The sequence below is a fragment of the Apium graveolens genome, unplaced genomic scaffold (genome assembly GCF_009905375.1).
Source record: "Apium graveolens cultivar Ventura unplaced genomic scaffold, ASM990537v1 ctg3306, whole genome shotgun sequence".
NCBI classification, from domain to species: Eukaryota; Viridiplantae; Streptophyta; class Magnoliopsida; order Apiales; family Apiaceae; genus Apium; species Apium graveolens.
This window is the reverse complement of record NW_027418029.1, coordinates 3,063-75,151: the sequence shown is the minus strand read 5'-3', so window position 1 is coordinate 75,151 and position 72,089 is coordinate 3,063. Positions and strand designations below refer to the sequence as shown.

Here is a 72,089-nt window from a genome sequence, read left to right as displayed (position 1 = left end):
CAAGAAGAACTTTGGAGCAGCTAAGCCAAATAGAAACATGGTGGATAAATCAAAATTCAAATATTTCAAATGTGGCTTGACATGGCACTTTGCCAGTGAGTGTAGAAAGTCAGATTCCAACAAGAAAAAGTTTGAGCCTGTGGATTATAAACAGAAATATTTTGAGTTGCTCAAACAAAAGGAAAGGGCTTTCATTAAAGAAGAAAATGACTGGGCAGCAGATGGTCTGGATGAGGATGAGGATGTCAGCTATGTCAATCTAGCCCTAATGGCCAAGTCTGATGAAACAGAGACAAGTTCTTCAAGTAATCAGGTAATCACCACTAACCTTGCACATTTATCTAAAGTTGAGTGTAATGATGCAATAAATGACATGTCTACAGAATTATATCATTTGCGTGTTACACTTAAGTCTCTTACTGAGGAAAATGCTAAAATCAAAGAAAACAATTATTTTTAAGTGAGAGGAATAATGTGCTAGAGTCTCAGTTCATCAAATTTGAAAAATTGAGAATTGAGGGTAAAATTGCTAAGGATGAATTAACTGAGTCCTTGAAGAAAGAAGAGATCTTGAAGAAGCAGCTTGAACGAGAAAAGGAGGTGATTAAGGCATGGAAAACATCTAGAGATGTTCATGCTCAAATCACCAAAGTTCAAGGTATTGAGTCCTTTTGTGATGCAGCCTGGAAGAAGAATAAGGAGAAGCTAGAATCCAATTTGGTTGAAGGATTGCTAACAGATGTAGACTCGACGGATGATGAGGGTCATCCGTCGGATAACAAAAAGGGTTATCTGTCGAGTGATATAAATCCTCATCCGTCGACTGTGAGCAAGCCTGTGAGTAAAGCCAAACTTATTAAGTTAAATGAGAGATATGGATCAGTTTCCAGGAATTTTGTTCCAGAAGAAACCAGTCAAGTGAAGAAGGAGAAAAAGGCTAATTGTAATATCCGGGATATATCGTGTAATTATTTTTGCTATTATATAATTGTTATGTGTGTTCAGTATCTATTCTGTGAGCTAATTGTTAAGTGTTATCTGTACTTGAATATTCAAAAATAATATTAATTAAGTATTTTAATTTTTATATGTCCAAAAAAATATAGATAATTGTCATATCTTCCTAATTATTTTTATGTTGGTTTATGGATTTATAAGAATCATATGAAATTTCTAAAATCTTTTTTCGGGTAATTAAAATCTTTTATAAAAACGGGAACCAACCGACGTCAACCGTTGTTACGTTTTTGGAACCCGAAACTCTTTCGAGAACTCCTTCCTAACCTAATTGTAATATATGAGCATATTCCATGTTTCGACTTTTTCGATTCGGCGTACGGTTTATCCTGCGCGGGTCCCGGCGCAACATTTTCGATACAATATTCGTTTCGGTAAATCAATAAAACCCGTATTTTCGATAAACGGGAGCTTTTTATTAAACCATCACAATTATCACTTCGTAATACGTGTAACTAGGCGCTGAGACCAAGACCGCAGTACAAATTGTACTGATTTGGATAATTATCCCGAAAACCGATCGTTTGGATCAGTTTTTACAAATAAACGTACCGTTTTATATCGGAATGATCCAACGGGATCCAAATTTTCCGTAATTATAAATAGCCTTTTACCGTATTTTATTTCGTATCAAAAATCATTTGCAGATAGTTAATTCTATAATTTTCATAGAAAAACCCTAATTACATAAACTGTTCTAAGAATCAAACAGCAAAACGAAGGCGTTACCGATCTCTGTTTTCAAAGCTTGAGTAACCAAAACGAAGATTTGAAGTGTTCTATCAGATTCTGAGCTTTGTTTCACTGCAAAAATCAAGGTTATTTTTCTAAAAATTATTTATTTTGAATTTATTTTATTAAAAATATGAATTTTTGTTCGGATGATTGTTTGTATGATTTGATGATTGCATGTTGTAGAGCTTGTGTTCTGATGATTTTCATATGTCATACGTCTGATTTGGAGTTCAATAACATGTTCAAATTTGAGTTTGATTTTCGAATTTTAAAATTAGGGTTTATAACCCGTATGAATGTTCTTAATTGAAATTTGGGGGTTTCTTATTCTGTGATAGATTGATGTTGTGTTATAGTGGGTTGTGTTCTCTGTGAAATTTGCAATCTAGTCGTATAAGTTTCATGAACCAACGAGGTCTGTAGAGAAGGGAGTTGTGTTTTGAAGTTTTCCGATGTTCGCCGGAAACTGGAAAATTTCACGGCCAAATTCCGGCCAACTCAGGGATTGTTAGGATGAATTGATTGCATGGTTGTATTCCTGGTGTTGTGTAGATGTGATCTGGAGGTGTTGGTGGGGTGAGGACGCCGAGAACGTGTTCTCCGGCCACCTCTGTGTTTTCCGGCGACGGGGTGTAAAAATTGCAGTTTGGTCCCTGGACTTTTGGGGACGATACAGTTAGGTCCCTGAAGTTTCCAGACTTTGCAAATTTAGGATTCCTGTTTAAAATATTAAAAATCATATTTCCTATTTATTTTATTATAAAAATTCATTTTTAATTTCTGAAAATTCTAAAAATTATTATTTTAATTCTGAAAATTATTTTTAACTCACAAATAAATCTAAATTAATTAGTTAATTAATTTCAGTTAATTTATAATTGATTAATTGGTCAATTAATTCAAAAATTAATTGATTAATTGATTTAATTAATTATTAATTAATTTTAATTAATTATTTAATTAGATTTAATTATTTAAAATGATTTAAAAATGATTTAAAAATTCTGAAAAATAGTTTCGAGCTTTAAAATATTATTCTAAATTATTTCCAAGGCTCGATAATTATTCTAAAATTATTTCAGAGCCAGAATTGGCCAACCGAACCTGTTTATTAACCCGAAATTGATCCAACGACCCGTTTTAATTCCGAAAAATGTTTTAAAAATTATTTTAAATACCAGAAAGCCTATTTATGACCCGAGACTTCTTTATAAATATATCATTGATTACGTGATGTATTATGTGCTATATGTGACTTGTTAATTGACTATCGGTCTATATATTCGGTGTTTACTTGATTATTGCATAACTTTCAATCCGTTAATCGGATTTGGGTAAAACGAAGGGTAAATAGAAGTATGTGTTGAATAGAATTCCATGAGTAAATTATTGATAGATGCTTATGATATGTGAGCAGAAGAGGCAAGACGTAGGAAAGGGAAACAGATAGTTGAAGAGTAAGACGCTTGTGATTGGAAACGAGTGCAGTGTAGTAAGCTAATATCAGGCAAGTGTTCTGAACTTTCTCGAGATATTGTAGTATTTGATAGTCAGATTGATATTGCAAGTGCTTTGAAGCACTGAAACCTAAACTCTGATTCCAGTTATTGTTCTTGAGCCATAAACCTTATTCTTTCTAGACCATTGATTGTTGTATACCTAAACACAAATCTCAAGTATACGATATTACTCCACAAATACATGCAAACAAAATCCCAAACACTGAACTGAATTACTTGTACATTCAATCATTGTATCCTATGCTTTGAAAGCCCAAATCTTTGAAACCCTGAAATGTTGATTCCTTTGTTATCCAATTCTTTCATTACCCAACATCCAAGCTTTTAAATTACCTTATTGATCCTTACAAGGATTGAAACCCTTTCATTGTTAAACATTTATTGTTGATAATGATTTCGGTTAATTGTTTATTATTGCATATTCTGTTATTATGTTAGAATTGGATTGGTTTATAAAATTGTGGACCAGATTCGTGGTCAGACCATATAATGGTCAAGTTAGGCCAATGTGTGCCTTGGATCCAGTAGTTAGAGCAATGTTGTGTGCCTTGCTCGGGGTTAGTGCGTGACTGATCAGTAGCCTAACCTTGGTTTTTAAATTAAAAGGATAATATCCAATTCTAAATCATAATTCAATGTTCACTTGATATCATAATCATATTCACCTGATGATCATTATTCTCAGTTTTGTCATTATGACTTGCTGAGCTAGTTAGCTCATTTGTGCGATTGTTTATATTCTTTCCAGTTAAAAAGGAACCAGTTGGTAGCGAGGATCCCCAGTCCAACGCGAGAGCTAGGGGTTCAGGTTGAGAAAGCTGAGCTAGTAGGCTTTTTTGGGATAATTTAAGTTTGTAAAAGTTTGTAATAATGTTTAATACTTAGTTTGAGTTTGAAATAGTTGGGATTTGAACGGTTTGTAATATATTACTGTGTTTGGCTTGTGTGCATACTTTAACCTATTGCGGTCCGTGGTGGTTGTTAAGTAGGGTCACTGCATATATTATTATTATCTTTATTATTGTTATAAGCAGGTTATAATTAAGGTGTGTGTGTGGACCCCAAACTTCTGACCCGGGTTTGGAGGGCGCCACACTAATGTTGGTCATATGACAGTCAAGCAGTTGAGTGACAGACTGGAGAAAATTGAGGTTAAAACAGATGCTAAAAAAAAATAATAGAAATGGTAAAGTAAGAATTAACAAGCATAACAACTACACACCTGAGAAATATGCTCCTAGAAAAATCTGTGTCAAGTATGGTAGTGTAAATCACTTGTCTGTTAATTGCAAATATGCCATGCCTACTTCCATATCTGTGCCACCTCATTTTTCCAACATGAATGCCATGCCTTCTATGCCTATGAATGTTATGTCTGCACAAAATATGAATGCACAATTTTCTAATATGCCATTTGCACCTAATCCTTATTATGTTGCATTTAGTATGCCACAAATGTCATTTAGCATGCCTTACTGGAATAACATGTTTACTAATAGCATGCCATTTCCTGTTAATCAAAATATGCATAATAATTTGTTGTAATGAATGGTTTTAAAGGTTCAAATCAAATGACTAAGGATGAATCTGATATCCCCAAGTCAAATGAGATAAAGCCTAAGAAACAGAAAAAGAAAGCTAACAAGACAGGACCCAAGGAAACTTGGGTACCAAAATTAACTTGATTTGATTTTGATGTGTGTAGGGAAACAGAAAGAATCTATGGTACTTGGATAGTGGTTGTTCAAGACACATGACTGGTGATTCTACCCTGCTTACAGAGTTCAAGGAGAGAGCTGGCCCAAGTATTACTTTTGGAGATGACAGCAAGGGTTATACTGTGGGATATGACTTGATTTCAAAAGACAATGTCATCATTGAAGAGGTTGCCTTAGTGGATGGTCTCAAACACAATTTGTTGAGTATCAGCCAGCTTTGTGATAAAGGCAATCCAGTAACCTTCAACTCAGAAGCCTGTGTTGTGACAAACAAAAGAAGCAACAAAGTGGTTCTCACTGGAGTGAGAAAAGGAAATGTGTACTTAGCTGACTTCAACTCATCAAATACAGAATCTGTTACTTGTCTTCTCAGTAAAGCAAGTCAGGATGAAAGTTGGTTATGGCACAAGAAGCTATCCCATCTAAACTTCAAGACCATGAATGAACTTGTAAAGAAAGAACTGGTTAGATGCATTCCTCAAGTGGAGTTTTCTAAGGATGGATTGTGTGATGCCTGCCAAAAGGGAAAGCAGATCAAAGCATCATTCAGAAAGAAGCTTGATTTATCAATTGAAGAACCTTTGCAACTGCTACACATGGATTTGTTTGGACCAGTCAATGTATTATCAATTTCGAGGAAAAGATTTTGCTTAGTAATTGTTGATGATTTCTCAAAGTTCTCTTGGACATATTTCCTAAAGTCTAAAGATGAGGCTAGTGAAATCATTATCAATCACATAAGGCAAGGTCAATAATCATCCTGATTTCAAGTTAGAAGAATCAGGAGATGACAATGAACTGAGTTTCAAGAATTCCACTATGAGAGCATTCTGTGAAGAAAATGGGATTATACATGAGTTTTTCAGCAGCAAGAACTCCAGAACAAAATGGAGTTTGTAGAAAGGAAGAACAATATCACTTATAGAAGCTTCAAGGACAATGCCTTCAAGAGTCTAAGTTACCAACATATTTCTGGGCTGAAGCTGTAAATACTGCATGCTACACTCAGAATATTTCTCTGGTTAATCAAGCAAAATGCATGACTCCCTATCCATGTTCAAGAACAAGAAGCCAACTCTAAATTTCCTTCATGTCTTCGGATGCAAATGTTATATTTTGAGAAATCAAACTGATCAGAATGGGAAGTTTGATGCTAAAGCAGATGAAGGAATTTTTGTTGGATATGCTGTTGGTAAAGCATACAGAGTCTACAATCTGAGAACCAACATTGTTGTGGAATCAATACATGTTGTGGTTTGATGACAAAAAGATTGAAGGACTACAAGATGGAGATTACCATGAGAGCCTCAAATTTGACAATGTTGGAGATGGTTAGTGATGACAGTGATGATGAAAGTGATCAAGAAACTAATACTAAGGATAGTGCAGGAAAATCTACCTCCAATGAAGCTGTTAACTCAACATCTGTTAACTAATATTTCATGTTTAGTTTTCAGATCTTAACTAACAGGAAATATCAGGACTTACTGAAATCAGGACTTACTAGAAGTCAGAACATGTTATCAGGACTTAAGGTCATATCAGAACTTAAGTACGAGAAAGACTTACAGTTAAGGAAGGAAGCTGATTTACAGGAAAGAAGATCAAGACTAATACAAAAGAAGAGATTGGCATGGAAAGGGTTAGAGGACTGAAAGACTTGTATAAGCTATCTGATTGATATATTTTAGGAGACAGAATTATATTCCATATCAATTAGAAGTTATCTTTGTAACTGTGTACTATATAAACACAGACATAGGTTTACACTATATGTGTTATCATTATCAAGAAGATCATACATTGTAACCTAGCAGCTCTGGTGATATGTGTTCATCACTGAGAGAGAACAGTTCAATTATAACAGAGTTATTATATCGAATACATCTGTTTTATGTTACTTGTGTTCTAAATCGATTTTGATTGTATTAAATACTGTATTCAACCCCCTTCTATAGTGTTGTGTGACCTAACAAGTGGTATCAGAGCTTATCTGTTAACACACATACAGTAAAGATTCAAAACAATCATGTCTGAAGAAGCAGAAAATCCAACCAAGCCCGCCAAAACTGAAAGAAACTCCAAAGAATCAAACCACAGTCGATATGAGACTATTAGGGTACCCATGCTGAGACCTTCTGAGTATCCCATATAAAAAGTGAAGATGGCTATATTTCTGGAAGCTACAGATACAGAATACCTTGACAGAATTAATGAAGGACCACATAAGCCAACCAAACTTCCTGTTGTAGTTGCAGATCAGCCAGCAAAGACCATACCAAAGGAGAAAAGTGAGTATACAGCTGAAGATATCTCATCTATAGCCAAAGATGCAAAGGTAAGGCACTTGCTGCATAGTGCCATTGATAACGTCATGTCAAACAGGGTAATTCACTACAAGACTGCAAAGGAGATATGGGATGCCTTGGAGACAAGATGTCAGGGAACTGATGCAATCAAGAAGAATATGAAGACTATACTCACTCAAGAGCATTAGCACTTTGACTCAAAACCCGATGAGTCATTAACTGGTTTATATGACAGATTTGTCAAACTCTTGAATGATCTGTCACTGGTGGATAAGGAATATGATCTTGAAGATTCAAATCTTAAATTCCTTTTAGCTCTTCCTGAAAGTTGGGATTTGAAGCCAACTACTATAAGAGATAACTATGCTCTTGAAGAAAGTGCTCTTGATGAAATCTATGGTATGCTCAAGACTCATGAACTTGAGATGGATCAAAGGAGCAAGAGACATGGGAGAAAGTCAAGGACAGTTGCTCTTAAGGCTGAGGAGGAATCCCTCAAAGTGGCTATCTCAAAAAAAAGGCAAAGGAAAGGCTCTCATCATAAAGTCTGATTCAGAATCATCAAGTACTGATGATGATGATTCAGAAACTGAAAGTCTACCTGAAGTAGATGCTGATGAAGAGATGATGAAATTGTGTGCTCTTATGGTGAAGGGTATCACAAATATAGTCTGTAGGAAATTTAGAAGGGGAAAGAAGTTTTCCAGGAAAAGTGAAAGTTCTGATAAGAAGGGATTCAGAAAATCTGAAGGCAGAGGAGGAAAGTCTGACAGAGGAGATTACTCGAATGTCAAATGCTACAACTGTGGTGAGAAAGGCCACATATCTCCTGACTGCAACAAAGGAAAGAGTGACAAAGGCAAGGCTCTTGTCACAAAGAAGAAAACTGGACAGACACTTCAGATTCTGAAGATGAGGAGAACTATGCCTTGATGGCAAATGCTGATAGCAGTTCTGATGCTGCTGAATTAAAGGTACCTCAAACAATTTATGCTTTTCATACTGATGATATTACTGAGTTGAGATTATATCTTAAACCATGTTTATTAGTTACAGAGATCAAACTTTAACATGTGAAAGATTAACTTTTGAAAATCTTGCTTTAAAAAAGAGGAATGATTATTTAGAAAAAGAGTTAGTCATGTTCCATCAAACTCAGAAAGAAAGAGATGATGCCTTTTATGTTAGAGATAAAGTGCTAAAAATGAATAAATCTCTAAAAACTGAGTTCAAAAAGGAAAGAGAGATTATCAGGACTTGGACTAACTCTGGCAGAGAACTCAGGATAACTAAGTAGTGGAAACTGAAAAGAGGGCTTAGGTTATGGAGATGACAAAAGTGAGAAAAGAACTGAACAAATTGAGCCAATTGTTGTTAAACAAACTGTTAAACCAAAGGTAATCTTGTTAAGTTTGTAGCTAAAACTGTAAAGTCTGATTCTGAAAAGGAGAAAGATATTGAGACAGAAGTTGAGACAGAGTCAACTTCTGACAAATTAAAACAGGATAAACCAACTGAAGTTAATATAGGCTTAATGACAAAGAAGCAGCTTAAACATAAGCTGAAAAAGATTAGCAGTGTGAACAAGGTAAATGCAGCTAGGAAAAATAGGAATGGAAAGGAAGGTGTGAATAAAAGTAATAATTTTATGCCTGTTCCTAATGCTACTAGAAAGAAATGTTATAACTGTGGAAACTCTAACCATCTTGCTTCTTTTTGCAGGAAGAATAAGAATGTAAACTCTTTACCTCCTAAGTAAGGAGTTAAGAGTCAGTCTGTTAGGTTTAAGCCACAAAATCCTTATTTTTATTTTGGTAGTTTATGGCATTCCATTTATACTTGTAAGGAATATCATAGTTTATACTATGATTATTATCAAATAAAACCTTCTTTGAAGAAAGTTGCTTTAATTCCTTCTAGTGTAATGTCTGATGCAAAGTCTGATATAAGTTCTGATAAACAGCATGTTAGCATAAACTCTGATATTAAATCCGCTGCAAATGCTAACAAACTTAAAAAGGCCAAAGGATCCAAGCAAGTCTGGGTCCTTAAAACTAACCATTAGTGGTCTTTGTGATTGCAGGGCAACAGGAAGAACATCCTAGTCCTGGATAGTGGATGTTCAGGACATATGACTGGAAATAAAGCCCTGTTATCAGACTTTGTGGAGAAAGCTGGCCCAGGAGTATCTTATGGAGATGGCAACATGAGAAAAACTCTGGCTATGGCAAGATCAATCTTAGGAATGTTATCATTGAATCAGTAGCTCTTGTCTCAGGACTTAAACACAATCTGTTGAGTATAAGTCAAATCTGTGACAGAGGTTATCATATGGATTTCTTTGAAGAACACTGTGAAGTTGTAAGAAATTCTACAGGCAAAGTGGTTCTGAAAGGTAACAGGCATGGTAACATTTATGAAGCCAGACTTTCAACAAGTACTGATGGTTCTGCAATCTGTCTGTTGAGTAGAGCATCAATTGAAGAAAGCTGGAATTGGCACAAGAAACTCTCTCATTTAAATTTCAATAATATAAATGAGCTTGTAAAAAAAGATCTTGTGAGAGGACTGCCAAAGTCAATTTTTGCTCCTGATGGCCTTTGTGATTCATGTCAAAAGACAAAACAAAGAAAATCTTCTTTCTAGAGCAAAACTGAGTCATCAATTCTTGAGCCTTATCACCTACTGCATGTTGATCTATTTGGTCCAGTCAATGTCATGTCTATTGCAAAGAAAAAATATGTTATGGTTATAGTGGATGAGTTCACAAGGTACACTTGGGTGTACTTCTTGCACAAGAAGAATGAAACTGTATTTACTCTAACTGATCATGTCAGACAGCTGGATAAATTGATCAAAGATTCTGTTAAAATAATAAGGAGTGATAACGACACTGAGTTCAAGAATTCGATTATGGAAGAGTTCTGCAAAGAGCATGGAATCAAACAGGAATTTTCTGCACCTGGAACTCCACAGCAAAATGGAGTTGTAGAAAGAAAGAAAAGGACTCTCATTGAAGCTGCACGAACAATGCTTGATGAAGCAAAACTACCAACCTACTTTTGGGCTGAAGCTGTGCAGACTGCTTGTTTTACACAGAATGCTACACTGATCAACAAGCATGGAAAAACACCATATGAGATGGTGAAGAAAAAGAAGCCAAATCTGAAATACTTTCATGTATTTGGATGCAAGTGTTTTGTTCTTAATACTCATCCTAAGCAGCTGTCAAAATTTGATCTAAAAGCTGATGAAGGAATTTTTGTTGGATATCCACTTTCCACAAAAGCCTTAGGAGTCTACAATTTAAGAACAAAGGTTGTCATGGAATCTATCAATGTGTCTTTTGATGATAGGAAGATTACTGGACTTGAAGATTTCAATGATCATGATCAGCTGAGATTCGAAATGAAGATTTAAATTCTGATTCTGTAAATTCTGATGATTTAAATCCTGATCCTGTAAATTCTGATGGTTTAAGTTCTGATGTCTTTGAAACTGTGGTAACAACTCTAAAGGAAAATACACCTGTCCAGGGGGAGCAAGCTGAAGATCCAACCACATCTCAAGACTCACGAGAAGCATCAGAACCTGTCACCTGCTCTTCAAGTTCTGATTCATCTAGTTCTGATGAGCCAAGTTCTGATAATTTTGGAAGCTCTAATTCTTCAACTCCTGAAAAATCAAACTCAAATTCTGAAGTCTCAGAGAGCATAACTACATGGGGAGCATCAGAAAATGCTGATGGAGACAGCATGGATCATGGGGGAGGATCCAGTTCTAGAGATCAACTTCCATCTGCAAGGAAGTTGACCAAATCACATACATCTGACTTAATTATTGGGGATCCTGAAGCAGGTGTCAGAACTAGAACTGCAACTTCAAATGAATGTCTCTATCATTCCTTTCTATCTCAGACTGAACCAAAGAAAGTGGAAGAAGCTCTTCAAGATGCTGATTGGGTACAAGCAATGCAGGAAGAGTTAAATAAATTTGAAAGAAATAAAGTCTGGACCCTAGTGCCAAGACCAAAGAACAAATCAGTTGTTGGCACAAAATGGGTGTTCAGAAACAAAACTGGCAGTGATGGCATAATTACAAGGAATAAAGCAAGGTTGGTTGCTAAAGGCTACTTTCAACAGGAGGGTATTGATTATTATGAAACATTTGCACCAATTGCTAGATTGGAAGCCATAAGAATCTTTCTGGCTTATGTTGCTCACAAAAAGTTCAAAGTCTTTCAAATGGATGTGAAAAGTGCTTTTCTTAATGGAGAATTGGAAGAAGAGGTATATGTTGAACAACCTCCAGGCTTTGTAGATCCTAAATTTCCAAATCATGTCTACAGGCTTGACAAAGCACTTTATGGCCTTAAGCAAGCTCTAAGAGCATGGTATGAGACATTAGCTCAATTTCTTCTGGAAAGTGAATTTAACAGAGGCACAATTGACAAGACTTTATTCCACCTCAACCATGGAAAGGACTTACTTTTGGTACAGATATATGTTGATGATATCTTTTTTGGTTCTACAAATGCCAAACTCTGTGAGAGGTTTGCAAAGCTAATACAGTCAAGATATCAAATGAGTATGATGGGAGAACTCAGCTATTTTTTAGGCCTTCAAGTTAAGCAAAATGAAGAAGGCACTTGTATCTATCAATCCAAGTACACCAGAAATTTACTGAAGAAATTTAGAATGCAAGATTATTCAACTGCATCCACTCCCATGGCCACTTCAACAAAGTTAGATAAGGATACTGGTAAATCAGTAGATATTACTAACTACAGAGGTATGATTGGCTCTTTACTTTATTTAACTGTAAGTAGACCAGATATCATGTATGCTACCTGTCTTTGTGCAAGATTTCAGGCTGATCTAAGAGAACCTCACTTAATTGCTGTGAAAATAATTTTCAAGTACCTCAAGGGTACAGCTGATCTAGGATTGTGGTATCCTAGGGAATCAGATTTTAAGCTAATAGGTTACTCAGATGCAGATTTTGCAGGATGCAAAATAGACAGGAAAAGCATAAGTGGAAGCTGCCAATTTCTTGGAGGCAGATTGGTTTCTTGGTTTAGCAAGAAACAGAGGTCAATTTCCACATCAACTGCAGAAGCTGAATATATTGCTGCAGGAAGCTGTTGTGCACAAATTCTTTGGATGAAGAATCAGTTACTGGATTATGGGTTAGAATTTTCTAAAATCCCTATTTAATGTGATAATCAAAGTGCTATTTCTATGACAGGTAATCCAGTTCAACACTCAATGACAAAGCACATCAGCATAAGGTACCATTTCATAAGGGAACATGTGGATGAAGGTACAGTGGAATTGCATTTTGGTCCAACAGATCAACAGCTAGCAGATATCTTCACAAAACCCCTATGTGAAGCTACTTTTATAAGATTGGTAAATGAACTTGGAATGGTTTCAGGTTCTTTCTCTACATCTGCTTAGTTTTTATGCATCAGACTTTATGATCAGTATTTACAGATTGTATTATCTCTATGTAATCTGTGCTTAATTTGTTAATATATTAAATGCTGATTGTTATCTGATGTGGATCTATATACTCTGATAAGTGTTTTTAATGTTCTGTGGCTATTCAATCCAATGAGGATAACTGTGCTAGATGCTGACCTAGTAGTCTTTAACATACTAGAAATCCCATGTTTAAATTAGTAGTTTATGTGGAAACTCAATGGCACAAGCAAATTCTGATATTGAGCTTAGTCAAGTTTACTTTGTGTATCTTATTACTTAGTCACAAACTAGATTCTTGTTTCTTATCTGTCAAATTCTGATGTCAGTAAATCTTAAGGATGAACTACATGCTTGATAAGCCTCACTTATAAAAAAAAAAGAAAATTAAAAGTCAGGTTCTCCCTTGAGATCTAGATTAAATATATGTGGAAGGGAAGACCCAAGTGCATTGCTAGTATTAAGTAATATGCATTAGAAAAGCAAATAAATTTTCTTGGTGACTTTTCACATTCTCTGATTACTGGAGAAATACTCTGACAACAACATAAATTCTGATAAGCAGTCGTGACTCACTTACACTGAAAAGCCACTGTAAAAAGGAATTTCAAAAGATGCATAAAATGAGCACAAACAGTTGAGGTGGACTCTTGCATAAATTTGTTCTTTAGTAGACTTCATGATTGATGACAGATTTTAAGCATTTTTCTTAGTTATGCCTTATTTCTAAGATGTACTGAAGTTTATCAGACTTTAATCTTTATCTGATATTTTGCTAAATGCACACACTTTCACTCCATATGAATGATGAAAATTATTGAGGTGATTAAGTTATTTTTGATAAACAGTTAAGTGTTATTTGCATAAATTCTAAGTACAAGTTCTGATGGAAGTTCTGATGATTAAACTCTGAAGAAAACAAGTCAGTATTTGTATGAAGAATCACAGAAAAATATATTCACTTTTTGAGTACATAAGCCATATTCTGGTGACTGTTAAAATCTGACATAAGTTTAAGTTCTGATATTAAATCCTGATGGAATCTTTGATGCTTACGTGGCATTATTCTTTACCTGACTTATTTGTGGTAAAAAACTGAAACAATCATATTTAAATCAGAATATATTTGGGTAAAATAAAAATAGTCATAATCATTATGGGTTAGTGGTAAACGTGTTTGTCCTGAAAAACTGCATGTGCACGGTAATTGTTGCTTATTTTACGTGCCCATTAACTCCTGTTTTAGCTTTTTACTGACTGTTCACATGGTGCCAGGTGTAAAGTGTATCCCATGCTTCAAAGTTATAACTGTTGAGTGGAGAGAGTATATATATGGGAGTTAAAAGATTTTCTAATCTTTTACTTACTTTTCTATTCTTAATCTATTTTATTATCTCTCTCTCTAATATTCCCTGAAGCGTTTTCTTTCAAGACTTTTATCAAACACTTTGCAAACACTATCTTTCTCACTTAATTTCTACAGAGATGGCACCAAAAGACTTGATTTTCAATGGAGCTAAGTTTGTTCCTAACAACTACTTGGCTATACTGAGCAAGGATGAAGCCCCATCAGATCTTCACTTTATTCAAGATTTTCTTGCTCATAGTGAGATTGGGTATGCACTGGCCCAACCAGACACAGTCTCAGGAGCTCAAGTGCTGGAGTTCTGGAGAAGTGGTATGTATGATGATGGTGGTGCTCATGGGTCCCCAAGTATCATCTTTTCAACAGGGGAGAATGAGCATGTAGTGATTTTGGCTACAGTTCGACAGGCTTTACGTTTGCCAGAAAACTGTATCTATAGTTCAGCTGTTGAGGAGCCGTTCCTTCAGCAGATGATGGCCAGTCTGGGGTATGAAAAGACATTGGCAAAGCTGGGTTAATTGAAGAGACCTTATATAAGGAGGGAATTGAGTTTCTTCTTTGACTGCATCACAAAGGCTTTCGCCAACAAATGTTCTAATTTTAATGCAATCCCTATTCTCAGTCAACAAATCGGGTATGCTCTCATTAATCAAATCCATTTTGATTATGCTAGTGCTATTTTAGGCTTTATTGGGGATAGGATGACAGAAGATAGAAATACAGTTTACTTTGCTAGATTCTGTCAACTTATTTACAATTTTTGTAAATCTGATTCACCCCAACGAGCAAGTGAGTTGATTTCACCATTTAAACTTGCTAAGAGAGCATTTACTGACTTATTATATGCTGATAATAAGAAAACTGTTTTAAGACCCCTCCAAATTCCACAATCAGTCAAACAGTTTTTAGTAAACTCTGATCCAGTCACATATTCTACCATATGTCCTGATGTCCAACCATCCCTACCTTCATCAGCACCTACCACCACTACATAAACACCTCAAACTTCTCAACCACAACCAAAATCTACCATCAGGACATCTCTCAAACCAGCAACTCAATCATCTCAACCTGAATCATCAGCACATATTATCAGACCTTCATCTTCCAGGCCTAAGAGGACAAAGTTTGTCTCTCAACCTCCATAAAAGAGAAGAAGGATGATTCTCAGGGATGAATCCGATAGTGACAGTGTAGCACAGGTTCATGCATCAGAACCTGTGACTAATGAAGCTGAGAATGTTACTTCTCAGAAAGAAACAGCAGCTCAAAGTTCTGATACTTTGAAAAGAAAATCTATATATTCTGATGCTGCAACAGCAACTCCTTCATTGGCAAGGAGGTTAAAGAAAATGAGGGCAAAGAGGTATAATGCTAAATCTTCATCAGAAGATACTGCAGAAGCTGAGGAAGGGGATCAGGAATCTCTGATCTCACAAGAACCAATCATTATTGAAGCTCTGATTTCTCCAGCTCAAGCCACAGACACTGCTACTGATACAGTAGTAACCCCTCCTGACTCTCCAATCAAAGCTACAGATGATGCTAAAGAAAAAACTGACAACTCTGAGATAGATATTCACAATTTGAATATACCTCAAGTTCTTTATCTGGAAGCTCCAACTACTGAAGCTCAGCCATCTACAGGCAAATCTCCAATCTTAGATGCCGAGATACCATCTACATCAAAGAGACCAGCTCTGGAGATAAATTCTGTTGATCAGAATTTAGATGATGTTATTCTTGAATCTCCAGTTGTATCACACACTCTTGTACTGTCAGAAGATGATAAAACTTCCTTAAGTTCTGGAGACAGTATTTTTGTTGAAACTCCAGTTCCTATTCTGGGAAAGGAAGCTTTGGTGAAGAAATTTGTTAGACAGGATGCTCCTGTACCTTGGGAAGAAACTCACAGGGGAGTTGAGTGGACCAAGAAGTGGAATGAATCAGATTTTATTCCATGCACCAAAATTCTGACAGAGCATGTATCAAAAGCTGATGAGTTATTATCTAATTCTGATTTCAAGACTCAACTCAAGGTTACAGCTATGAGTACAAGAAGTCTTCATGGTCTACATTCTATTACTCATGTTAAGGTTGATACACTCAAGGAACAAGCTGATAAGCTAGATCTATAGCTCAAGCTTGACAAGAATAGGTATGTCAGACCTACTCTTGAGAAAATTGAAGCCATTGAGAAGATTCAAGAGAAGCAACAGGCCCAAATTGATGAGGTCCTGGCAAGTCAAGCTTCTCAGAAAACTCAATTGGATGAAATCCAATCTTCAGTTGAACTTCTTCTCTCTCTCTCTCTCTCTTACTTCCTGATAATGCCAAAAAGGGGGAGAAGGTAGTTAAGTCCAAATGCTCACCTACTCAAGTACTGAAGAAGAAGGATGATAAAGGTGATGACCAGGGAAACTTTGAAAAGAGCAGAGGTCAAAGAAAAGTTCATGGAAAATATTCTATAAAGAACAAGTCAAGTTCTGATGTTGTGAATGGTCAAAGTCTGAAGTCAAGTTCTGATAAGCGAAGTCTAATGACAAAGCCTGATATTCTGATTCAAGGTGGAAGTCAAGATTCACAGAAGTTCATGCAAACTCTGAAGTATAAGGGGAAGCAGACTACTGTCTATTACAAAAATCCTAAGATTCAGACTTTTGATGAAGAAATTGCAAGAAGATTATTCATGAAGCATAATCCAGGAATGGATTTGGAAAATCTCAAGGAGGAAGAAGCTAGATTTGTAACTGAGAAGATAAATCTAAAGTCTAAAGCTTCTGATGCAAAGAAACCTCCAAGGCCTAATGTTGTGGATATGTTGTGAACTTGATGATTTCATTAACAAAACACCTTGGTAGATTTAACTTAGTGAAAAATGTAGCACTCGACGGATAAGCAAATATAGTCCCGACAGATGACTCATTATAGTCCCGACGGATGACTCATTATAGTCCCGACGGATAATGAATTGTTATCCATCGAGTGAGTAGCTTATGTAATAATAAGTCTGTAGCACATTTATGCATACATCTTTGTATGAATTCTGTAGTAGCATATAAGTCATGTTGACTTTAATTAGATATGCAGAATAGGTTGATTAATTGTACATAGATGATGTCTTGTAATTCTGCATAAATGAAATGAAGTCAAGTGCCAGATTGCTACTCGACGGATGATCAACAAAGCTACTCGACGGATGATCAACAAGATAACTCGACGGATGATCATGTACTCAACGGATGATCAATTCAAATATCCGTTGATAGTGACAACACAGTCACATGTGTCGAGTGTATGCAAAAGGAATGTGGAAGCCTATTCAACTGGGTTTTAGAGAACAAAGAAGCATTGCTATTTCCATGCTATTATGAAGATATTCAAATATGTTGAAATAGAGTAATGAAGCAGCAGAGTATTAGACTTGATATGTTTTGTTTTATTATCTTGTCTTATTACTTTGTAATCTTGGTGATATATAAACCAAGAAGTAGCACATAGAACAACAACAAGACTAAGAACATTTTCTTAGAGAAACATTTGTAAGCTGTATTCTTAGCATTTCTCTATAAACTTAGTTGTTCATATTTGTAAGAAGCTGTGAGCTAATTTAGCTACACAGAGTTCTCTTGATATAATATATATATCTCTGGTGGATACATTCAAATCCACCAGAAAGTTTTTAAAGACTTGTGTTTTTAATTACTTGTGTTTTGATTTTACTAACTTCTTATTCCGCACTCTGCAAATCAAACACTTATATATTATTAAGATAGAACATTTTATAATTTGTGAAAAAGGTTCAAGAATTCCATTCAACCCTCCTTCTGTAATTCTTGTTGCATTGTTAGGGACTAACAATTTGTATTAGAGCAAGCTCTTGATAAATAAAGAGTTTGAAGATCACAACAAAACAGCAAGATGAACAAGAAGGATGTTGGAGTCAAGATTCCTTTTCTGGACAAAGATAATTATCATCACTGGAAGGTAAAGAAGCATCTTCATTTACTTTCTCAAGATGAGGCCTATGTAGACTGCATAGAGAGAGGCCCTCATGTACCAATGAGAGCTGCAACTGGGAATGAGCCATATGTCCCCAAGCCAAGGCATGAATGGTCTGATCCTGATATTGAACAAGTCTGGAAAGATAAGAAGGCCATGAATATTCTGTTCAATGGAGTTGATGGTGACATGTTTGACAACATCATCAATTGCAAAACTGCCAAGGAAGTTTGAGATACTATACAGATTATCTGTGATGGCACTGAACAAGTTAGAGAAAATAAGATGCAGCTGCTAATTCAGCAATATGAGCACTTTCATAGTGAAGACAATGAGTCTCTCCCTGACATTTTTAGTAGATTTCAAAAACTACTAAATGCTCTGAAGTTGCATGGAAGGTTCTATCATACAAAAGACTCCAATATTAAGTTCCTTAGATCTCTTCCAAAGGAATGGAAACCTCTGACAGACTCATTGAGAAACTCTCAAGATTACAAGAAGTTTACTTTGGAGAGACTGTATGGCATCCTGAAAACTTATGAGCTTGAAATAGAGCAAGATGAGAGGATGGAGAGAGGAAAGAAGAAAGAAGGATCCATTGCACTAGTTGTTGAGTTAGAGAAAGAGAAGGAGATGAAGATGGAAGCTGTTGAATCAACTTCAAAGGTCTGTGAAAACAAGGGCAAGGGGCTGGTAGCAGAAAATGAAGATTCTTTGAGCCAAGATGACATGGAAGATATTGATGAAAATCTAGCATTTCTTTCCAGAAGATTTGCCAAGCTCAAGTTCAAGAAGAACTTTGGAGCAGCTAAGCCAAATAGAAACATGGTGGATAAATCAAAATTCAAATATTTCAAATGTGGCTTGACATGGCACTTTGCCAGTGAGTGTAGAAAGTCAGATTCCAACAAGAAAAAGTTTGAGCCTGTGGATTATAAACAGAAATATTTTGAGTTGCTCAAACAAAAGGAAAGGGCTTTCATTAAAGAAGAAAATGACTGGGCAGCAGATGGTCTGGATGAGGATGAGGATGTCAGCTATGTCAATCTAGCCCTAATGGCCAAGTCTGATGAAACAGAGACAAGTTCTTCAAGTAATCAGGTAATCACCACTAACCTTGCACATTTATCTAAAGTTGAGTGTAATGATGCAATAAATGACATGTCTACAGAATTATATCATTTGCGTGTTACACTTAAGTCTCTTACTGAGGAAAATGCTAAAATCAAAGAAAACAATTTATTTTTAAGTGAGAGGAATTATGTGCTAGAGTCTCAGTTCATCGAATTTGAAAAATTGAGAATTGAGGGTAAAATTGCTATGGATGAATTAACTGAGTCCTTGAAGAAAGAAGAGATCTTGAAGAAGCAGCTTGAATGAGAAAAGGAGGTGATTAAGGCATGGAAAACATCTAGAGATGTTCATGCTCAAATCACCAAAGTTCAAGGTATTGAGTCCTTTTGTGATGCAGCCTGGAAGAAGAATAAGGAGAAGCTAGAATCCAATTTGGTTGAAGGATTGCTAACAGATGTAGACTCGACGGATGATGAGGGTCATCCGTCGGATAACAAAAAGGGTTATCTGTCGAGTGATATAAATCCTCATCCGTCGACTGTGAGCAAGCCTGTGAGTAAAGCCAAACTTATTAAGTTAAATGAGAGATATGGATCAGTTTCCAGGAATTTTGTTCCAGAAGAAACCAGTCAAGTGAAGAAGGAGAAAAAGGCTAATTGTAATATCCGGGATATATCGTGTAATTATTTTTGCTATTATATAATTGTTATGTGTGTTCAGTATCTATTCTGTGAGCTAATTGTTAAGTGTTATCTGTACTTGAATATTCAAAAATAATATTAATTAAGTATTTTAATTTTTATATGTCCAAAATAAAATATAGATAATTGTCATATCTTCCTAATTATTTTTATGTTGGTTTATGGATTTATAAGAATCATATGAAATTTCTAAAATCTTTTTTCGGGTAATTAAAATCTATTTTATAAAAACGGGAACCAACCGACGTCAACCGTTGTTACGTTTTTGGAACCCGAAACTCTTTCGAGAACTCCTTCCTAACCTAATTGTAATATTCCGAGCATATTCCATGTTTCGACTTTTTCGATTCGGCGTACGGTTTATCCTGCGCGGGTCCCGGCACAACATTTTCGATACAATATTCGTTTCGGTAAATCAATAAAACCCGTATTTTCGATAAACGGGAGCTTTTTATTAAACCATCACAATTATCACTTCGTAATACGTGTAACTAGGCGCTGAGACCAAGACCGCAGTACAAATTGTACTGATTTGGATAATTATCCCGAAAACCGATACCGTTTGGATCAGTTTTTACAAATAAACGTACCGTTTTATATCCGGAATGATCCAACGGGATACAAATTTTCCGTAATTATAAATAGCCTTTTACCGTATTTTATTTCGTATCAAAAATCATTTGCAGATAGTTAATTCTATAATTTTCAGAGAAAAACCCTAATTACATAAACTGTTCTAAGAATCAAACAGCAAAACGAAGGCGTTACCGATCTCTGTTTTCAAAGCTTGAGTAACCAAAACGAAGGATTTGAAGTGTTCTATTAGATTCTGAGCTTTGTTTCACTGCAGAAATCAAGGTTATTTTTCTAAAAATTTATTTATTTTCGAATTTATTTTATTAAAAATATGAATTTTTGTTCGGATGATTGTTTGTATGATTTGATGATTGCATGTTGTAGAGCTTGTTTTCTTGATGATTTTCATATGTCATACGTCTGATTTGGAGTTCAATAACATGTTCAAATTTGAGTTTGATTTTCGAATTTTAAAATTAGGGTTTATAACCCGTATGAATGTTCTTAATTGAAATTTGGGGGTTTCTTATTCTGTGATAGATTGATGTTGTGTTATAGTGGGTTGTGTTCTCTGTGAAATTTGCAATCTAGTCGTATAAGTTTCATGAACCAACGAGGTCTGTAGAGAAGGGAGTTGTGTTTTGAAGTTTTCCGATGTTCGCCGGAAACTGGAAAATTTCATGGCCAAATTCCGGCCAACTCAGGGATTGTTAGGATGAATTGATTGCATGGTTGTATTCCTGGTGTTGTGTAGATGTGATCTGGAGGTGTTGGTGGGGTGAGGACGCCGAGAACGTGTTCTCCGGCCACCTCTGTGTTTTCCGGCGACGGGGTGTAAAAATTGCAGTTTGGTCCCTGGACTTTTGGGGACGATACAGTTAGGTCCCTGAAGTTTCCAGACTTTGCAAATTTAGGATTCCTGTTTATAAAATGTTTAAAAATCATATTTCCTATTTATTTTTATTATAAAAATTCATTTTTAATTTCTGAAAATTCTAAAAATTATTATTTTAATTCTGAAAATTATTTTTAACTCACAAATAAATCTAAATTAATTAGTTAATTAATTTCAGTTAATTTATAATTGATTAATTGGTCAATTAATTCAAAAATTAATTGATTAATTGATTTAATTAATTATTAATTGATTTTAATTAATTATTTAATTAGATTTAATTATTTAAAAATGATTTAAAAATTCTGAAAAATAGTTTCGAGCTTTAAAATATTATTCTAAATTATTTCCAAGGCTCGATAATTATTCTAAAATTATTTCGGAGCCAGAATTGGCCAACCGAACCTTGTTTATTAACCCGAAATTGATCCAACGACCCGTTTTAATTCCGAAAAATGTTTTAAATATCATTTTAAATACCAGAAAGCCTATTTATGACCCGAGACTTCTTTATAAATAATATATCATTGATTACGTGATGTATTATGTGCTATATGTGACTTGTTAATTGACTATCGGTCTATATATTCGGTGTTTACTTGATTATTGCATAACTTTCAATCCGTTAATCGGATTTGGGTAAAACGAAGGGTAAATAGAAGTATGTGTTGAATAGAATTCCATGAGTAAATTATTGATAGATGTTTATGATATGTGAGCAGAAGAGGCAAGACGTAGGAAAGGGAAACAGATAGTTGAAGAGTAAGACGCTTGTGATTGGAAACGAGTGCAGTGTAGTAAGCTAATATCAGGCAAGTGTTCTGAACTTTCTCGAGATATTGTAGTATTTGATAGTCAGATTGATATTGCAAGTGCTTTGAAGCACTGAAACCTAAACTCTGATTCCAGTTATTGTTCTTGGGCCATAAACCTTATTCTTTCTAGACCATTGATTGTTGTATACCTAAACACAAATCTCAAGTATACGATATTACTCCACAAATACATGCAAACAAAATCCCAAACACTGAACTGAATTACTTGTACATTCAATCATTGTATCCTATGCTTTGAAAGCCCAAATCTTTGAAACCCTGAAATGTTGATTCCTTTGTTATCCAATTCTTTCATTACCCAGCATCCAAGCTTTTAAATTACCTTATTGATCCTTACAAGGATTGAAACCCTTTCATTGTTAAACATTTATTGTTGATAATGATTTCGGTTAATTGTTTATTATTGCATATTCTGTTATTATGTTAGAATTGGATTGGTTTTTATAAAATTGTGGACCAGATTCGTGGTCAGACCATATAATGGTCAAGTTAGGCCAATGTGTGCCTTGGATCCAGTAGTTAGAGCAATGTTGTGTGCCTTGCTCGGGGTTAGTGCGTGACTGATCAGTAGCCTAACCTTGGTTTTTAAATTAAAAGGATAATATCCAATTCTAAATCATAATCCAATGTTCACTTGATATCATAATCATATTCACCTGATGATCATTATTCTCAGTTTTGTCATTATGACTTGTTGAGCTAGTTAGCTCATTTGTGCGATGTTGTTTATATTCTTTCCAGTTAAAAAGGAACCAGTTGGTAGCGAGGATCCCCAGTCCAACGCGAGAGCTAGGGGTTCAGGTTGAGAAAGCTGAGCTAGTAGGCTTCTTTTGGGATAATTTAAGTTTGTAAAAGTTTGTAATAATGTTTAATACTTAGTTTGAGTTTGAAATAGTTGGGATTTGAACGGTTTGTAATATATTACTGTGTTTGGCTTGTGTGCATACTTTAACCTGTTGCGGTCCGTGGTGGTTGGTAAGTAGGGTCACTGCATATATTATTATTATCTTTATTATTGTTATAAGCAGGTTATAATTAAGGTGTGTGTGTGGACCCCAAACTTCTGACCCGAGTTTGGAGGGCGCCACACTAATGTTGGTCATATGACAGTCAAGCAGTTGAGTGACAGACTGGAGAAAATTGAGGTTAAAACAGATGCTAAAAAGAAAAATAATAGAAATGGTAAAGTAGGAATTAACAAGCATAACAACTACACACCTGATAAATATGCTCCTAGAAAAATCTGTGTCAAGTGTGGTAGTGTAAATCACTTGTCTGTTAATTGCAAATCTGCCATGCCTACTTCCATATCTGTGCCACCTCATTTTTCCAACATGAATGCCATGCCTTCTATGCCTATGAATGTTATGTCTGCACAAAATATGAATGCACAATTTGCTAATATGCCATTTGCACCTAAACCTTATTATGTTGCATTTAGTATGCCACAAATGTCATTTAGCATGCCTTACTGGAATAACATGTTTACTAATAGCATGCCATTTCCTGTTAATCAAAATATGCATAATAATTCTGTTGTAATGAATGGTTTTAAAGGTTCAACTCAAATGACTAAGGATGAATCTGATATCCCTAAGTCAAATGAGATAAAGCCTAAGAAACAGAAAAAGAAAGCTAACAAGACAGGATCCAAGGAAACTTGGGTACCAAAATTAACTTGATTTGATTTTGATGTGTGTAGGGAAACAGAAAGAATCTATGGTACTTGGATAGTGGTTGTTCAAGACACATGACTGGTGATTCTACCCTGCTTACAGAGTTCAAGGAGAGAGCTGGCCCAAGTATTACTTTTGGAGATGACAGCAAGGGTTATACTATGGGATATGACTTGATTTCAAAAGACAATGTCATCATTGAAGAGGTTGCCTTAGTGGATGGTCTCAAACACAATTTGTTGAGTATCAGCCAGCTTTGTGATAAAGGCAATCCAGTAACCTTCAACTCAGAAGCCTGTGTTGTGACAAACAAAAGAAGCAACAAAGTGGTTCTCACTGGAGTGAGAAAAGGAAATGTGTACTTAGCTGACTTCAACTCATCAAATACAGAATCTGTTACTTGTCTTCTCAGTAAAGCAAGTCAGGATGAAAGTTGGTTATGGCACAAGAAGCTATCCCATCTAAACTTCAAGACCATGAATGAACTTGTAAAGAAAGAACTGGTTAGATGCATTCCTCAAGTGGAGTTTTCTAAGGATGGATTGTGTGATGCCTGCCAAAAGGGAAAGCAGATCAAAGCATCATTCAGAAAGAAGCTTGATTTATCAATTGAAGAACCTTTGCAACTGCTACACATGGATTTGTTTGGACCAGTCAATATATTGTCAATTTCGAGGAAAAGATTTTGCTTAGTAATTGTTGATGATTTCTCAAAGTTCTCTTGGACATATTTCCTAAAGTCTAAAGATGAGGCTAGTGAAATCATTATCAATTACATAAGGCAAGTCAATAATCATCCTGATTTCAAAGTTAGAAGAATCAGGAGTGACAATGAACTGAGTTCAAGAATTCCACTATGAGAGCATTCTGTGAAGAAAATGGGATTATACATGAGTTTTCAGCAGCAAGAACTCCAGAACAAAATGGAGTTATAGAAAGGAAGAACATATCACTTATAGAAGCTTCAAGGACAATGCTTCAAGAGTCTAAGTTACCAACATATTTCTGGGCTGAAGCTGTAAATTCTGCATGCTACACTCAGAATATTTCTCTGGTTAATCAAGCAAAATGCATGACTCCCTATCCATTGTTCAAGAACAAGAAGCCAACTCTAAATTTCCTTCATGTCTTCGGATGCAAATGTTATATTTTGAGAAATCAAACTGATCAGAATGGGAAGTTTGATGCTAAAGCAGATGAAGGAATTTTTGTTGGATATGCTGTTGGTAAAGCATACAGAGTCTACAATCTGAGAACCAACATTGTTGTGGAATCAATACATGTTGTGTTTGATGACAAAAAGATTGAAGGACTACAAGATGGAGATTACCATGAGAGCCTCAAATTTGACAATGTGGAGATGGTTAGTGATGACAGTGATGATGAAAGTGATCAAGAAACTAATACTAAGGATAGTGCAGGAAAATCTACCTCCAATGAAGCTGTTAACTTAACATCTGTCGAGTTACAAAATGCATCATCCGTCGGTAGATAACCTGCATCATCCGTCAAGAGACAACTAGCCTCATCCGTCGGTACTCAAAATTCACCATCCGTCGGGTTATCACAAAGAGCTGAAAGTCAGAATAGATCACTTTCAGAAAATTTCCCTCTCTCAAATCAAAGATCCATAAACTCAGGGGGAGTTTCAAACAATCAAAACTCAATCACATATCAAGACAACAATGAGGCCTCTTCATCTAGAGCTAATCTACCTCAACAAAGGAAATGGACAAAGGATCATCCTTTTGAGCTTATCATAGGTGATGTATCTTCTAGAGTTCAAACAAGGAGAGAAACTCAAGAAGAATGTCTATACAACAGCTTTCTTTCTAAGGAAGAACCAAAGAAGGTAGAAGAAGCTTTGTTGGATCCTGATTGGATTTTAGCTATACAGGAGGAGCTAAACCAATTTGAAAGGAATAAGGTATGGAAGCTGGTGCCCAAGCCTAAAGGAAAGAATCCAATAGACACCAAATGGGTATTCAGAAACAAGATGGATGAAAATGGCACAGTGGTCAGGAACAAATCTAGATTGGTTGCTAAGGGTTATTGTCAACAAGAAGGAATAGATTTTGACGAAACATTTGCTCATGTTGCAAGACTTGAAGCCATCAGAATTTTCTTAGCCTATACAGCCCATGTCAATTTCAAGGTCTATCAAATGGATGTCAAGAGTGTCTTTCTAAATGGAGCTTTGGAGGAGGAAGTCTATGTAAGTCAGCCTCCTGGTTTTGAAGACTCAAATTTCCCAGATTATGTCTACTATCTATTGAAAGAACTCTATGGACTGAAGCAAGCACCTAGAGCCTGGTATGACACTTTATCAAAGTTCCTTTTGGAAAATCACTTCACAAGAGGTACTGTAGATAAAACTTTATTCTTTAGAAATGTTAATGGCTCTAGTATACTTGTTCAAATTTATGTAGATGACATTATTTTTGGCTTTACAGATGAAAAACTTTGCAAAAAGTTTGCCAAATTGATGCAAAGTAAGTATGAAATGAGCATAATGGGGGAACTAACTTACTTTCTTGGCTTACAAGTTAAGCAAGTTAGTGATGGAATATTCATTAGTCAAACTAAATACATCTATGATCTATTAAAGAAGTTTGAACTAATGGATTGCACATCTGCAAAAACTCCCATGGCCACTGCAACTAAACTTGAATTAAACACTACTGAAAAGTCTGTGGATATTTCAAGTTATAGGGGCATGGTTGGCTCACTTCTGTACTTAATAGCTAGTAGGCCAGATATAATTTTTGCTACATGTCTTTGTGCTAGATTTCAGGCTGATCCTAGAGAATCTCACTTAGTAACTATTAAGAGAATTTTCAGATATCTTAAGGGAACACCAAAACTTGACATTTGGTACCCTAGAGATTCTGGTTTTGATCTAACTGGTTATTCGGATGCAGATTATGCAGGTTGTAGAATTGATAGAAAAAGTACAACAGGAACCTGTCAATTTCTAGGAAATAAGCTAGTATCCTGGTTTAGTAAAAAGCAAAATTCAGTTTCTACTTCTACAGCTAAAGCTGAATATATTGTTGCTGGCAATTGCTGTGCACAGATTTTCTGGATGAAAAACCTATTGCTAGACTATGATCTGCAAGTGGAAAAAATTCCCATTTTCTGTGATAACACAAGTGCAATTGCCATCACTGAAAATCCAGTACAGCATTCAAGGACAAAACACATAGACATCAAGTACCACTTCATAAGGGAACATGTAATGAATGGTACTGCTGAACTATATTTTGTTCCAAGTGAAAAGCAGCTTGCAGATATATTTACCAAGCCACTGGATGAATCCACCTTTTCAAGGTTGGTAAGTGAGTTAGGTATGCTAAATTTCTCTTAAATTTTTACAGATATTTTGCAAGTTGTAATGCAGCCAGAAATTTAATTGATTTTTCAGTCTTTGATGAAATTTTGGCTAAGTCAAAATTTGCACCCGAAGGATGATCATTATCCATCGAGTTTGATCATCCGTCGATATACATTTTAGTAATAAAATCAATTACTTTTCTGGAATATTGTATGACTCGACGGATAACTGATTTATCCTCATCCGTCAAATTGTCTTATTCTTAGCCGTTGATTCTCTGAACATTATCCATCGAGTATACTTACAGTTTGTAAGCATAACACGATGGATTATGAAGGAATTTTTACAGTTTATTTTTTTAACGGCTATTTTGGGCAATTCTTATTGGTTACTTTATTTTTACTTTATTATTTTTGACAGTTATTTTTGAGATAGTATAAAAGCTTAATTCATTTCTATTACTTTTCTTTTATCATTCTCAAATCATCTGCTCTAAATTCTCTCTTTCTCAAAAGCAATTATCATCTCTATCTCTGCAATTTCCACTCTCTAACAATGGCACCAGTAGTCAAGATCATGTCACAAACTGGATACATCTATGAGAAAAACAACTTCACGGCTCTAGTAAACATGGGGATTCAACATTCAAGTGACTACCACAAAATGATGGATTTTATGAAGAACTGCAAACTCAGCTATGCAATGCTAGAATCACCCACCATCTACTGTGAGATTGTTGAAGAGATTTGGATGACTACTACATAAACTCTACTGATAAGACCATCATACTCACTATTAAAGGTAAAGAATTCTGTATCAATAGTGATGTTCTTAAAGCATGTTTCAAAATTCCTGACAATAATGTGACCTCACCACACACAGATACTGATATTGTTAATATGCTTAATTCCATGAACTATGCACTCTCTACTTCTAAGTTAAGTGATATTAGGAGGTTGGATCTTAGGAAAGAATGAAGTTTCATGTGTGATGCAGTTACCAAGGTCTTTTCTGGTAAAGTCAGTAATTTTGATTCTGTCAATATTTCTATGCTTAATATGCTTTACATGCTAGTTACAGATAAGTTCTTTAATTTTAGTGATCTTGTTTTGTTTGAGTTGGGGTTTAAATTAGGGGAGTTAAACAAGAGGGGTAAAAATGTTTACTATGCTAGATTTCTCATGATGCTAGCTAACCACCTCTCTGAGTAAATTGTGCTTGAGAACCCAAACAACAAATTAGATTGTTGGGTTCAAGAGAGAAGAATTATTGCAGATTTAAACAGGGCAAACCATCATAAGGAGGTGCCACTCTTCTATTTCCCTGTAATGGAAGCACCTCAGGTAAGTGAGGTAAGTTCATCTGTCCCTACTCTTCCAACCTCACAGATTTCTTTGAATTCTAGTGTAGCTATGGCAACTGTGTCAATGACCCACCAGTTCTCTACCCAAGCTACCAAATCAACAAAAATTTCTAAATCCAAGTCAAAGAAAGCCCCCTCTGGTATCTATCAAAAGATGCCAGTTGCAAAATACACCAAACCAAGAGAGGGGAGTTTGAAGGTGGGTAAGGTAGGTGAGGGACAAGGTGAACATAAAAGAAACCCTAAGGATAAGGTTGGAGAGGTGAGTGTTTCCCAGCCTAGCCACACTGCAGTTTCCCAATAAACTGCAGTGTTTAATAAGGATAAAAGCACATTTCTAGTTGCTTCCTCCCAAAAGGATGTAGCTATTGAACAAAGCTCTCAACCAAGAGCACAGGCCAAAAGGGTAAGGGACACAAGCTCACCCCAAACCTATGCTAGAAAGAAGAAATCAAAAACCATTGGGGATGCACAGGGTACACACATTGTGCAAACTGGTGCTAAAGAAATAGTCACTGCACTTTCACAAAGTCAGTTTGATGTGGCTCCATTAAATGTGGAGTCACAGCCAAAATCTTTAGTAATAGAAGCACCCCAAATACCAAATTCTCCCACAAACTCTCTAGATGTGAACATGATCAACACATCAATTCCTGATTCCCCTTCTTTAACTCTGTTGGAGAAGCCAAAATCTAGTGCAAGTGAGCATCATATTTTGGATGATTTGTTGGCTCACTTGCCAATTCTTTCAGGAACTATTGAGACATCTGTGCCAAAATACTCATCAATCTGCACAGAGTCCACAATAGTTTCCACTCCAAACTCATTTATTCCTTCTCTCTCGATGGATATTGTTCATCCGTCGAGTAATGATTGTATCCCGATGGATAAGCTTAACAGCAGTTATCCGCCGCTAGCCAAACTACTACCCCGACGGATGTCTCCTATCCGTCGAGTGTCTCTGCACAGCTTCAAATTTCCTCAATTATCTCAAGTGCAGAAAACTTAGTGGTAGTACAATCACTTCTAGGATTGAGGGAAGGGAGTGAAAATATGAGTGAGAGTCTGGGTTGCTCCCAGGAAAAAGGATAGGAAAAGAGTGAAAATATGCAATCCATTTCTTCAGGATTGGAAAAAGAGAGTGAGAAGAGTCCCACCTTAGATGGTGAAGGTGTGAGGGTGGGGAGCCAAGGTGAGACTTTGATGCAAGAAAAGAGAGATTATGAGAGAAAAACAGGTATTGAAGATATAAGGGTGGATGTTATTGTAAGTGAGTTAATGAATGTCCAGGATGCAGACAAGGAGGGACTATCTCAGCAACCTCAAGCTGTTATAGATTCCACCTCCCTTGATGCTGAGACATTTACTCACCCTGTTTCAGCATATCAACTTCTAGCTGAACAGGGAAATGACAATGTAGAAAGGATGCTTAACTTGGTGCACACCACACAGTCAATTCTAAGAGCTAAGGATGCCATCACAGCTTTGCCCTCTACAGCTGGTGATGTTGATTATGAGACTGGTGGTTCAGAAGAATTCTTTGGAGGTGATGGTGAAGATAGTGAAGAAGAGCCATTGGACATAGGGGGAGAAGTAGGCTCCAATTCAAGATCAGGCATGCCATCTTGGGCATTTTCAAAGCACTGTGATGAACACTACTTCAAGACAACCCTGATTCAACTCATAAATCAGACAAATTCTATTCTTCAAACCACCACAAATGCCAACACCAAGAAGCTCCTTCAAGCACATCTTTCTTCTCTGCAACTACAACAAATTCAATGCTTCCAACATGCTCGAGATGTCAACACTATCAAGGGTGATATTGATGAGATGAAAAAGTCCATTTCTGACAAGATGGACTCTAAACTTTCAGAAGCTACAATGCTTGACATCAAGAGACAACTCAGGAAAAATTCTGATCTTGCCACAAAGATAGATACCTTAGATACAAGAATGTCAGCAATGGAAGCATCTCTTACAGCAATTCATCTATACCAAGCTCAACAGACAGACTTGCTTCAGAAACTGGTGGCTGCACAGACCTCCTCTACTCAACTTGCTGATAACAAAAAGGGGGAGAAAGAGGATTCTAGGAGTGAGGGGGAGCAAAAAGTGCTCAACATTGAAGTTAGCAAAGTAATTGTGCCTTCAATTACTTTCACCAAGCCACCAGCCAAAGATAACATTGATCTGATAAATGAAGCAGCGGATAATATAAGAGCAGCTGAAAAGGAGCAGTTGATTCCAATCAACTAGGAGAAAATTGATGAGGACATTCAAAAGAAGTTTGGGCTAGCAAAGAAGCCAGAAAAGTCAGCCATTCATCACTCTCAATTCAGGAAAATCTCTGTGAATGAAATGAGCATGAACTATCTGGAAAGAGGATAGCCATCCTGCATCAAATCTCCAAAGGCTGAAATAATTTTGAAGCCAAGGGTGAACTATCCAAAATCATCACTAAAGATTGAAGCAAGAAAAGAAGCAAGCTGCTCTAGATGCTAAAAAGGTTAAACAAAGGAAAGAGCAAGCTGCTATCTTAGCCAAATTGCAAGCTGTGAAAACCACTCAACAAATCTCTGCCAAGCCATCTGAAATCACTGAATCTCAAGATCTAAAGAAGCAAAGTGAACCACAACAGAAGAAGTCTCACAGATACAAGGAATTGGCTAAAATAACCAAAAGGAAATTGGACCTTGTTGATAAAGAATTGGAGGATCAATTTCCAAAGGAATCCACTCCAACTACAACTCAAGCATCAAAACCCTAAGTGGTATTTGAAGACAATAAGGTGGTGGATCCTTACAGGAACATTCATGGTGAACCTATTGTGCCTAAGGATGAACCAATAGACTGGGAAAGTCTACTAATTCCTAACTTCAATTAGCCAATCCTTAACAAGCCAAAGAGAACAAAGTCAAGAGCAGTCAAGAAAGTGAAGTTGTCCCCTCTCAAATCCAAATCTCTAATCAAAGCTCAATCCAAAGTCAGCAAGGGAGATTACATGTACTTATGTGACATCAAGGAATTCTCTGATCTAAACCTCTATCTAGATGAACTAGAAGAAGTAAGAGGGATTGATGTTTACAGGAATCTACCTGAAAGGTTAGTGTTCAAGAAGGGAGGAAAAGAGATACAGTAGCCACTTCACAGGATCCTTCAAGAAAGCCAATTTGTGCTGATTAAGGTTTATTCATCATTCAAGAAGAACTTTGGATTCAATGTTACAGCAAGAAGACTTGTTCTTAAGAAGATTGAAGAACTGAGAAATATTAGAGCCAAAGATACACTCCCAAAGACTCTTACTATTCCCTACATAGGAAGTAGAGTGCATCTAAGGCTCTACTGGCTGATGGAGTTCATGGATGACAAAGGAGTTAGAAGATTTTTCAGATTAGAAGACCAATTGAGCATCTCTAGCAATGATACTCTTTTGGAAATGCAAGAAAAGCTAAATCTCTCAAAATCTGATGAACTAGAATTCCACAGACAACTTCAAAATCAGATAGAAGAAAACAATAGAAAGCTTGGGAAGAGATCCAAATCTTCAAGGAAATAGATTAATCTGCTCAGGCTAGTGGAGCACCTTGAAAATGACTGTGAGCCAATCTTTGTACATTTTGTTAATTGAAGCAATTTACAGTTTTATCTACTTACCTTTAAAAGCTGTATTTTTAGGGTGTTTTGTTATCATCAAGTTTCTCTTAATTTATGGCTACAATTCTAGTAGACATAAATTGGGGGAGATTGTTGTGGATATGTTGTGAACTTGATGATTTCATTAACAAAACACCTTAGTAGATTTAACTTAGTGAAAAATGTAGCACTCGACGGATAAGCAAATATAGTCCCGACGGATGACTCATTATAGTCCCGACGGATGACTCATTATAGTCCCGACGGATAATGAATTGTTATCCATCGAGTGAGTAGCTTATGTAATAATAAGTCGGTAGCACATTTCTGCATACATCTTTGTATGAATTCTGTAGTAGCATATAAGTTATGTTGACTTTAATTAGATATGCAGAATAGGTTGATTAATTGTACATAGATGATGTCTTGTAATTCTGCATAAATGAAATGAAGTCAAGTGCCAGATTGCTACTCGACGGATGATCAACAAAGCTACTCGATGGATGATCAACAAGACAACTCGACGGATGATCATGTACTCAATGGATGATCAATTCAAATATCTGTTGACAGTGACAACACAGTCACATGCGTCGAGTGTATGCAAAAGGAATGTGGAAGCCTATTCAACTGGGTTTTAGAGAACAAAGAAGCATTGCCATTTCCATGCTATTATGAAGATATTCAAAGATGCTGGAATAGAGTAATGAAGCAGTAGAGTATTAGCCTTGATAGGTTTTGTTTTATTATCTTGTCTTATTACTTTGTAATATTGGTGATATATAAACCAAGAAGTAGCAAATAGAAAAACAACAAGACTAAGAATATTTTCTCAGAGAAAGCTGTATTCTTAGCATTTCTCTGTAAACTTAGTTGTTCATATTTGTAAGCAGCTGTGAGCTAATTTAGCTACACAGAGTTCTCTTGATATAATATATATCTCTGGTGGATACATTCAAATCCACCAAAAAGTTTTTAAAGACTTGTGTTTTTAATTACTTGTGTTTTAATTTTACTAACTTCTTATTCCGCACTCTGCAAATCAAACACTTATATATTATTAAGATAAAACATTTTATAATTTGTGAAAAAGGTTCAAGAATTCCATTCAACCCCCCTTCTGTAATTCTTGTTGCATTGTTAGGGACTAACACCTAAAGAGAAAGGCATTGTGATCAAGGAGAAGTCAAATTCTGAGGTTTCAAAGCCTATGACAAGATCACATATTGATCCCAAAGACAAAGGGAAAGGAAAAGTTGATGAACCTATAAAACCACAGGAGATGAATATTTCTCAAATCCTGATAAAACCTGTGTGCAAACTGGTTCAAGTTACTGATGATATTCTTGCTGAAGATGAAGATGTTCAAACTCTGAAAAGAAAGAAGATTTATGAAGTATCAAAGACAACCTCTGACAAGGCTCAAGTTGTTCAGAGTGAAGGACAACAAGTTACAGCAAAACAACAAGTTCTGACAAAGTCATCAAGTCAACCTCTGACAGTGCTCAAGTTGATTTAGAGCTGATAAAAAGAAACTTCTGTGGAAAAGTGTCAAACCATCAGATCCAAAGAAAATCCAATTGTTGTCTGATTTCATGACTATTGGGTTAAATGCTGGAGAACCAAGAGATAGGGCTGGACTAGGTTCTGATGAAGCTAAAATCAAGACAGGAGTTGAAGTTGCTACTAGAGATCCATTTCTATTAACTGACAAACCTCTTGAAGATGTTACACAGAAACATCTTGATAAAGTTATACCTGTTCAAGTGGTTCTGGATGTTCATGACAAGCACAATGTCAAAAAAAATCTGATTCTTTTTCTTGAAGATGGAAGGATATATCAAATGTCAGAATCAGATGTGCTAAACAAAACACTGAAAGAACTTCAATTCTTTCATTACCTTTTACAGGTAAAGTCTGATATTACCAGGAGATGGTCAAATTTCATATTGAAGACCATAGAAGATAAAGCAATAATGTCTGGTTCAAGAATTACATAATTCATTCCTAACATAGTTGAAAATGATGGAAGTGAGATTCCAATGAAGAAGGATTCTGCTATGCTCGAAGTGATACTGAATGAGAAATGTATGTGCTACAATAAAGATTCTTCTAATCCTAAGGTAATAAGACTGAATGATGGTTTAGAAAGAAACCATATCTCTTCTTTAAGGACCGCAATCTATCAAATTGGAAGTTAGAATGAAGAGATGAAGCAAGTCAAGACTACACTATCTCAGGTCCTGAGGGTTAAAGAAGAAAAGCTGATATCAAACTTTGTCAAGAATCATTTTGGATTCAGATTGACTCAGTGAGATTGGTAAAAGCTACAAGGACTGTTAGTTGTAGTTAGTTATTCAGTTAAACTCTTAATGCATTTGTACTTAAATGTTTTTGACATCGTCAAATCTATTAACTTGTATATTCTACATAATTTACAAGTTGGGGGAGATTGTTAAATATATTTGAGATGTCATGTCTAATATGTTTCATGTTTAGTTTTCAGATCTTAACTAACAGGAAATATCAGGACTTACTGGAAGTCAGAACATGAAATCAGGACTTAAGGTCATATCAGAATTTAAGTACGAGAAGACTTACAATTAAGGAAGGAAACTGATTTACAGGAAAGAAGATAGAGACTAATACAAAAGAAGATATGCATGGAAACAGTTAGAGGACTGAAAGACTTGTATAAGATATCTGATTGATATATTTTAGGAGACAGATTTATATTCCATATCAATTAGAAGTTATCTTGTAACTGTGTACTATATAAACACAGACATAGGTTTACATTGTATGTGTTATCATTATCGAGAAGATCATACATTGTAACCTAGCAGCTCTCATGATATTTGTTCATCACTGAGAGAGAACAGTTCCATTGTAACAGAGTTTATTATATCGAATACATCTGTTTTCTGTTACTTGTGTTCTAAATCGATTTGATTGTATTAAACACTGTATTTAACCCCCTTCTACAGTGTTGTGTGACCTAACAGTTTAAAAGATGTTTGTTGATGAATCTATGTTAGTACTTGTAATGAGTTATGATTTTGAAGGGTTTTGACTTGAATTGGTAGTTTAGGTAAGATCTTGTGTTCTTGATGTTGGTTGATGTTTTGGGTGAGGATTTGGTGGTTGTTTGGATTGGTAATTTGGGAAAATCGCGTAAACATAGCCGTCGTAACGCCCGTTTGCATATAAACTGTTGTGCAGGACTTTCGGAATAACTTTTCCATCTTTAGCTATATCATTTCTTAAGCTTCGTTTTGGTATGTGGTTCGCTTAGATCCGATGTACGGTTTAGAAGAAACGACCATTTTAAGTAACGGCATTTCGCGAACGAACCCTTACCCCTCGCATAACTTTGAGACCTTGTTTAAGGCCCTTAAAAGACTAATTGGATTATGAAAACAATTTTGTAAGGTGGATTTGGCAGTTGGTAAAGTACTCGCGGAAGAGTCGCCTTAAAATGTTTAACGGTTAATTTTATAAAAATGGTGGATCCGAGGGTACTCGAGCGACTTGTGTAAATCGTTAAGGGCAAAAGCGAACATTAGGGTCTAAGTGGATAAATTCTAGTTTCTTAAGAGACCGTGGTTTAATTCCGGCTCATGTTGTTGCTCATAGGTTACCGGACCCACTCTAAGCTTAAGTCTACCCCGAAACACTCAGGCAAGTTTTCTACCCGTTATACTGTTGTTGTGATGTAAATATATTGATGCATTATCTTAAGATAAGTGCATGGTTGTTATTAACAAGTCTTGCGATATAATGAAGCATGTTGATATGATATATATATATATATGCATGCCTGTTTCGTAATCTTGATATTTCATTGTCGTTTCAAATATTTTAAACTGCAAAATTCCTATGCTAGAGATAGGCATTATTAGCGTATACCCTTAGTATAGGGGACCCAAAGTTGAACATTTTCCTAAAACCGGGAGGCGAGGTTCCCGAGTATATTTTATATCGTTTTCTATAACTATTAATCGAATAAGGTATATTCGATAGTTTAGAATAATAATCAAACTTATTTTCGATTATTTGAATAAAGATCTTACTTTCGTATAAGTATACCTTTTGTTATTTATTATTTATTTTAAGTATAAGTTTTAAAACTTCTACTTCATTTATTGTTATAATGATTATCCTTTATGGGAATATTATTTAAATAATAATATTCATATATTTTTTAACATATCAGGACTGATTTATTTTATTAAATCATCATTACTCCAAACATTCTTAAAAATGTTTTCGAGTTTTCAAAATGATTTTAAAATTTAGAGCGGATCCCAAAACTCATTTTCAAATTTAAGATCTTCCTTTCGAAAGGGATTTAAATACATGCTCAAAACCTAAGGGATCCGGCTCCGTGGTGTATTTTTGGCGCAACGAAGTTGCTAATTTGATAAAAGAGTTTGATTACTTGCCCAACATTCGGGAAGCAAGCCCAATTGAAATGCGTCGACATAAGCGACATGGGCTCAGTGGGAGTCCATCAAGGTGTAAGTGGCTGAGTGGCAGTCCATCAAAGCATAAGTGGCTGAGTGGCAGTCCGACATAAGGTCCTAATACGGCCAGAGTGATGACCAGTGGGGAATTCATCCATCTACTATTAGAAAATGTTACTTAATTGGTATCTTTGCCTGATCAGCAAGATAGCCGGTTTATGCCAAGGTTTTCTGTTTTCCAAATTCATTGGATATTGCAACTCTGATTATACTTTTCATAACAGAGGTTTTCATGGAGTGTATGAGATTATATATATATATAGGTATATATATCGGGACTTAATGAAGTATCTCGTAACTTCATTTCTTTTAAATGATATTTCAAAGATTGATTTTATTCAAGTCTTATCTTGTAGTCTCATCTATGTGGTAAAATTTTGACACTTATTATACCTTGAACGGTGGTATGTCAAGTAGTATTCATAAAAGATATAAGTATATGGGAGTACCTTATAACTTCATCTTTTCAACTTATATCTAGTAAATGATTATCTTATGCATGACAAAGATTTTCATAAAAACGTTAAGGCAATGTTAGATCTATGAGCTCACATTGTAACGATATTTTCTAAAAAGTCCATTTAATGGAACTCTGTGTATGGTATGCACGGCAGAGGATTTCAAAGATTTATGAAAAGTATATATTGACTATTTTGCGACTTCGTCGCCTTAAGATATTGAACTTGGTTCAATTCTGCTTGACCAAGACTTTCATGAGTACTATGAGAATTCTCATTTATTGTTAATTATTATACATGTTATTTTGGTGGGCTTGTTGCTCACCCTTGCTTTATTCTTTCATCACACAACAACAGCTAGACAAGATGAACAGGACCAAGCTCCCAATTCGCAAGCGGATAGGAAACGTTTAGCAGTTTCCTGTAGGCGTTGATGCCGATGTAGCTGAGGTAGGAACTACCAATAGGCTAGGCTTTCAACTTTTGATTTACCAGACTTATGTATATTTATGAATTGTAATAATGGCAAAGAATATGTAAATCTATTCAGAAACCATTTTTTGGTATAAAGACTTATAATTGTGGAATAAAATGACTTGTGTTATTTTTTGTATTCATCTCCGAGACTATAACTTATGGTATGCGTGTGTATGTGTATATTGTGGGGTCACGGTACACAGTAGTTGGTTGTTTATTAAGATTAAGTGTTATTAAAGGAAATGAAACTCGTGACAACCTGGATCTCCTACCCCGGATTTAGGGGTTTTACAGAAATGATATCAGAGCTAAGCATTATAAACCTCAGTGATGATGCAACGTTAGAATAATAAGTTCACTAAGATAATAAGAACTCTTTCCAAGTTCATAGTCGGACTACCTAACGTAGTATTGACAGTTAAAACCCTTATGGGAACCCTTATAAATATCATGATAGTAACATAGATCGTTATCGTATAAGGTAGCGGGGCACCGAACCCTGAAGTTCAAGAGAAACAACACGATGATGTTTTAATATATATTGGGGATCAGATTGTGGATCCAATAGCGCACCCTAACGAGGGACCAGATGATGTTCATATTAAGGATGTAGCGGTTGAGGATGTTATCCCAGAAGGGACTGTTGCTGAAGAGGATCCTGTGGGAGATCTTGACAAGAATGAAGAAAGGACCGCTGAGGAATTGATGAGCGTAGTTAGGGAGACTACCAGAGGTATGATTGGCCAGTTACTATCGTAGGTTCGTTCAAGTTTGCAAAGAAAGCATCCCCTTTAACGCGGCTTACTCATAAGACTGAGAAGTTCGAATGGACAGAGAAATGCGAGAACAGCTTCCAAGAACTGAAGAAATAATTGGTGACAGCCCCTATGTTGGCGTTGCCGGATGGAAAAAGAGATTTTGTGATTTGTAGTGACGCTTCGCACAAGGAATTAGGGTGCGTTCTTATACAGCATGGCAGGGTAATCGCGTACGCGTCAAGACAATTAAGGAAATTTGAAATTCGATATCCCACCCATGATCTTGGGCTCACGGCAATAGTTTTGTCCTAAAGATTGGAAGCACTACTTGTATGCAGAGAAGTGCGAGATTTACGCAAACCCTAAGAGCTCAAGTATATTTTCACGCAGAAAGAGCTCAACATGCGCTAGAGGGAGTAGTTAGAGCTAATCAAGGATTACGATTATGAGATTCTTTATCATCTAGGGAAAGCCAATGTGGTGGCTGATGCCTTTAGTAGAAAGGAGAGATTTAAGATGATAATGTCTTCGGAAGAGTTGATAAGAGATTTCGAGAAAATGGAAATAGAAGTGAAGGTAATCGGAGCCGGTACCGAAAAGCTGTTTGAAATTGCAAGGAAGCCCGAATTATTGGAAAAGATCATATTGTGCAAAGAAAAAGTGATGAATGGAGGCAGAGAGCCAATGACTGGAGAAGAGATTAATACCTAGAAAGATGATAAGGGAAGAATGAGGTCTTCCTACATAATTTGGGTTCCAAACGTTCAAGAGCTTAAGGACGGGATCTTAGATGAAAGCCATAGTTCGAGGAATAAGATTTAGGGCAAACCCTGAATGTGATAGTCAGGGAGGTAGTTATCAAGAAAGAAGGAACCCATAACATAATGAAGTGGAAAACAAGGATTTTAACGTATAAGATAACCCCGATTATGGGAGAAGGATGAATCATTTCATATTGAGAAAACAGAAGTCGAGCAAGATAGGGAGAACCGGGACAGTACTCCTATGGGAAATTTATGGACCCGCCTAAACAAAAATTATACTTTTATCCCCAACCACCACCCTGAGGAAACAATGCGGTGGGAAATTCTTTCAGGACCTTTAAGTCTATAAGCTCTCAAAGTTCCAAGGAACAAGCTAACCCAGTCGAGGCAGGAGCCTGGCTAAAGGAAATAGAGGAATCATTTGAGATTCTAAATGATTGATGAAGCGCAAAAGACTGTTTTTGCCACTTACCTTCCTAAGAGAGAGGCCACCAGCTGGTGGAAGGCTAAGGAAGACAGAGAAATAGTGTAGAAGTTTTAGAGCTAGACCAGAGGCGGACAAGTATGATGAATCATGAATCTAGGTTGTGAAATTTGTCAAGGTTTGTTTGAAGGACACGAATCCAAAATGACGGGATGTTTGAAATCAATGATTATGTTTTGTTGGTTCACGAAATGGTTGTAACAGAAACAAAAATAAAAGACTGAAAGGGGAAGGAGCATAAAGAGATATAAAGGAAATAGAGTTGAGATGCGATAAGGGAGTTAGGTATGTGAAACCCTAAGAAACCTTAGCAATAAATATAGAGAAGTGTGTCATCATCAGCGCAATGATGATTGATCATGAGATAAAATCATGGTTTGAAGGCGTAAATGATACATACAATTAATCCCCTTTAAGTTAGGAGTATTCGATGAAACTTTGAGATAGATCGATGGATTAATAAGGGAACACGGATGGACTGAGGTGACAGAAAAGCAAGAAATTAAGAAATTGGATGAAGGAAGTAACCTTCAAAAATGTGAAGTGTATGTAACACCTGTGACTTGATGCCTAAAAGGGAGACACCAAGTATAGAAGATATCCCAACATTGAGATGACTGTTGAGATAAACAACAAAAATAAATGAGGATTTAGTAAGAAGAAGTTCACTTTGAACACGGCCAATATCTTCCAGAACATCCCTGTTATCATTACCAAATCAGACAAGAAAAGCATATAACCATTGTTATCTTTTAGAGGCCACATGGATTGACCTCAGTTTGAATAAGGATGTTGTTGTGAAATTAGGTATAGACTATCGAGGTGGGAATGATTGAATAAGATACCCTTATTAGGAATATATGACTTGATTTATCCATGGAAGGATGCAAGTACCTCTTTAAAGGTGGAATTAAGGATAAAACCTCGATATCTTGAGATAAACCATGGGGGGAATGCATAAAGGTTGGCATTTCACCCTTAATAGGGACAATATGAGTTTGGGTAGTATGGAATGAAGGACTAAGGCAACAACAACCTTTAAAGATCAGTGCAGAAAGTTTTTAGAACTATATAAACAATGGTTCTAGTATTAGTAAATGGTACCTTGATATGCCCTGTACCTAGGGTGTACATGATGAAGGATTTAAGGATAACCTTAGAGGTTTTACAAGGAGAAAGGTAATCTTCAAAGTTCTCAAGAATAAAAATTTTGATAAGGAAATATGACGTATTTATAATAATGCTAGGTGGGGCATGTGTTGAACCACAAGAAAGTATAGATCGACCCAATGAGGGTCGATATTGGTGAAAACAAGGACCCAAGATAAGAGACGTCCTAAGTATGATCGAGAGTCAGTCGTGACAATGTTCTCATCTAAAGACCGAGGCAATAACTTATGAAAAAATAGTAATATTTTTTTTCCTCACCAAATCTTAAGGAAGAGCATTTTCACACAAGCAGTATTTGGAAATGAGGTAGAAAATTTAGTTGAAGATCGTTCAAAATACATTGATTGTAAGGAACTATTACTATCAGGAAAGGCCAATGAGGTGGCCGACATTCTAAGTGTAAGTGAGCGATTATAGGCGCTAGTGTCAGAGGAATACAATAATGATGGTTAAAGTCGTGAAGTTTGTATTATGGTGTGAAAGATTGACATTCCTTCTGATGATTGTGCGATACTCAACCGTAATAGTAGTTTGGTAAAGATTTAATTCATGTTATCGCCGTGAGCGGGATACCTATCTTAGAAGGTCTTATCTTGAGATAAGCCAGGACCATGTTACGAAAGGACTAAATGAACCTTTGAGCTTTATATCTCCTAATAAAGACATATGGTTAATAATGGTGTTAACCTGCTATCGTTGCTTTGATTGAAACTCTTCTGTAATTTTATCTGTTTCATGTCATATGCACGTCAAGTTCATGAGTGTTCTTCTTGAATCATGAATGGTGATCATGTTGCCTCCTTAGAAGAATTCGATACGACAGGTATGGACTCCGTATGGTTAGCTATTAAGATTTCAAGAAAAACGAATGACTACCGTAGGTCCGCGGTGGACTATAGCAATGCAGCAACAATTCTTTTAATAATGAGTTATCATGAGAGTTGTATTGTAATGGATGTTAAGATTGAGTACTACTAATCGGATCGTGGTGGTGTATAAGTTACCATTGATAGACTAACTAGTCGATTATCTACCTATTGAATATTTATTCCTTCTTATCGACAGATAGTCATATTACTATAACGAGGAAGGTTGTGGGGCAAACGTAGAATTCTGGTAATGACGATGTCTAAAATGAAATCCCATATTCAATTTTCAATGTCGAGGGAGTTTCAAAGGTGATTGTTTATAAGCTTGAGTAAGAGCATGGGTCCATAAAACGATGAACGAAATAGTAAATATTCAGGCATGTGAATTGCGATGCGATAATACTTGATGTTGATATATATACATATATGTTTCGTTCTCCTATGATAAACCTCTATAGTTCAGAGGTAGATTCCAAAACATATATTTTGTGACCATATTTTTCTTAAAATTATTCTTTTTCTCTCCTTTTCATTTCGTGTAAACTGAGAAGAACAACCCTTCTAGAAGGGGAGGTATTGTCGAATGACTATCTACTTGTGTGATAGAAGCCTAGTAGGATACCACATGTTGTTTAATTACTTGTTAAGTACTAAAGGCTGACAACCTTCTGTACTAACTATGCGATGTAACAAGTGTTCATGATCATAGTGATCTCTCAATAAATTCTTTTACTTCTATACGATGGATCAATCTTTTGAAGATAGAAGCAGCTAGAAAGGAAGTAGTATCAGTGCGGTGGTATTCCGAATCTAACACGTTTGTGATACTAAGGTTGACGCAATTATTAAAAGGTTGTAGAACGCTAGCGAGTAAAAGTATAGCCAAAATAGTATTAGGTATGGAAGATAGTAACGCTTACGAACTAGAAAAGAATGAGTATCGTCATAGATGGCCTGATGTAATGCCTTTCTACTGTTACAATTGACCAGAAAAGCATTACAATAGACCTATTATAAAAACAGTAAGGGGCGTTGCACTTGCGATCATTACATCAGCCCCCTATTGTAACACTTTGGCTGCCTATTGTAACAGGATTAAAAGTATTACAATAGGCCCCTAATGTAACACTGCATTTCCAATCGTAACGTTTTATAGATGTTACATTAGGTTGAAATTATTTTGTAAAAATGGGTCCCAATATGGATCCTACATGTGGGTCCGGGACTCAATGTGGGTCCTACTAGATGTATCTTAACATTAGTAACATATGTAATGAACATTATATGTAAAACACTAGAACAAGCAAATGTAACAGTTAAATTTAACATTTTTGAAATAAATGGTTTGTTTTTAGAACAATCCATAATCAACAAAATATCAAAGTTGCATACATTAGAGTCTCAGCAAACCAAACTACTAGATAAAATTAAATTCTCCAAACCATCCCAATCACCAACAAAATCTTTTAAAGTCGGAGAAATCAAAATAGTTTTTTGATTATAACTATAGTGGGGTTAAGGCTTAAGCCATACACAATCTGCTTGTTCAAGAAACCACTCTATCTGTTTTGTAGGGCTCGTGTCTTCAAACTTGTTTATGTAGCTCCTTTTCTCATAAAAGTTCCATGAAAACCATATGGAACTCTGCTTGGTAGCGTAATCACTGGAACTGGCTCATCTGAAAATTTCTTCGCATCAATTATATAAACCTGAAATGCAAGATTTAAAATTAGTCTACAATGCCAGGGTAGTAAATGGAAGAAATCTGATAATCACTTTGGATTAGCATCTTCATTATGTGTGTCAGTTGGTAATCATACAAGTATTTAAAACAGAAAGATAAATTTACTTTTATAGTTATTCTGTGGACGTGAAAAGTGAAAACAAAGTGTTCATGCTAATGTACTGGACTACATTTACATAGCCTAATCCCCAAAGCACACCTTCTAATTGGCACACCTAATTCCCCAAAGCTTTTCACACGAAAATCTCGTTGCTCGCGAAATGCTTTTACCATTGTTAAAACTGCCTCTCCACCTGCATAGCCTATTTCTAAAGCAGCAACAGCTGCTTTCTGAGATATGCTGCTGGCACCTGATGTGAACTTCAGTAAAAGATAATCACAATCAGAATAGGCGAGATTAGTTGGGAATTCAAATTAATTGAATAACATTAAATCATGTTGAGCATGTAGTAATGGGTGAAAAATTAGCTTTAGCACATTTGTTCTTTCTTTCATGCTGCATCACATCATAAAAATAGAACATTTTGCAAAAACAAGATCTTGAGGATTTCTACCATCTTAAATATAGAACATGTGTGGGCCAGTAATACATTCGTTAATACTGTTGAAAAAAGCTTATAGTTGTACTTAAACTGAAAATGTATCTTCCTTGCATTTTATTTTAATATGATAGAATTCATAAAATTGAATAGTTTATCAGCCATATAAATAGTACTGTACAGTCGTAACACCTTGTTCAGAGATACAATTTACATTTATTTGTACCTTGACTTCTATTAAGCCAATGTATAAAATTGCAGCCTAGTCAAAATACTATCAGCATGATTTAGTGTATGAAAGCTGCAATACAGTCAAACTGATAGCTGAGAAAAGCGATAGATATTCATATCTAGGTATATTTGGATCTCTTAGAGCAACTTGCTGATTACGAATCTCTACAAATGACGCTATGTCCTAAGATTACATCTATAATTTTCAGAATTAGAGAACAACTTGAACACTAACAATAATTGAATCTGATAACATCAAGTTACTTGACACTAATAATTTTGTACCCCATGCATGTTATGTTAACTGTAATTACAGTAAAAAGAAGTTACTTGGCTTTGAATCTTATTGCATGCTGAAACAAATTGTTTGGGACCAGCAATATATCCAAGTCTCCATCCAGTCATTGCAAAAGCCTAAGTTCAAATTTGTGACAGGGATCAGTAAAGATGTATTTTTGTATACAAAGAAAAGATATTTTTTTAAGAAAACAGCGAGAATGATCTTGGATAACATCCTGTCTATACATTAGAAGCTTTGTAATTAAAAATTAATAAGTGATGTGCCGGTTTCATAGCGTAATTTACATTTTACTTGATCAATTAACAGAACTGATTACTCTTAAAAAAATTCAAGCAAACCAAGCAGGTTCCTAGCTATTTTTCTTGCAAACATTGTGGGAAGGGACATTTGCTGGTCCCTTTGTTGCAAACATATGTAAGTGGATTGCAACTTCTTTTCAAGAAAGAAGTTTCCCATAACAGTTTGAACTTTGAAGGGATATGATCCCTTGATCGCAATGATAACAAAGTATACCTGGTTATAACCACAGGAATGCCTGCATAGGCTGCTTTTACTTTAGCCTCATACTTCTTCCCAACCGAGACTTTTCACCAAAGGTAATAACACCCTCAAGCTTTTCGTTAATGTATGTATGGATAAGCTTTTCCTTATATCACAATTCAAAGCATTAAATTATAATTTGGATAAATTAAACTGTAATGTGAGCATGCATCGAGGTAATGTAAAGCTTGGGGTTGAGGCACCACTACATTGGAAGCTATATACTTTTTTGTACTTTTATTGGTGATGGATAATTAAGATGGAAAATACGTACTACACAAGTTTTAAGCATTACTATTCGCTTTGCTGCAGTTAACAATAAATGATATGCATAGGGAGATTCCGGGAAGCACTTCACAGAACCTAGAACATTACAAAGTAAATACAAAGAAGCAAAAAAGATGAATATACATTTGAAAGAGTATTTGGCAGGAAAAAATTCCAGCAGAACTCACCATGGAGTATTTGAAGACAAGCTCCACCATGGAGTATTTGAAGACAAGCTCCACCATGGAGTCACGGACAGCTCATAATTCATTAATCTTTGTCTAATCCAGCCGGCAGCAAGGCACCCCTCTCTGTATGCAACACGCATTTGTAGCTCTGTTTTAAAAATTATTGATTATTTATATTGATTAATTAGCCGGTTAATCATTATAAAATATTTTGTTGGTTCAGTTTTATTATCCGATTAATTATTACATTTTTTTCTTCAATAAATATATTTAATTTAATATATGAGTTATTTTTATATATTTTATTAAATATATTCAATTAATATTTATATTTCTTTATTAAATACAAAGAAGTAGAAAAGATGAATATACATATGCTAAAATCAGATAGCCTTGCTGGTATTTTCCTCTTCTTAAGTTGCATATCATTTAAACTTCTACCACTTTCTTTACATGAACATGTGCCCTTATTTAAAAGGATTGTTAAATCATTTCTAACAGAATCGTACAAAATATAACACTAGCATAAATGATATTGAGCAATTATTAGTACTGTACCGGTGAGATTACAATAATGTTAGCTCAACTAGAAATTCACCAAAGAAACAGGGACAAACCTAGCCTGATGAAAATGATTTCCAAGTTTCAAATAATTTCCAAGTTTCAAATGATTTCCAAGTTTTAACAGGACAATCCTGATAGAAGTTCGCCAGAGAAACAATTATGTGTTTCTCTAAAAGTTTCAATCATCTAATAGAAGAAGAAATTAATACCCCAAAATACATTTAAACTATGCGGTCACTATAATTAGCGTGGTGATTGAATACTACATCAAAAATATAGAAGAGAATAATGATCAAAGTAGTGGAGCAAGCAATAGTAAGGCACTAGAATAAGGTAAATTATAATTTAGAAAAAACAGGAAGAAGAAAGCAAGCAAGCCAGATACAAAATTACATTCACACAATAAACCCAATCGAACAAATATAAAAAACATTAACATATAAACATATAGATATATAAATGCATAAACCCCTGGAACACTTCAATCCCCTGAAACACTTTAATCCCCTCAAAAACTTCAATACCCTCAAATAGAAGATATAAACTATTATTAAAACAGTTTATACAAGATATACAACTAAATGCAAGAGTAAAAAATGAAAATGTAAGATGTATTACCACTTAATCGAAGAAGCCCCAAATCGAAGAAACCTAATTATCTGCAAGAGAAAAATCGATGTGTTAGTAACTAAATCCAATAAAGTGTGTTTGTTTGTGTATTCAAGTACCTAATCCATACTTGAATCCACGTTTAAATCGAAGAACAGAGTGGGTTCGAGAGAGAAAAAGAGATGTGTCCGTAGAGAGGGAAAGAGAGATGTGTGGGAGATATGTAGGGGTCTGTCTGCTTGTTTGTTTTTGACCGTCTATTTTCATTTGGTGGGAAAACTACCGCCCAGACATTTTCACCTCGAAACTATAATTTCATTTTATTTTTTATTTGTAAATTAAATGATTATTTATTTATATAGGTAAAAAATGTTTTTTATTATTTATATATAAATATATATATATTTTTATTTGTTTTTTTAAATTAAATGTAATAATTTTAAAATATATATAATATTAAATATAATATTTTATAGTAATGATTAATCCAGAATAGAATTTTAAATGTAACTTTATGATAATATAATTACTTTAATTTTAAAAAATTAAAATAATACCTATTGTAACACCACGTACTACTGTTACATGTCATGTAACACTGTCACATTCATGTAACACTATGTTAACGGCTATTGTAACACCAATTTCATGATGTTACAATAGACCTCAGATTTCTGAACTACCGCAACGAAGTGCTTGTAACGCTTTTGAAAAAAACATTGCAGTAGTCCACTTATGGTGTAGTGTATTGAGAAGCGAAAGCTTTAGAGCTAGAAGATATAATGAAAGTTTGTGCGATAGACTTGAAAGAAATTTAGAATGATCACTTAGCACGGATTGAGTTTTCTTACGACGATGGATGGTATGACAGTGTCCGAATGTCGCCTTACGAGGCCCTGTACAGAAAAAAATGCCGATCTCCCTTGTATCGGAATGAAGTTGGAGAGCGCAAGATGCTCAGACCCGAAGTAGTCCAAAGGACCAAAGACATAGTGGATCTAATCAGAGGACGGCTGGTAGCAACCCCAGGATGGACAGAAGAGGTATGCTGATTTGACTCGAAAGGACAAAGAGTATGAAATAGGGGACCTGGTGTTGTTAAAGGTATCCCCTTGGAAAGGATTGATGAGGTTCGGAAAGAAAGGAAAGATAAGTCCACGAATTGTTGGACCATTGGATTATTAAGACGTATTGGGAAGTTATCAAATGAACTAGCCCTACCCCGAACCTGTAGCAAGTTCATAACGTGTTCCACGTATCAATGTTAACAAAGTTTAATCCGAATGTGGGACATATAGGAAAATACGAGCGCATAGACATGCAACCAGACTTGACCTATATGGAGCAACTAGTAAGGGTTATGGATTGAAGGGAGCAAGTGCTTAGGAACTGGGTTATCAAACTAGTCAGAGTTTTATGGTAAAGCCACAATGTGGGAAGAATTGACTTGAGAGTTAGAAAGCGCAATGCTAGAAAAGCATCCCCAACTATTATCTATCTGATTCCGGGATGAAATCCTTTTGAGGGGAGACTGTAATAACCCCAATTTTTGGATTTTTTGAAACCCTGATGAATAATAACTTTTGATAATTGAGTAAAATTATCAGACCACTATATATAGGAGCACTGTTATGGAAATTTTGAGATCATATTAGTATTCCATATAGTATAAAAGTGTATGTAAAGGTTGTCCGAATTCGAGTTCGGACACTATTCTTTTTCCCGAAAATCCACTAGATACCGAAAGAATTGAGTATAAGGTAACATGATTTAAAGGATTTAAATTCAAGGATTATAAGAGAGGATCATTAAAGGAGTATAAAATATTAAGAAAGGTTTAGGGAAGCCCAAGTAACAAGATCCAGGATATGATCCCTCAAACGATTAACGAGAACGAGAGTTAAACGAACCGTAAAACAAATAAGCAACTGTAATAACCCCCAAAATTTTGAACTTTTTGTAACCCTTATGAATAGTGTTTTAGCTGAATGAGAAAACTTTTCATGCCACACTATGTAGGGGTTCTGTTATGGATATTCTGAGATTTTATTAGTACTCTATATGGTATATAAGTGTATGTAAAGATCGTCAGAATCCAATTTCGAACACTTTGATTTTTCCCGAAAATCCACTAGATACGGAAAGAATTGAGTATGAGGTAACAGGATAAAAAGGATTTAAATTAAAGGATTATAAGAGAGGATCATAAAAGGAATATAATATATTGAGAAAGGTTAAGGGAACCTAAGTAATAAGATCCCGGGTATGATCCCTCAAACGATAAACGAAAACGAAAGTTAAGCGAACCGTATAACAGATCAGCGGTCATTAGGCAAACAATTAGGAAGTTAATTAAAGGGATTAGAGAGGATGATGTCACCCAACCAATAGAAAGAGGACAAAGGAGGGATGATGACATCACAAAGTGACACAAGCATGACATAAGGAGGAAGGAGATGTGGATGGTTATTAACCACACAAAAATCAAGGTTAAATTGGTAATTAACCAAAAACAAATCAAGCATTCAACCAACCAAGCCAAACAATTCATTTTTCATCAAAACAAGAACACAAGGCATTTTATTTTCTTCATGCTCTCGGCTTTTTACTATTTCAAAGAAAACAAAATTCAAAACTCAAGATCAAGGCTTCCTAAATTGGTAAGATAATTCCCTAGTCATCCTTATGCATAGTTATGGCTATCTTATGAGTTTAAGCCTTCAATTCTTTCTCAATCTTCTTCAAGAAATCAATGAAGAAGACAATGAATAGTGACTTCAAGAATTTTAACTTGATTTTCTTGTTTTTCCTTTAAGATCCAAGCTTTCCTAAGACTCCTCAAGGCTTCCTAAGGCTTCTTAGCTACTCACACCACTTCAAGGAAGGTATATCATCTCCAAACCCTAGCTTTAATTTGTATATTAGGTTGATTTTGGTTGTTAGAGTAAAGAGTAGCTTGAAACTTGTTTGTTTAAGAGTTTGGGTTGGAATGGTGGTGATTGATTTGTTGAAATCTTAAGATTTGGTTAAAGAATGTAGTATAGTTTAAATTCAAGTTTTAGGAGTAAGTAAATGGATTATAATGAGTTGGTTTGGGGCTGTTGTAATGTATTTTGGATGGAGTTTTGATTGGGTTGTGAATTGGGGTTGAATTGTGGTTGTTTTGAGTTGGTTTAAATTTGGGAAATCGCGTAAACATAGCCGTCGTAATGTCCGATTTACTTTAGACTGCTTTTGTTCATAACATTAGGACCCGAGAACCCCCTGCTAGATGTTGACCATTGCCATGTTTAGATAGTTCATGTTACGAGCTTCATTTTGATATGTAGTTCGTTTGATTCCGATGTACGGTTTAGGAGAAACGACCGTTTTAAGTAACGGCGTTTCGCGAACGAAACTTTTCCGCTCGCCTTACTTTGAAACATAGGTTAAAGACCAAAAAGGGTTAATTAGTGTATGAAACAATTATGGTAAGAGTGTTAAGCAGTTGGTAAGACACCCGCGAAAGAATCGCCTTGAAACTCGTAATGGTTAAATTATTAAAAATGGTGGAGCCGAGGGTACTCGAGTGACTTAAGAGAATCAGTAAGCGCAAAACAAGCGTTAGAGTCTAAGTTAGTTAAAGTATAGATTTACAAGTGACTTTGGTTTAATTCCAACTTACTTGTTGTTTATAGGTTACCAGACTCGTCCCGAGCCTTTTATCACCCCCAGTCGCTCAGGCAAGTTTTCTACCCATTATAACTGTTGTTGTGATGTATATGTGTATATGCATGATCTTGCGATAAATGCATATTTGTTATTAACAAATTCTTGCGATATATTGTAGCATGTGATATGGTACATATGCATGCCTGTTTCGTATTCTTGCCATATATATCTGTTGGTTCAGTTGATAATACCTATGCTAGAGAATATCGGTAATTTGCATATACCCTTAGTATAGGGACCCAAAGGTGAAAACATTTTCTAAAACCGGGAGTCGAGGATCCCGAGTAGATTTTATATATATATATATATATTTATATATACATGGTTATAGTTTTCACAACTATTAATCGAATAAGGGTTATTCGATAACTTTATATTATTTGTTGAATATTATTTCGAATATTCATTCGAGGGCTTATGACTCCTTTTATTTTATTAATTGAATATTATTTGAATATTCATTTGAGGATGTATGACTCCTTTATTTTATTTAATGAATATTATTTATAATATTCATTCGAGGTATTATGACTCCGCTTATTACTGAAATATATTCTTTATTTTATTAAAGAATAAGGTGTCAATAATCAAACTTATTTTCGATTATTCAAATAAAGATAGTACTTTCATATAAGTATATCTTTGATTATTTAATATCCATTTCAAGTATAAGTTTTAAAACTTCTACTTCGATTATTTTTATAAGGATTATCTTTATGAGAATATTATTTAAATAATAATATTCAGATATTTTCTAATATATCGGGATTGATTTATTTTAATAAATCAGCAGTACTCCAAACATTCTTAAAAATGTTTTCGAGTCTTCAAAATGATTTTTAAAGTTAGAGTGGACCCCAAAACTCATTTTTTTATATTTAAGATCTTCCTTTCAAAGGGGATTTAAATACTCGCTCAAAACCTGGGGGATCCAGCTCTGTGGTGCATTTTACATTCGCAACGTGGTTGCTGTTTTGAGAAAACAAATGAATTGATTACTTACCCAACGTTCGGGAAGTAAGCCCATCTAATTGAGTCGGCATAAGCGACAGGCCGGGGTACGGTCTATCAAAGTGTAAGTGGCTTGGTGGCAGTCCATCAACGCGTAAGAGGCCGGGTGGCGGTCCAGCACAAGGTCCTTATGTGGCCAGGGTGATGACCGGTGGGGGATTCATCCATCTACAAGTAGAAAAGTTTACTTATTGGTATCTTTGCCTGATCAGCAAGATATCGGGTTTATGCCAAAATTCTTTTCCTTTCCGAAATTCATTGGATGTTACAAACTCTGTTCATACTTTACATAACAGAGGTTCCAGGAAATGTTTAAGAGATATATATGTGGATATATATCGGGACTAAATAAAGTATCTCGTAACTTTATTTCATTCAATAATATTTCAAAGATTGAATCTATTCAAGTCTTAACTTGTGGTCTCATCTATGGGATGACCTTTTTTAAACCTATAATACTTTGAACAGTGGTAGTTCAAGTAGCCTTATAAATGATATAAGTATAGTGAAGTATTTGGTAACTTCATCTTCCTTTAAGCTTATATCCAGTAAGTAATTATCTTACTTTTGATAAAGGTTTTCAGTAAGTTATCTATTAGATACTTGCATTATTGATTACACTATATATTATCTTGCGAGCTGTAATGCTCACTCTTGCTTTATTTCTTCATCACACAACAACAGTTAGGAAGGATGGCCAGACTCAAGCAGACCCAGCGCAAGAGCGTGGGAAGCGCCCCGCGCCTTCCCGTTGAGATCATAGCTGCTATAGCTGCAGAGGTAGATCTATCTGTAGATCATACCATCTACTTTTGAGAATCAATTATGTATAATTATAACTTGTGGCAGATAATGGCAATTAATTGTAAACTTATTAAGTAATCATTTTGGGTTGTAATAACTTTTAAATTGTGGATTCAAAGACTTGTACTTATTTCAATTTCATCTCTGAGACTATAACGGGTTGTGGTGTGTGTTAGTGTGGGGTCACAGCATAAGGTTATTTATTATGAATTAAGTGAAGTGATAATGTGGAAAGAAAGACCGTGACGACCCGGATCCCTGACCCCGGATCTGGGGGTGTTACAGCGACCAAGAGACAAGCTTGTACAAGAAGCCAGGGATTATGACATCATCAAGCCATAGGGAATTGACAAGTGGCAAGGGAATGAAGTAAGCATGATGATGCAAGCATGGTTAGCAAGATATTTTGCAAGATTGATTATGGACCAAGTATTTTAACCCTTGATTAACTAAGGTTAAGTTAACCAAGATATTTTTAGCAAAATTGAATAACAACCAAGTAAAATCACTCACAAACACCAAACCACTTCATCTTCTTCTCTCCCCATTGTTTAGGCTCGACTTTTTCATGAAAATACAAGGATATGATTTTCAAAGTCCAAGCTCCACACCTTCAAAAATTAAGAAGTTTGTTTCCATGGATTCCATATTTCTAAACATAGTTATGGTATGATTTCGAGCTCTAGATTTCAAGGTTTACTATGCTAATCAATTCATCCAAGTTCTTGATGAATAGTATCTTCAAGAAACTAACTTTGTGTTTTCTTGATTGTTTGTGAGATCCAAGCTTGTTTAAGGATAGATCAAGGTCATAAGGCTCCCTAGCAAATTAGTTCACTCCAAGGAAGGTATAATCTCTCAAACCCAAGCTTCGACTTTGATTATTAATGAGTTTTTAGATGATTTGGTGAAATTAAAGTTAGATCCATGTTTGTATAAGTAAGATCCACGTGTATTAGTTAGTTTTGGTGGTTTAAAAGATGTTTGTTGATGGATCTATGTTAGTACTTGTAATGAGTTATGATTTTGAAGGGTTTTGACTTGAATTGGTAGTTTAGGTAAGATCTTGTGTTTTTGATGTTGGTTGATGTTTTGGGTGAGGATTTGGTGGTTGTTTGGATTGGTAATTTGGGAAAATCGCGTAAACATAGCCGTCGTAACGCCCGTTTGCATATAAACTGTTGTGCATGACTTTCGGACCAGAGAACTCACTGACCAAACTGTAACTTTTCCATGTTTAGCTAGATCGTGTCATAAGCTTCATTTTGGTATGTGGTTCGCTTAGATCCGATGTACGGTTTCGAAGAATCGACCGTTTTAAGTAACGGCGTTTCGCGAACGAACCCTTACCCTTTGCATAAATTTGAGACCTTGTTTAAGGCCCTTAAAAGACTAATTGGATTACGAAACAATTTTTTTAAGGTGAATTAGTCAGTTGGTAAAGTAATCGCGAAATAGTCGACTTAAAATGTTTAACGAATAATTTTATAAAAATGGTGGAGCCGAGGGTACTCGAGAGACTTATGTAAATCGATAAGCGCAAAAGCGAACATTAGGGTCTAAGTGGATAAAGTCTAGTTTCTTAAGCGACCGTGGTTTAATTCCGGCTTATATTATTGCTGATAGGTTATCGGACCCACTCTAAGCTTAAGTCTACCTCGGAACACTCAGGCAAGTTTTCTACCCGTTATACTGTTGTTGTGATGTAAATATATTGATGCATTATCTTGAGATAAGTGCATGGTTGTTATTAGCAAGTCTTACGATATATTGGAGCATGTTGATATGATATATATATGCATGACTGTTTCGTAATCTTGATATTTCATTGTCAATTCAATTGTTTTAAACTGCATAATACCTATGCTAGAGATATGCATTATTTGCGTATACCCTTAGTATAGGGGACCCAAAGTTGAACATTTTCCTAAAACCGGGAGGCGAAGTTCCCGAGTATATTTTATATCGTTTTCTATAACTATTAATCGAATAAGGTATATTCGATAGTTTAGAATAAAAATCAAACTTATTTTCGATTATTCAAATAAAGATCTTACTTTCGTGTAAGTATACCTTTTGTTATCTATTATTCGTTTCAAGTATAAGTTTTAAAACTTCTACTTCATTTATTGTTATAAAGATTATCCTTTATGGGAATATTAATTAAATAATAATATTCAGATATTTTTTAACATATCGGGACTAATTTATTTTATTAAATCATCATTACTCCAAACATTCTTAAAAATGTTTTCGAGTCTTCAAAAAGATTTTAAAAGTTAGAGCGGATCCCAAAACTCATTTTCAAATTTCAGATCTTTCTTTCGAAAGGGATTTAAATACTCGCTCAAAACCTAAAGGATCCGGCTCCGTGGTGTATTTTTGGCGCAACGAAGTTGCTAATTTGATAAAAGAGTTTGATTACTTGCCCAACATTCGGGAAGTAAGCCCAATCGAAATGTGTCGGCATAAGCGACATGGGCTCAGTGGGAGTCCATCAAGGTGTAAGTGGCTGAGTGGCAGTCCATCAAAGTTGAGTGGCAGTCCAGCATAAGGTCCTAATGCGGACAGGGTGATGACCAGTGGGGAATTCATCCATCTACTAGTAGAAAAGGTTACTTAATTGGTATCTTTGCCTGATCAACTAGATATTGGGTTTATGCCAAGGTTTTCCTCTTTCCAAATTCATTGGATATTGCAACTCTGTTTATACTTTTCATAACAGAGGTTTTCAAGGAGTGTATGAGATAGATATATAGGTGTGTGTGTGTATATATATATATATCGGGACTTAATGAAGTATCTCGTAACTTCATTTCTTTTAAATGACATTTCAAAGATTGATCATATTCAAGTCTTATCTTGTAGTCTCATCTATGTGATGAACTTTTGACACTTATTATACCTTGAACGGTAGTAGTTCAAGTAGTATTCAGAAAAGATATAAGTATATGGGAGTACCTTGTAACTTCATGTTTTCAACTTATATCTAGTAAAGGATTATCTTATGCATGACAAAGATTTTCAGAAAAATGTTAAGGTAAGGTTAGATATATGTGATCACCTTGTAATGATATTTTTAAAAAAGTCCATTCAATAGAACTCTGTGTATTGTATACACGGCAGAGGATTTCAAAGATTTATGAAAAGTATATATTGACTATTTTGCGACTTCGTCGCCTTAAGATATTGAACTTGGTTCATTTCTGCTTGACCAAGACTTTCATGAGTACTATGAGAATGCTCATATATTGTTAATTATTATACATGTTATTTTGGTAGGCTTGTTGCTCACTCTTACTTTATTTTTTCATCACACAACAACAACTAGATAAGATGAACAGAACCAAGTTCCCAATTCGCGAGCGAATAGAAAATGTTTAGCAGTTTCCAGTAGGCGTTGATGTCGCTGTAGCTGAGGTAGGAACTACCAATAGGCTAGGCTTTCAACTTTTGATGTACCGGACTTATGTATATTTATGAATTGTAATAATGGCAAAAAATATATAAATCTATTCAGAAAACCTTTTGAGGTATAATGACTTATAATTGTGGAATAAAATGACTTGTATTATTTTTGGTATTCATCTCTGAGACTATAACTTGTGGTGTGTGTGTGTATGTGTATATTGTGGGGTCACGGTACGCAGTAGTTGGTTGTTTATTAAGATTAAGTGTTATTAAAGGAAATGGAACTCATGACAACCCGGATATCCGACCCCGGATTTGGGGGTATTACATACATGATTTACAAACCCAGCCATTCAAGGAGAAAGGGGAAGAGAGGTAGAGATGGAGTTTTCGGGTGCTAGTACACATCAATCCTTCAAGGAAAGCGTTCGTGTGGATACCGTATATCGTAGATCGCGAGAGCGGGATACATGGCGATTCAACAAGGTTTGGAACTCCATTAATCCTCCATTAATAAACTCTTAAAACTTCTTTAAGATAAAGATTCTTACTATGAATTAAATATCTATTTTCGCATGGATCATGCGTAGGGTTTTGATTTTATTCTAGTTTTAGTTTAATTTTACATCGTTTCTGTTGCGTTTATGTGCACGAAACCCTTCAATGACATCAGAGCTACTTGTGAAAGTGTTTAATTCGTTTATATGTTTAACCGTTTTTGATCTACAAGCATGTACGTGATTTTCCATGTTTTGATGTTTATACAATATGTTTGTGTTGTGCAAGACATGCATGTACTATAACAAGACTAAGTCACATTGACAACCCTAAGATTTATTTGTATAATAGTCCAAGACTAAGTCACATTGACAACCCTAAGATTTAGTTGTATTAAAGTCTAAATCTGTATTTTGTATTGTATTACTTGAGTCTGTAAAAATGTTAAAGATCAGACTGGAGTTTTTTTTTCTGTGAACAGTCTCAAGCCTAAGAATAAACTCTGGAAGAAGATCAACAAGATTATGCCTCAGTGAAAAGGTGAAGAAGCTTGGAGTTGAATAAATCTGTTTTAGGAAAAATGTTCTAAGTCAAGATATGTACAAGTCACAAATCAAGTCATATAGAGAAGTCATTCAAGAACTCCATAATGACTTATCGAGAAGTCTAAAATGGCTTATAGAGAAGTCCCAGAGATATCGACAAGTCAAATGAAGATATCGACAAGTCAATTTCTCATTAGAGATCTCAGAGATATCGACAAGTCTATTCTGCATATAGAGAACTCAGAGATATCGACAAGTCAAAATGAAGATATAAATACTGGAGATATCAACAAGTCAATTTCTCGTTAGAGATCTCGGAGATATTGACAAGTCAAAATACATATAGAGATCTCAGAGATATCGACAAGTCATTTCAACATGCAGAGTTTTGGAGACCTCGAGAAGCCAAGTTCACTTATAGAGAACTCAGAGACCTCGACAAGTCAAAGACAATTATAAAGAACTAAGAGATCTCGATAAGCCATTATACTTATCGAGGTGTCATTTCTCTATACAACAAACTGGAGATCTTGACATAAACCTTAAGTTAAAGACGTATCCTTAAGTCCTGATATTATCTCCTGATAAATATCTCCTGATAACTTAAGTTCTGACAACTTAAGTTCTGACTTCAGTATAAGTGTTGATTTCCAGTTAAGTACTGATTTGTCCTGTATAAGTAAGATCTGAAAACTAAACATAAATCATATTAGACATGACATTATCAAATATATCTAACAAGTTTAGTAGCATATTTCGGCATATCATAATGCCTTAGTGAACTAAATGTTGTAGAATGTTTAAGTCATGTTGACTACTAGATTGATATACAAGATAGGTTGGTTAATTGTAAATATCAGACGCCTTGTAATCTTGTATAAATGAAATGGAGTTTAACTGCCAAGAAGACAGCCTCAACGGATGTTTCACTAGGCTTCAACGGATGATCAACTCAAGCTTCAACAGATGTTCCACAAAGCTTCAATGGATGATCAACCAAAGTTCCAACGGATGATCAATCATAGTTTCAACAGATGATCCAATGAAGTTTTAACGGATGATCAGATTCAAAAGAGCAGTTGATAGTGACTTGACAGTCACATACGTTGATTGTATGCAAATGGAATGTGGCATCCTATTTGCAGGATTTAGATAACAAAGAAGCATTTCCATTTCCATGCTAAACTGAAGATATTCAAAGATGCTGAATAGAGAAATGAAGGAGCATGAAATTAGACTAGAAATATCTTTTCTTATTTGTTTGTCTTTTTATCATATAACTTGGTGATATATAAACCAAGTAGAAAAATAGAGAAGTTAGTAAGTAATTACCAGAGGAATGGAAAAAGCTACATCTGTAAAGAATTTCTCTGTTCTTGTGAATTCTACTTGTAAGCAGCTGTGTACAATATTGTAATATAGAGCTCTCTTATTAATCTATATCTCTGGTGGAAAAATTCAATCCACCAGAAAGTTTTTAAATACTTGTATTTGATTACTTTTTGTTTTGATTTCTTCAACACTTTCATTTCGTACCTTAGCTAAATCAAACACAGTTATATATTCATAATACTTAAAATCAAAAAGTAGCCAGAATTACATTCAAACACCCCCTTCTGTAATTCTTGTTTAGATTGTTTGGGGAAAACAACTTCTAAATAGATTTGGATAGTCTTCTTTAACATTAATTACTTAAATAAATTAGGAAAAGTAAATATTAGTAAAAGGTGATCTGAATCTTTCATTACTATGCATTATCTTACCTTTGCCTTTTCCCGACTAGCTTTGAACCCGCGTAACTTCCGAAGCCGAGATGCTTTACTATTAGTCTTAGCGTCAATGCTGGTTTCTGTGGGACTGCCTTTATCAGAGCAAAGAGATGACTTGTTACTCTTATCCTTAGAATCATTAGCTAACCAATCATCGGGTCTGATATCACCATCCCATGATCCTTGAATGACAACAGAGTTCATGCTATCATTCAAAGAACTAGAGTCATCATCATCAGAATTTACTCCAAATTCTTCAGATGGCTCTCCAGCTTGAGGAGGCATCCTGTTTACAGCAGCTTTATCTCTTTGAAGAGATTCTGTGGTGTGCACTAAGTGCAAAGTCTGCTCTGCCTCCACATTGCCCTGAGCAACCAACAGTTGATAGGCTGAAACAGGGTGAGTAAAAGTGTCAGCATCCAAGGAAATGTTATCAATTACAGCTTTGTAATGTTGCTGAAATTGTCTTTCCTTTTCAGCATCATCCACAATCATTGACTTACTAGCAATGGCTGGTTCCATCCTTATTTCTCCAGTACCTGCTTTTCTCTCATTTTCTCTCTTTTGTTGCATTAGGGTCTCACCCTGGCTCCCCACCCTCACACCCTCACCTTCACCTACTAAGGTGGGACTCCTCTTACTCACTTTTGCCAATCCTGAATGAATGGATTGCTGAGATTCACTCTTTTCCTCTCCTTTTGCCTGGGAGCAACCCAGCCTCTCACTCAATGCACTCTCCTCTCTCAGTCCTAAGAGTGATTGTATTACCACCAAGTCTTCTGCACTTGAAATTATTGAAGTTTGAAGTTGTGCAGAGACACTCGACGGATAAGTGATATCCGTCGGGTGAGTGGTAAAGCTATCCGACGGATAACTGCTGTTAAGCTTATCCGTCGGGATACAATCACTACTCGACGGATGAGCAATATCCATCAAGAGAGTGGAAATGAATGAGGTGGGAAGAGAAACTATTGTTGACTATGTGTTGATTGAAGTTATTTGAGGCACAGATGTCACAATAGAATCAGAAAGAATTGGCAAGTGAGCCAACAAATCATCTAAAAGATGATGCTCACTTGCACTGGATTTTGGCTTCCCCAACAGAGTTAAAGAAGGGGAATCAGGAATTGAAGTGTTTATCATGTCCACTTCCAGTGAGTTGGTTGGTGAGTATTGTGTTTCAGTGGCTTCTATAATGAGAGATTTTGGCTGTGACTCCACATTTATTGGAGCCACATCAATCTGAATTTGAGAAGGTGCAGGGATTGTGTCTTTAGCACCAGTTTGCACTAATTGCGTGCCCTGTGCATCCCCAGTTGTTTTGGATTTCTTCTTTCTAGTGTAAGTTTGGTGTGAGCTTGTGTCCCTAACCCTCTTGGCCTGTGCTCTTGGATGAGAGCTTTGTTCAATAGCCACATCCTTTTGGGAGGATGCAGTTAGAAGTGAGCTTCTGTCCTTTTTAAGCACTGCAGTTTATTGGGAAACTGCAGTGTGGCTAGGCTGGGATTCACTCATCTCTCCAACCTTATCCTTGGGGTTTCTTTGATGTTCACCCCTTCCCTCACCTATCTTACCCTCCTTCACACTCCCCTCTTTGGCTTTGGTAGATTTTTCAACTGGTACCTTTTGAGAGATACCAGAGGGGGTTTTCTTTGATTTGGATTTGGGAATTGCAGTTGTTTTGGCAGCTTTGGCAGGCAACTGTTTGGTCATTTTCACAGTTGCCATAGCTATGCCTGAAGTCAAAGAAATAGAAGAGATTGGAATAGTTGAGGGTATGGATAAACTTACCTTACTTACCTGAGGTGTCAGTATTACAGGAAAATAGAACATTGGCACATCCTTGTGATGGTTGGCTCTGTTCAAGTCTGTAATGATTCTTCTCTCTTGAACCCAACAAGCTAATTTGTTGTTTGGGTTCTCAAGTTCAATCTCTTGACAAAGATGGTTAGCCAAAAGCATAAAAAATCTAGCATAGTAAATATTCTTTCCTCTTTTGGCTAAGTCACCTAATTTAAAACCTAACTCATACACAACAAGGTCACTGAAATTATAATATTTGTCTGTAACTAGCATGTATAACATGTTAAGCATGGAAATGTTCACAGAATCAAAATTACTGATTTTTCCAGAAAAGACTTTAGTTACTACATCACACAAGTAACTCCATTCCTTCCTAAGACCTAATCTTCTAATTTCACTTAGTTTTGCAGTAGGAAGTGCATAATGAATGGAATTAAGCATATTGACAATATCAGTGTCAATGTGTGGTACAGTTACATTATCATCAGGAATCTTGAAACATGTTTTTATTACATCACTATTGATACAGAAATCATTACCTTTGATGGTCAGAGTGATGGTTTTGTCAGTAGAGTTGTAGATTGTTGTTGTCCACATTTCCTCAACAACTTCGTGGGTGATTCCAGCATAGCAAAACTTAACTTGCAGTTCTTCACGAAGTCCATTATCTTATGATAGTCTTCAGATTGCTGAATCCCCTTATTGACCAAGGCAGTGAAGTTGTTCTTCTCATAGATGACCCAGTCTGTGACATGATCTTTACTACGGGTGCTATTGTTAGAGAAGAAAAGCTTGAAGAGAAAGAGGATTTTTGCTTGAGAGAGAATGAAATAACACAGTTGAATTTGAGAATGATAAAAGAAAATGATTAGAATGAAATAGGCTTTTATACTTTGCTCAGACTCAACGGATGAAAATAATAAAGAGAAGTAAATTACCCAATAGAAATTGCCTAAAATGACCATTTTAAAATAAGCTTTAAAAATTCCACCCATTATCCGTCGTGTAATGCTTATAAACTGTAAGTATACTCGATGGATAATGTTCAGGGAATTAACGGTTCAGATTTAGATACTTCGACGGATGAGGATAAAATGTTATCCGTCGAGCTTTAAAATATTCCAGAAAAGTAATTGATTTTTATTTACAATTTGTATATCGACAGATGACTCAACCCGATGGATAATGGTCATCCGTCGAGATACAAATTTTGACTTAGCCAAAATTTCATCCAAGACTAAAAATCAACTAAATTTCTGGCTTCTTTTCAAATTGCAAGAATAATACAGATAAATTCAAGAGTAATTAAGCATACCTAACTCACTTACCAACCTAGAAAAGGTGGATTCATCCAGTGGCTTGGTAAAAATATCTGCAAGTTGCTTCTCACTTGGAACAAAATGTAACTCTACAGTACCATTCATTACATGTTCCCTTATGAAATGGTACTTGATGTCTATATGCTTTGTCGTTGAATGTTGCACTGGATTTTCAGTGATGGCAATTGCACTTGTGTTGTCACAGAAAATAGGAATCCTTTCAACTTGCAAACCATAGTCTAGCAATTGATTTTTCATCCATAAAATCTGTGCACAGCAACTGCCAGCAGCAATATATTCAGCTTCAGCTGTGGAAGTAGAAACTGAATTTTGCTTTTTACTGAACCAGGACACAAGCTTGTCTCCTAAAAATTGACAGGTTCCTGTTGTGCTTTTTCTATCAATTCTACAACCTGCATAATCTGCATCTGAATAACCAGTTAGATCAAAACCAGAATCTCTAGGATACCAAATGCCAAGGTTTGGTGTTCCTTTGAGATATCTGAAAATTCTTTTAATAGCTATCAAATGAGACTCTCTTGGATCAGCCTGAAATCTAGCACACAAACATGTAGCAAACATTATATCTAGCCTACTGGCTGTTAAGTACAGAAGTGAGCCAACCATGCCTCTATAACTTGAAATGTCCACAGACTTTTCAGTAGTGTTTAGTTCAAGCTTAGTTGCAGTGGCCATGGGAGTTTTTGCAGATGTGCAATCCATTAGATCAAACTTCTTTAAAAGATCAAAAATATATTTAGTTTGACTAATGAATATTCCATCACTAACTTGCTTAACTTGTAAACCAAGAAAGTAAGTTAGTTCTCCCATCATACTCATTTCATACTTGCTTTGCATCAGTTTGGCAAACTTTTTACAAAGTTTCTCATCTGTAGAGCCAAAAATAATATCATCTACATAAATTTGAACAAGTATGTTAGAGCCATTCACATTTCTGAAAAATAAAGTTTTATCTACAGTACCTCTTGTGAAGTGACTTTCCAAAAGGAACTTTGATAAAGTGTCATACCAGGCTCTAGGTGCTTGCTTCAGTCCATAAAGTGCTTTCAGTAGATAATAGACATACTCTGGGAAATTTGGATTTTCAAAGCCAGGAGGTTGACTTACATACACTTCTTCCTCCAAATCTCCATTCAGAAAGGCACTTTTGACATCCATTTGATAGACTTTGAAATTGGCATGGACTGCATAGGCTAAGAAGATTCTGATGGCTTCAAGTCTTGCAACAGGAGCAAACGTTTCATCAAAATCTATCCCTTCTTGCTGACAATAGCCTTTAACAACCAATCTTGCTTTGTTCCTTACTACTATGCCATTTTCATCCATCTTGTTTCTGAATACCCATTTGGTGTCTATTGGATTCTTTCCTTTAGGCTTGGGTACCAGCTTCCATACTTTATTCCTTTCAAATTGGTTTAGCTCCTCTTGCATAGCTAAAATCCAATCAGGATCTAATAAGGCTTCTTCTACCTTCTTTGGTTCTTCCTTAGACAGGAAGCTGCTGTATAGACATTCTTCTTGAGTTGCTCTCCTGGTTTGAACTCTGGAAGAAACATCACCAATAATCAGTTCAAAGGGGTGATCTTTTGTCCATTTTCTTGGTTGAGGTAGATTAGCCCTAGATGAAGAGACCTCAATGTTGTCTTGATGTGTGATTGAGTTTTGATTGCTAGAAACTCCCCCTGAGTTTGTGGATCTTTGATTTGAGATTGGGGTGCTTTCTATGGGTGATCTGCCTTGACTTCCTGCTCCTTTTGATAACCCGACGGATGGTGAATTTTGAGTATCGACGGATGAGGCAGGTTGTCTTCCGACGGATAATACAGATTGCCTTCCGACGGATGAAGCATTATGTAACTCGACGGATGTTGAGTTTTGTGCTTCATTTGTAGTAGATTTGTCTGCATTATCCTTAGACACTTTTTCTTGATCACTCTCATCATCACTTTCATCACTGACCATCTCAACATTGTCGAATTTGAGGCTCTCATGGTAATCTCCATCTTTTAGTCCTTCAATCTTTTTATCATCAAACACAACATGTATAGATTCAACAACAATGTTGGTTCTTAGATTGTAGACTCTATATGCTTTACCAACAACATATCCAACAAAAATTCCTTCATCTACTTTAGCATCAAACTTCCCATTTTGATCAGTTTGATTTCTCAGAATATAGCATTTACAGCCAAAGACATGAAGAAAGTTCAGAGTTGGCTTCTTGTTTTTGAACAATTGATAAGGTGTCTTGCATTTTGCTTGATTAATCAGAGAGATGTTCTGAGTGTAGCATGCAGTGTTGACAGCTTCAGCCCAGAAATATGTTGGTAATTTTGATTCTTCAAGCATTGTCCTTGCAGCTTCAATAAGAGATCTATTCTTTCTTTCCACTACTCCATTCTGTTGTGGAGTCCTTGCTGCTGAAAACTCATGCAAGATCCCATTTTCCTCACAAAATGCTCTCATGACATAGTTCTTGAACTCAGTTCCATTGTCACTCCTGATTCTTCTAACTTTGAAATCAGGATGATTGTTAACTTGCCTTATGTGATTGATGATGATTTCACTAGCTTCATCTTTGGACTTTAGGAAATAGGTCCAAGAGAACTTTGAGAAATCATCTACAATTACTAGGCAAAATCTTTTCTTTGAGATTGACAATACATTGACTGGTCCAAACAAATCCATGTGAAGCAGTTGCAGAGGTTCTTCAATTGCTGAATCAAGTTTCTTCCTGAAAGATGCTTTAATTTGCTTCCCTTTTTGGCAGGCATCACACAGTCCATCCTTTGTAAACTACACCAGAGGAATGCCTCTAACCAGCTCTTTCTTTACCAGCTCATTCATGGTCTTGAAGTTCAAATGGGATAGCTTCTTGTGCCATAGCCAACTTTCATCTTGACTTGCTTTACTGAGAAGACAAGTTACAGATTCTGCTTTAGTTGAGTTGAAGTCAGCTAGATACACATTTCCTCTTCTCACACCAGTGAGAACCACTTTGTTGTTTTGATTATTAATCACAACACAGGTTTCTTTATTGAAGGTTACTGAGTTGCCTTTATCACAAAGCTGGCTGATACTCAACAGATTGTGTTTGAGACCATCCACTAAGGCAACCTCTTCAATGATGACATTGTCCTTTGAAATCAAGCCATATCCCACAGTATAACCTTTACTGTCATCTCCAAAAGTGATACTTGGGCCAGCTCTCTCTTCAAACTCTGTGAGCAGGGTAGAATCACCAGTCATGTGTCTTGAACAACCACTATCCAAGTACCAAAGATTCCTTCTGTTTCCCTGCACACATCAAAATCAAATCAAGTTGATTTTGGTACCCAAGTTTCCTTGGGTCCTGCCTTGTTAGCTTTCTTCTTCTGTTTCTTAGGTCTTAACTCATTTGACTTAGGAATTTCAAATTCTTCCTTAGTCATTTGGGTTGGGCCTTTGAAACCACTAGATGCAACAGAATTATTATGCATGTTATGGCTAACAGGAAATGGCATGCTTGGTGCAAACATGTTATTCCAGTAAGGCATGCTAAATGGCATTTGAGGCATATTGTATGCAGCATAATATGGATTAGGTACAAATGGCATGTTAGCAAACTGTGCATTCATGTTCTGTGTAGGCATAGCATTAACAGGCATAGGAGGCATGGCATTCATGTTAGAGAATTGAGGCTGAACAGACATGGGAGTAGGCATGGCAGATTTGCAATTATCAGATAAATGATTTACACTACCACATTTGACACAGATTTTTCTAGGAGCATATTTGCCAGGTGTGTAGTTATTATGTTTGTTAATCCCTACTTTACCATTCCTATTGTTTTTCCTTTTAGTCTCTGTTTTTACCTCTATCTTCTCAAGTCTGTCACTCAACTGTTTGACAGTCATGTGACCAACATTATCCTTCTTCCCTTTCTTGGCTTGACTTGACTCCCCTGAAACAAAGTTCTTGGAAACAGACTCATACTTTTCATTTAGCTTGGTTAATTTGGCTTTGCTAATGGGTTTGCTCACAGCCGACGGATTAGGATTTTTATCATTCGACGGATAACACATTTTGTTATCCGACGGATAGTCCTCATCATCCGTCGAGACATCTGTCAGCAATCCATCTACCAAAATAGGTTCTAGTTTCTCCTTATTCTTTTTCCAGGCTTCATCACAAAAGGACTCAATTCCTTGAACCTTGGTGATTTGAGCATGAACATCTCTGGATGTTTTCCATGCTTTAATCACCTCCTGTTCACGATCAAGCTGCTTCTTTAAAATTTCTTCCTTTTTCAAGGACTCAGTTAATTCCTCCTTAGCAATTCTACACTCAATTTTTAGTTTCTCAAACTCAACAAACTGAGACTCAAGCACATTATTCCTCTCACTCAAAAACAAGTTGTTTTCTTTAATTTTAGCATTTTCTTTAGTGAGGGACTTAAGTGTAACACGCAAATGATACAATTCTGTAGACATGTCATTTATTGCATCATTATACTCAGCTTTAAATAAATGTGCAAGGTTTGTAGTAATAACCTGATTGCTTGAGGAACTTGTCTCTGTTTCATCAGATTTGGCCATAAGGGCTAGATTGACATAGCTGACATCCTCATCTTCATCCAAACCATCAGCTGCCCAGTCATTCTCTTGTGTAATAAAAGCCCTTTCCTTCTGTTTGAGTAGATCAAAGTATTTTTGCTTATAATCCACAGACTCAAATCTCTTCTTACTGGAATCTGACTTTCTACACTCATTTGCAAAATGCCCTGCCAAGCCACATTTGAAACACTTGAATTTTGACTTATCCACCATGTTTCTATTTGGCTTGGCAGCTCCAAAGTTCTTCTTGAACTTGAGCTTGGCAAATCTTCTTGAAAGGAATGCTAGGTGCTCATCAATGTCCTCCATGTCATCTTGACTCAAAGAATCTTCACTCTCTGCAGCTAGCCCTTTACCCTTGCTTTCACAGGCCTTTGAAGTTGATTCCACAACTTCCATCTTCACTTCCTTCTCCTTTTCCAGTTCAGCCACTAGTGCAATGGATCCTCCTTTCTTCTTTCCTCTCTCCATTCTTTCATCCTGCTCTATTTCAAGCTCATAGGTCTTCAGAATGCCATTCAGTCTCTCCAAAGTAAACTCCTTATAATCTTGAGAGTTTCTCAATGAGACTGTCATTGGTTTCCATTCCTTTGGAAGAGATCTGAGAAATTTCAGATTGGAGTCTTTAGTCTGATAGACTCTTCCATGCAATTTAAGAGCATTTAGTAGCTTTTGGAATCTACTAAAAATGTCAGTGAGTGACTCACTTTCTTCATTGTAAAAATGCTCATATTGCTGAATCAGGAGCTGCATTTTATTATCTCTTACTTGCTCAGTACCATCACAGATTATCTGTATTGTGTCCCAAACTTCCTTGGCAGTCTTGCAATTAATGATGTTATCAAACATATCTGCATCAACACCATTGAACAGAATGTTCATGGCCTTTTTATCTTTCCTGACTTGTTCAAGATCAGGTTCAGACCATTCATGCCTTGGCTTTGGAACAGATGGTTCATTTCCTGTTGCAGCTCTCATTGGAATATGAGGGCCTCTTTTGATGCAGTCCACATAGGCCTCATCTTGAGAAAGCATATGAAGATGCATCTTTACCTTCCAATGATGGTAATTATCTTTATCAAGAAAAGGAATCTTGACTCCAACATCTTTCTTATTCATCTTGCTGTATTGTTTTGATCTTTAAATTCTTTGTAGATTAAGAGCCTGCTCTGATACCAATTGTTAGTCCCTTAACAATATAGCAAGAATTACAGAAGGGGGGTTGAATGGAATTCTTGAACTTTTTCTTGAAATAAAAATGTTCAACTCGATGATAGATATATTTGTTTTGATTAGCACTATGCGGAATATAAACTTTAATGAATCAAAACAAGAGTAATTAAAAACAAGAGTCTTTAAAAACTTTCTGGTGGATTTAAACAATTCCACCAGAGATATATTTAATATATCGAGAGGACTCTGTGTGCAGAAATGCTCACAGCTGCTTATACAAAATAGAACTACTAAGAACACAGGAAATGCTAAAGATAGTGCTTATAAAGATTTCTCTGTGTTTGTTTCTTAGCTCTCTTAGTTGTTTTTCTATTTGCTACTCTCTTGGTTTATATATTACCAAGATTACAAAGTCAAAAGAACTGAATAAATATAAAATCTAACAGTCTTGATCTTTGCTGCTTTTCGTCCTCTATTACCCAGTTAATGGGCTTCCACAGTGTGTTTGTATCCAACTCGACGGCTGTGTGTCAGCTTTCACTGTTCAACTGATGTTTGAATCTTGATATGATCATCCGTCGACTTTCAGATCATCCGTCGATGACTTACTTGATCATCCGTCGAAGCTTTATTAAGCATCCGTTGATAGCTATTTTGGCACTTGACTTCATTTCACTTATACAGAATTACAAGACATTGCTTATGTACAGTTAATCAACCTATTCTGCATATCTAGTTAAAGTCAACATGACTTATATACTACTACAGATTCTATACAAAGGTGCATACAACACTGTGCTATAAACTTATTATTACATAAGCTACTCACTCGATGGATAATAAGTTACTCATCCGTCGGGACTAAAACGAGTTATCCGTCGGGACTATAATTCTTATTCGTCGAGTGCTACATTATTTCACTAAGTAAAATTTACTTAGATGTTTTGTTTAGGTAATCATCAAGTACACAACATATTCACAACACTTACGAATCGGGAGCTTGGTCCTGTTCATCTTTTCTATCTGTTGTTGTGTGATGAAGAAGAAAGCAAGGGTGAGCAACAAGCCCACCGAAATAATATGTATAATAATTAACAATATATGAGCATTCTCATAGTACTCATGAAAGTCTTGGTCAAGAAGAAATGAACCAAGTTTGATATCTTAATGCGACGAAGTCGCAAAATATTCAGTATATATACTTATATACTTTTCAAAATCTTGGAAGTCCTCTTCCATGCCTAATATACACAGAGTTCCAGTTTATAACTGTATAAAATATCGTTGCAAGGTGATCTCATATATCTAACCTTGTCTCAACGTTTTTTGTGAAAATCTTTGTCATGCATAAGATAATCATTAACCAGATATAAGTTTAAAAGATGAAGTTACAAGATACTCCAATATACTTATATCTTTTCCAAATACTACTTGAACTACCACCGTTCAAGTTATAACCAGTTTCAAAAGTTCATCACACTGATGAGACTACAAGACAAGATTTGAATAGATTCAATCTTTGAATATCATTATAAATAATGAATTTACGAGGTACTTCATTAAGTCCCGATATATATATATACACTTATATATATATATACATTTCATACACTCCTTGAAAACCTCTGTTATGAAAATTATAAACAGAGTTGCAATATCCAATGAATTTGGAAAGGAGAAAACCTTGGCATAAATCTGATATCTTGCTGATCAGGCAAAGATACCAATAGGTAACCTTTTCTACTAGTAGATGAACGAATTCCCCACTGGTCATCACCCTGGCCACAATAGGACCTTATGCTGGACTGTCACTCAGCCACTTACGCATTTGATGGAATCCCACTGAGCCACTTACACTTTCATGGACGCCCACTGAGCCCATGTTGCTTATGCCGACTCAATAGATGGACTTACTTCCCGAACTTTGGGTAAGTAATCAATTCATTTATCAAAACAGCAACCTCGTTGCGAATATAAAATACACCACAGAGCCAGATCCCTCAGGTTTTGAGCGAATATTTAAATCCCCTTCGAAAGGAAGATCTTAATTATAAAAATGAGTTTTGGGATCCGCTCTAACTTTTAAAATCATTTCGAAGACTCGAAACATTTTTATGAATGTTTGGAGTACTGCTGATTTATTAAAATAAATCAGTCCCAATATATTAGAAAATATTTGAATATTATTATTTAAATAATATTCCCAAAAAGGATAACCTCTATAAAAATAATCGAAGTAGAAGTTTTAAAACTCATACTTGAAATAAATATTAAATAACCAAAGATATACTTATACGAAAGTACTATCTTTATTTGAATAATCAAAAGTAAGTTTGATTATTGAAACATTATTCTTTAACAAAATAAAGAATATTATTTAATAAAATAAGCGGAGTCATAAGCCCTCGAATGAATATTCAAAATAATATTCATTAATAAAATAAAGGGAGTCATAAGCCCTCGAATGAATATTCAAAATAATATTCATTAATAAAATAAAGGGAGTCATAAGCCCTCGAATGAATATTCAAAATAATATTCATTAATAAAATAAAGAGAGTCATAAGCCCTCGAATGAATATTCAAAATAATATTCATTAATAAAATAAAATAAAGTTATCGAATAAACCTTATTCGATTAATAGTTTTGAAAACTATATCAATATATATATATAAATATATACATATATATATATATTATACTCATGAATATCGACTCCCGGTTTAGAAAAAATGTTCACCTTTGGGTCCCCTATATTAAGGGTATACGCAACTACTGCTTATCTCTAGCATAGGTATTATGCAACTATAAGCATTGAAATCAACAGATAGATAACCAGATTACGAAACAGACATGCATATATATACCATCTCAGCATGCTTCAATATATCGCAAAATTTTCTAATTAACCAACATGTATCTATCACAAGATAATGCATATACATATATACATCACCACAACAGTATAACAGGTAGAAAACTTGCCTGAGTGCTCCCGGATAGACTTAAGCTTAGAGTGAGTCCGATAACCTATGAACAACAACATAAGTTGGAATTAAACCCCGGTCGCTTAAGAAACTAGACTTTAACCAATTGAACCCTAACGTTCGCTTATGGTCACTCCTACGCTTAACGAATCACTTAAGTCATTCGAGTACCCTCGGCTCCACCATTTTTAATAAATTAACCATTAAGGGTTTTAAGGCGATTCTTTCGTGAGTACCTTACCAACTGCCTAATACACTTAACATAATTGTTTCATATCCCAATTAGTCATTTAAAGTCCTTAACCAAGGTTTCAAAGTAAGGCAAGGGGTAATGGTTCGTTCGCGAAACGCCGTTACTTAAAACGGTCGTTTCTCCTAAACCGTACATCGGATTCAAACGAACCACATATCAAAACGAAGCTCGTAATATGAACTATATAAAAATGACAATGGTAAGAATCTTACAGTGAGTTCATGGGTCCTGAAGTTAATAACAAAAACAGTCTAAGGTAAATCGGGCATTACGACGGCTATGTTTACGTGATTACCAAAGTTTAAACTACTCCAATCAACCACCAACCAACTCATAACCATCAATACAATAAAACTTCACCTAAACCATATCACATCAGTCCATAACCTCCAAGTTTTTCAACTCAAACAACCACAATCAAGACCTATGAACTATAATCAAGCTTTAATTACCAAAACACTTCCAAATCAAACCAAACTACTAATAATCACAATCTATGCTTCTCATTTCACAAAACCGACAATTAAACTTACTAACAAATAAAGTAAAGGATAGGGTTTGATTTTTATACATTCCTTGGGAGGTGTTAAGTTGCTAGAAATCCTTAGGTAGCCTCCTACAAGCTTGATCTTTCCAAAGAAATCAAGAACACAAAGTTAGGCTTTGAAGTTTCTCAAAGTCCGATTTAAAGAACTGTAAAAATGAGGGTCTTACCATACTTATTTGGATGAGACTTATGAACAAGAGTTGTAGTCCATCTCAATACCTTTCCAACGAGCTATAGAACACAACATTTGAGTGAGTATTGAAGGAGATATGGCAGTTTGAAGTTGCTGTGTTTATTTTGGCCGAGACGTTCTTCTTGCAAAGTCAACTCTTCTCTTTTTGATTTATGTTATTTGCTTGGTTGATTCTTCTTTTTGTCTTGAAATTTGTTTTAACCTTTTTACCATGGTTAATTTTGTATGGCCCAAAATCACCCAACAAACAAAACTCCTTTGTCATGCTTATGCAAGCAAGCTTGTGTCATGTGATGACATCATCATCCACTACCTTTTTGATTAATCCCTTAATTACTTGGCTAATGACCGCTGATCTGTTATACGGTTCGCTTATCTTTTATTTTCGTTTATCGTTTGAGGGATCATACCTGGGATCTTATTACTTAGGTTCCCCTAAACCTTTCTCAATATTTTATATTTCTTTTATGATCCTCTCTAAAAATCCTTGAATTTAAATCCTTTTTATCATGTTACCTTATACTCAATTCTTTCGGTATCTGGTGGATTTTCGGGAAAAATCAAAGTGTGCGGATTTGGATTCTGACGATCTTTACATACACTTATTTACTTTATGGAATACTAATACGATCTTAGAATTTCCATAATAGTACTCCTATATAGCGTGGTCTGATAATTTTCCTTAATCAACATCATCAGCAAAAGTTACTATTCATCC

The 72,089-nt window shown here is 35.6% G+C and overlaps 1 protein-coding gene across 19 annotated transcripts; it reads right to left on the bottom strand.

Annotated features, from left to right (window-relative positions):
- Nucleotides 1-43,048: 43,048 nt before the first annotated feature.
- On the bottom strand, nucleotides 43,049-46,989 carry LOC141701077 (bifunctional aspartate aminotransferase and glutamate/aspartate-prephenate aminotransferase-like). Of its 19 annotated transcripts, none has more exons than XR_012566655.1 (6): nucleotides 46,740-46,986; nucleotides 45,558-45,680; nucleotides 45,076-45,208; nucleotides 44,612-44,675; nucleotides 43,691-43,851; nucleotides 43,049-43,456 (listed from the first exon to the last, which is right to left on the bottom strand). XR_012566655.1 is itself a non-coding variant. In XM_074504723.1 (6 exons), the coding sequence occupies exons 4-6, from the start codon at nucleotides 44,664-44,666 to the stop codon at nucleotides 43,343-43,345; spliced, it is 279 nt and encodes a 92-aa protein (XP_074360824.1). In that variant the 5' UTR covers nucleotides 44,667-44,675; nucleotides 45,076-45,208; nucleotides 45,558-45,705; nucleotides 46,740-46,989; the 3' UTR covers nucleotides 43,049-43,342. The 19 variants fall into 19 exon arrangements, 11 of the variants coding, with proteins under 11 accessions (XP_074360824.1, XP_074360822.1, XP_074360823.1 ...); XM_074504723.1 differs by having other exon boundaries at nucleotides 43,762-43,851; nucleotides 44,592-44,675; nucleotides 45,558-45,705; nucleotides 46,740-46,989; XM_074504721.1 differs by having other exon boundaries at nucleotides 43,762-43,851; nucleotides 44,592-44,675; nucleotides 46,740-46,989.
- Between the last annotated feature and the right edge of the window lie 25,100 nt (nucleotides 46,990-72,089).

What these genes read in the sequence shown, in the direction of transcription:
- LOC141701077 (XM_074504713.1), bottom strand. Translation starts at nt 45,614, where the DNA reads ATGGTGGAGCTTGTCTTCAAATACTCCATGGTGGAGCTTGTCTTCAAA. An exon ending in GCAATAAGATTCAAAGCCAA is followed by an intron (nt 43,852 to 44,591) that starts GTAACTTCTTTT and finishes CTTTTACTGAAG; the next exon opens with TTCACATCAGGTGCCAGCAG. An exon ending in GAGAGGCAGTTTTAACAATG is followed by an intron (nt 43,457 to 43,761) that starts GTAAAAGCATTT and finishes CTTGCATTTCAG; the next exon opens with GTTTATATAATTGATGCGAA.